This window comes from Oryzias latipes, chromosome 1, assembly GCF_053564925.1.
Source record: "Oryzias latipes strain Hd-rR chromosome 1, Olatipes_Hd-rR_3.1".
NCBI lineage: Eukaryota > Metazoa > Chordata > Actinopteri > Beloniformes > Adrianichthyidae > Oryzias > Oryzias latipes.
Window position 1 is genome coordinate 9576938 of NC_136237.1, and position 54962 is coordinate 9631899.

At 41.3% G+C, this 54962-nt stretch overlaps 3 long non-coding RNA genes and 1 other non-coding gene across 4 annotated transcripts; 2 read left to right on the plus strand and 2 right to left on the minus strand.

The window, feature by feature from the left end:
* Positions 1 to 247: 247 nt before the first annotated feature.
* LOC144993918 (uncharacterized) lies at positions 248 to 3472 on the minus strand. The gene is made up of 3 exons (XR_013657217.1): positions 3224 to 3472; positions 2266 to 2332; positions 248 to 2172 (listed from the first exon to the last, which is right to left on the minus strand). It is a non-coding gene; the product is annotated as an uncharacterized LOC144993918 (long non-coding RNA).
* A 12662-nt stretch (positions 3473 to 16134) lies between these two features.
* trnah-gug (transfer RNA histidin (anticodon GUG)) lies at positions 16135 to 16206 on the plus strand. Its single transcript has one exon. It is a non-coding gene; the product is annotated as a tRNA-His (tRNA).
* Positions 16207 to 22717: 6511 nt separating this feature from the next.
* Positions 22718 to 23985, plus strand: LOC144993921 (uncharacterized). The gene is made up of 4 exons (XR_013657219.1): positions 22718 to 22851; positions 22953 to 23053; positions 23178 to 23274; positions 23380 to 23985. It is a non-coding gene; the product is annotated as an uncharacterized LOC144993921 (long non-coding RNA).
* An 8-nt stretch (positions 23986 to 23993) lies between these two features.
* On the minus strand, positions 23994 to 26522 carry LOC144993920 (uncharacterized). The gene is made up of 2 exons (XR_013657218.1): positions 25789 to 26522; positions 23994 to 24838 (listed from the first exon to the last, which is right to left on the minus strand). It is a non-coding gene; the product is annotated as an uncharacterized LOC144993920 (long non-coding RNA).
* Between the last annotated feature and the right edge of the window lie 28440 nt (positions 26523 to 54962).

A 54962-nucleotide genomic window follows, 5' to 3' on the forward strand; every position in this document is an offset into this window, starting at 1 on the left:
CTATTGATCGGCTGGAAAACACCTCAAGCTTTCCATTATCGCCACATGAACACATTTCAAACCGTAAGAGTCCGCACTGAAGGCGAGTTAAGTTTTTAAATATTTATCTCCCATAGTGGAGGGAAGGCAGAAAAGCACCATACTCAATGCAGAGGGTTTTGTACTGTATGTGCATGCACATGTCTGAAACTGAGTGTGCATGTGACAAGGTAGCAGAAGTATAATAAAGACACACAGTCATTGCAGAGCCAATCATTAAGGCAGTTTTTAATTAGAAAATATTTACAGATTTGATCTCACAGATTCTGTGCAGATAAAAAAGGAAAAATTCTCATAAAAGTTTAATCCTAACATTGTTTGTGTCCGTTTAAAATAGCATGTATCTGCAAGTTGGATGGGTGTACACCATTGATTGTATAGGAGAACTGGACTCACCTTTCAAATAGTAAGTACCCGCTGGTCCCAAGTGACCAAATTCCCATTGATTTCCAAAAGAATTAAACAGCTATTCCTCAATCATTATATTTGTCAAAATAACCATTCTTGCTCTGCTACATCTTTTTTTAACATGTTTTTGCTCATCTTAATTTTTTTTCCCTATTTTTTTTTTCTGTAGTGAAAGGTATTCAAGTTATAAATCAGTCAATTCGTTGCTTCAATAAAAGTATGAGGTGTCAGGTCAAATGTTTGATTAGATTGGCAGATTTTCCCAAGACGCTTTCAGTGGTAGGGGTGTGGATTTCCATCAAGCTCACTCCTGATTGGAAGGAGTGGTTGCCATAGAAACGTTGACTCAGACTATTGACCGTATAATATAACTGGATGGACGCCCACAGAAAATGCCTTGCTTCTGGTTCCGACAAAATAAAGTCCATTCAGTCACCCTTTGTGGCATCTGGTTTGTCAGTTTATTACTTGAATAACTTGCGATAAAGCAAAAATATCATTAAAAGAAATAGGATTAGCAAGAACATGTTCATAAAAAGGTATCACCGAAAGAATTATTTTGTCTAACATCATGACTGACTAATAGCTGTTTTTTTCTTAACCCTTGTGCTATCCTAGGCACTTTAACGTTGGGTCATCTAGACCCACTAAACAGTGCTCTGAACCTTTTTTCTTCAATGATTGTTGATCCTCACTGGTGTCCATGGATTACATGAAATCTTTCCACCTTTATCCACCTTTGTCATGGTAGGGAGAACACGTCAATGTAAGGGTGGGGTCATCTAAGATAGCACAAGGGTCAATAGAAGTCTATAGGATTTCTGCTTTTTGGGACTAGCGGGTGCTTTGTATTTGGAACGTGAGGGGGGAGGGGTTGTTAAGTCCAGTTCTCATTTACTGTGAATGACAGACAGACAGGGCTGTACGGTTAGCGCTCTTGCCTGGAAACAGAGTCACCAATGGGGGACCTTTGGTGATCCGAGACTCAGACAGTCTTGGATCACTCACTGCTTACTGACTTCGTCTGGTTTTAACAAAGCAATAGCGATTGAATTGACTTTGTTTCATTAGGGCCAGAAGCAAGTAATTTTCCGTGGATGACGTCACACTAAGTCCAGTTATCTTATACAGTCAATGGTGTACACACAGCTACAATCGAGCAAGTTTCCTGGACCATTCCCTTTATTTCACAGACACATATGCATTGTTTAGGACTGATCATATAATTGATTCTAATGTGTTTGTTTTATTGATGCCTGATTTTAAGGTATTGCTTGTTTCAGCACAGAGCTTCCTGTTGCTGGGCAAAAACCCAAGCAAAGTTTCAGGGAGGCTTTTTTTAATTCCTGAGCAGAAACTGGATTTCTAAACATCTAAACATGAGTCTGGATGTGTTTATTTTGTTTTTCACTTGCAGTTATTACCTATGAGAATCGTTTCCCTATGACCTTTCCTCTCTTTTGTCATTTGTGTGACAGTGTGTGTGCGCGTGTGAAGGCTTTTTTGTTTGTGCAACTTTAAATTTGAAATTAAGAGTGAACCTCCATTCCAAAGCTTTCTAATAAGTGACTGTGAGCCTTCTGAAAAAACTGCTAAGTCTCCGTTTGTATTTAGAGTTCTGTGTTTAATCACAGTTCCGGGTCCTGTAACCAGCGACGACCTTTCCGGCATGTAGCCCGTCTTTGCCCAACAGTAGCCGGAACAGGCTCCGACAGCCATATGACACTGAAAAGAGTGACAAGATGGATGGATGAATGGGAGTTAGGTGTAGGCCGTTTAGACATAACATCCAAACGATGTAACCAGAGCTGTGGTTACCTGGTGTTCTCTGTATTTCTCTGTACTTTCAAAAAGCTGTGTAGTGCTGGTCATTCCCACTGTTCCTCTGTGAATGGACATAAGATGGCAGACAGTTGCTTTGTGATGTTATTTTCCATTGGATTGACAGTTTTATCTAAAGATGTTTGCACCATTTATAAAACTGGAAACATTCACCTAAATCTGTATGAGAAGCTGAAACGCTTGTGTTAGCAGACAGACAGGTGCGACCATCTTTGAATTATAAAACCTGTTAGGAGAATTTCAACCAAGCATAAGACATCTGGCCTCAAAGGGGTGGAGACTTGTCTATTAGTAAGGAAAAGAGAGGAAGGAAAGGAAAATGGTTTGTTAAAAACCTTTTTGAGAAAGCACACCTCTGACGCAGTTGGACCTTTCCGACTTTAGCAGCTTGCTGTCATTCCATGCAACAGAGGTTGGTCAAGGACGCAGCCAAAACCATGCCCCCCCCTGCTGCAGTCTGATGACATCATGCGATGGCAACAAAAAGAGACCTGGCTCACCCCCACCCTAGCCTTTTGGTCACACACCTCTTGGAGAACAAAGGGTCAGCCTTCGATGTGTGTCTGTCTGGAAAATGAGTGTTAAAAAAATGAAAATGAGTGTCTTTGATCCTCACAGAGCTCCTTATTGAGACTCAGACCTGACAGGTATTGTGGAATTGTCCCTCTGAGTGGGACCTTTATCAGCCCATCTGTTGTCCTGGATGTCCTCAGAGGAAAATTCCAAACATGGCAGCCTAAAGAGAATGCCATTGTCCTCACAAATCCTATTGGGTTTGGAAACAGTCAGTATTTCTTTATCCAGTTGCACAACTCAGATCCAATGTGAAAAAGCTAATACTGGCATTTGGAAAATAATGCAAATTACTGTCACTACGATTTCCCCATTTTTGACTGTGGACACTGTCTTACAGGTTGAAGAAGAAATGACTGACCTTTAACAATCATCTCACCAGCACAGCAGCCGCCAGTGTGTGAGTCTTCAAAAAGCTTTGTGAACAAAGAACGTTTTTCTCACGTGAAGCAGAAGCTTCTTCAAACTCAAGCAGAGCTGGACTTTGTTCGGTTGCTTTCAGGAGAAATCCAGGATGGTGTTGGTGGGAGTTTCATTCCTGTTAGATGTGATGTGCATTATTCATAGCGATGAAGACACAGCCATGTTAATCTTGGAGCATGAGGGACCTGCAGCGTGCTGCCTAACTGGCTGTTAGATGTCGGCTGAGGCAGAGAGCGTGGGAGGGAGCTGAGAGCAGGGAGGGGCTGTGATATGAAACTGTTTTACACCGACTTCATTAAGATCAAGGGACACATGCACAGATGGAAGTGGCTCCACACTGGAACGCCACTTTTTTGGTTCTCTGACCTTTGAAGAATGACTTCCATCCGAAGTGCCCCTTGATCAAGGTGGCTATCGTTCACTCTCCCAGTTGGAGCTGCTCTATCAGCTCAGGGTGTGTCATCTGCCTTTCTTCAGACAAAGAGTTCACAGCATCCAGCTGGAAAAGACACTCTCCTGGTTCTTGAATGTGACATTTTGGTATATCCAACAAAAAACATGTTTGAGGAGCTAGACTGTGAAGCCCTGGTGGAGGAACAACAAAGGCATGAGTGAAAACCATATTACTTCAAATGAAAACTGTCCTAATCAGTCAGAGAAGATCCACCAACCATTAAATGGAACTTTACCAAAGGGAAAGATGGAGCTAAGATGCAAGCAGTCCTCTCCGATTCTCTTTACTCTGAGAACCACTTCATTTCCCACTGAGTAGGGGTGGGATTATGTAAGCTTGCTTCTTCCCACTCCTTTTCAAGCAATAAATCAAACTCTACTTATACCTCAGTTAATAATCACTGTATTTAATTAAGCATATATGATTTAAGTGACGTTTTTGTCTGTAATGAGTTTGATAAATATGTGTAAATTCTTTATTGCTTTGACTACAATGCTTGAAATAAATCAACAGCCTAAGTCACAACTGCCCTTACTGGTGGACACAGGCTGTCTCCAGGAAAACAAATAGGCAAAACTGTATAGGTACGCATGTGGCCCTCTTGAAACATTAAGATTGTAGACCACCTGGTGACCCTGTTTGGCCAAAATGTTCATGAATATTTTTCTATGGGAAAGCGATTTCCAGAAATAAAAATGAAAATTCACAAAATGAAACAACTGGAATAGATACTTTTGATCATACATTTGGTTTTTCGATCATCCGATCAGTGATGTCCCATAGTACTTGCCTTTCATTGTTTCTTCTTTGGTTTCATTTTTAACCTTTCCTTTTGATTTCTGGAGAATACATTCTTTTTCCAGAATGTTTTTTTTTCTTTTTAACAGATAATTGGTACTATGGGACATGGATGATTGGATGATGATGTATGTTCATCATTTCAATGGAAAGTCATTTAACATTAAGCAATACTAGATATGCTCCGTACCAATTATAAAACAGCTGCCCGGTGGACAACTGTGCTGTCGACCAGGCGGTACAGCGTCCGGGCGGCGCTAGCCAGCTGCCTGGTGGACAGCACTGAGCACTAAGCCAATGTGGGCAAACACAGGTGGGGCCACAGTGGAAACTGCAGACAAACCCATCTGGGGCCCACAATTTCTGCCCACTTGGGACTATTCCTTTGTTCAGAGAGTAATGATGAGTCGGTCGCAGATATATATATCTTTTTTTTCTATAAGCTGCACGCTTCCTCCACTCTCAGTAGCCACATGAGGAAAAGAGACAGACAGACAAGTGTAACAAGAAGAAACAACAACACAGAAAGATAAAGTGGAAAAAAATATGTAACACCAGGAAAAGAAGTAAAACCTGGAACCATTTCCCCTTAATTTAATCTAGAACTGACTCATAAACTAACCTGCACCTGAGAACTGAGAGAATCTTAAAACCACAGCAGATCATTACTGACTGAAGCTGAGAAACTTGCCAACCGAGATTTATTCAAATCTTTTTGCATATTTTAATTTATATTTTATGTTGCAGTGTTTTGTGTTGTTTTTTTTTAAATTTGATAAAAAATAAAACAGATTTTTTAACTATGTAAATTTAATTGTAGTTTTTTGTATTTTAATTTGTTTTATCTTTACATTTTATCAGCAGGCAACTAATAAAAGCATTTTATATAAAACATATTAAGAAAAACATGTTTTTTAATATTAACAATTCATTTTGTGCATGATATTACATTTTTATTGATATTAAATAATTTAAAACAACAAAACAATCTGAAGAGCTGATTTGGAGCACAGAATTGGCTCTTAGTGAGCCGAGCCAGAAGAACCTGTTCTCAATGAGAAAAGCCAGAATTCCCATCACTATATGAGCTTCACTAGATGAGCTGTGGTCACATTAATTTATAAACAGGGGAAAAAAATTTAGTCAGTTTGGTAGAAAATTTCATTTACTGAAATTTGCGTTCAGACATTGACATTTACAATCCTAACATTTTTTAACATAAAAACATTTATCCACACATTCAGGACAGATATGCCTAAATATTCATGTAGCATAGCTCAAGAATTTCACTGTTGTTTCTTTTTATGAAATGTGGTATTTTAACGATATTTTATTTTTTAAACTAATCTTGCAAACAAACAGTATTTGCTTTATACTATACATGAAATGTTACTAAGTGACAACCACATTATAATTATTTATGAAAGAACACATGACTTAACACACTCTTTCATGACATGCTGCGTCTTTTTTGTTTCATTCTGATGCACTTTTCTAGTCTGGTCAATATATGTCAGTTTGTCAAATGCTTCACAACTCTGAACTATTTCAATACAATTTGATTCATTTTGGTTCAGTGGTTCAGAAAGCTTTGGTTTCTCCATTATCCAAAACATTTAATGTTCCAAGAAAGACAAACTTGGAGCAGAACACAAAAAGACATCTCTTTAAAAACAGACTTAACTAGTGGTTGCAGGCAGCTGTGACCGACTCAGGAAGAAGTAACTGCTAACCTGCGAGAACAAAGCATGAGAAAACCATGCCAAAACCAAACCATGTCAAAAAAATTGTTTTAAATCAGCTCGACCAATAAGTAACTTCATAGAAAAACCTCCATTTTCTTTTGCTGTGAAGAAAAAGATTGATGATTTTGGTTTACAAAAAGGCAATTGACACATGTGGTATGTACGAAATTTAACAGCAAATTCACATTAACTAAAATATTGTATGATATTTAAATATGCACAACTGTAAAATAATTAAAATATGGTGCATATAATCCAGAAAACTAGTTAAAGTCTTTTTTTTTTCCCTGTTTCTTTTTTAATTTTATATGAACAATAGAAAGCAGGTCAAGCCGGGCTGAAAGGGGACCTTACTCTGCTTCAGCATCTGGTGGCATCTGGGCCCAAATTTATATGTGATGTTGCAACATCTTGTTTCAAAGCCAAATGCAGAAAAAATAAAATGAATAAAAAACTAAATAAATTAATAAATAATTAACAAAAATCCTGGAAGGTATCCAGGAAGGTAAGATGTTAAAATGTGTAAACTTAAGTATTGCCATTTTGTTTATATATATGTTCAGTTTTTTATTTTAAAATGATCAGGAAAGCAGATGTAACACAGTATGTGCTCAACATAATGTGTATATATTGTTTACATAATGAAATCACATTATATGATTCATTTTAAAATAAAATATTAAATATATGCTCCTGTTTAATATGTAGATAGATAATACAATATATAGTTCTTTAATTTAAAAAAAAAAACAGACTATCAGAACAAATGGATTTCAGTTGACAGATTAATTCCTAGCAGCTGATTTTCACAGGTTTACCTGAGTTGTGATGCTGAGCAAAAGTCCTTAGAGACACGTGGAGGAGCTTGATGCTACAGCTTTTCTGTTAGCTTGGAGAGGGATGTTGAGCCCTTTTAAAAGGAAACGTCTAAGGGATTGAATACAAAACTAGAGAACGTGTCAAGCCAAGAGACAGACATCAACGCTGGAATTCACTAATGTGAAAAATTAAGGAAATTTTGCTCTTTTTCCAGAGAGAAACCTTGTTTTGGACAAATTACCTGAACCACAATTGTAACTCCGAAAGCTGCTTCAAATCCATCTGTCCTGGCATCCCTGGTTAGTTTCTTCGGTCTGTGCTGAATAATGCAGACTAGCCAAACTTTATTTCTCACAAAGTGCAAAAGTGGAGCTCTGTGGTGACCCCTCCTGCCTCCCGCCATTATTCTGCTCAGATGAGCAAAGGACTTTCAGGCAAAAAACAGTAACTGAGAGGGCAAAAGACTTGCAGCCTCTGCAAGATAATGCTGGACAGAAAGATATATACAGGTTTTTCTGAGGCTGATCTTTACTCTTTTCACTCTTCTTCGTTTGCATTTTCAGTTCCTCACTTGTCATCTCACCCCTCCTTCCCCATATGTCCCCTTGCATTTTTGCGACTCCCCTCCTCTTAACCCTCACCTCCTGTGACTTTGCAGTACCAACCTCTCCTCTGCCCCATCCCTCCCTCTCTCCAACCCGCCAATCTGCCTCCCATCCTCCTCCCTCCCTCCGTTCCTTTCAGGGCAGTTTCTCCTCTTCTGAGAGCCACACCTCATGAATTATTTACTCCTGCATCTCAGCGGGGATCCTGGCAGCCTTTCTGGACCACTTCAGCTGACAGGGAAACATTTTCCCTCAAAGATACAGACCATTTTTCATCTACACTTTGAGAAACTGAAAGGTTCACTTCTCAAGTGTTTGATGCATTTTCCAGCTTCAGACAATCATTTTCCTCTTCCTGTTCCCACACAGCAGGTGCAAAGCTGCCGTGGACACGTGTGCATGAACATAAAGTGAGAAAAAAGGAAGGTGCCACGCCCCACTCAGCATCCCAGCGCTCACAGACTGGGCTCCTCTCAGCCAGAAGCAGAAGCTGCTGCGGCAAACCTGCAGGCTAAAACCAAACCGTCCCTCCATCTTGATCAGAACCAGCACCTCACCAGCTCATCATGCCGGTTCTGACTGCCACATCCAGCCACTCCTGTCCTTCACCGCAGCGAATCAGCTGATGAGGGTCTGCTGCTTTAACAGCGTACATCAAAGGCTGCGGTGCTTCCATTCTCATGTCAGAGGGGTCTCCGTCAGCTTTCTTTAAAAAAAAACTATATACGTACATATACATGGAAAATGCAAGCACCCCCTTATTATTTATATCGTAATATACTCATGTATTATCTTGATTATCAAGTAAAAAAAGCAGCAGGACTTTTAGGAATCAGTGTAGCTTTTCCTTCTTGTCTTCTGCTGCAACAAACTGTCTCTGAGGGGGAAACCACACCCTGTATCCACACATGCGCGCCCACACACACACACACACACACACACACACACACACACACACACACCAACACACACACACAGAGAAGTGAACCAATCAACAGTCAGGTGTGAGGCCAGACATTTCTCTGCCTTACTGTTTTTCTCACGTGAGGTGAACTGACTTCCACAGAGGAGCAGAGAGAGAAAAAAGAACAAAGGCTGCAGATGGGCGGAGAAACGGGGACGAGAAGGGCAGAACTCCGTCTTGACATTCGGGGTTTTGGTAAAGCTGAACAGCTCCTGTCGGGATGCGGTTCAAGCTGTTTTTGCAGATGCATCAAAACTAAAAAAATGTAAGCAACAGATATAGACGTGTAACTGGTTTGGTTACTTTTCTATTTCATTACTTCTTTTCTCCCTCTAAGACTGAAACCATTCAAATGTCAAACTCTGCTGGCAAAAAAGAACCAGCAATTAAAAATCATTTCAAACAACAAGAATATAAATGTGTATTTTTTTGTGAATTCTTCCTGGTGTTTGGTCCTGTTGTCTTGTTTTTGGATGTATTTTTAATGTAAACGTGTTCTTGTATTTTTAGAAATGTAACTTCTTTTAAAGAGACTGAGTCTTTCACGCAAATATAGGATTCTACCTTTTAATATTTCAGCATTGATTTTCTATACTAGAATCAATGGTTTAAAAACTACCTCAGCTATGTCTTTGTAATAATTCATCTTTGTTTAATTTTACTCTAATATTCATCATTTTTTGTTCTTAAAACAGTTCAAACGCCAAGTTCCATGACCGGGGTTTGGGGCGCTGAGGCACCCGCCCTAGACTGCCACCCAAACCACATTGCACGGGTGGTGGGCCCATGGGAGAGTGATCCTAGATCGCTCCTTCGGGCTGAGCCCAACCAGGACCCGTGGGAAGAGCCCCAGTCACCAGGCGCTGGCCTGCGAGCCCCAACCCCGGGCCTGGCTCCAGAGTGGGGCCCCGGTGACGCCAATCCGGGCGACGTAATCGGGTCCTTGTTCTATCCTTTCATCAGGGGGTTCTAACTCCCACATCTGGGAGAACTTTAAACAGGTACAAAGGGAGGTTGGAGACACCGAGTCCGAGTGGACCATGTTTTCCACTTCCATTGTCTCTGCTGCTGCTCGGAGCTGTGGTCGCAAGGTCTCTGGTGCCTGTCACAGCGGTAACCCCCGAACCCGGTGGTGGACACCAGAAATAAGTGATGCCGTCAAGCGGACGAAAGTCTTACCAGGACTGGCTGGTTTGCAGGACTCCAGAGGCAGCTGACAGGTATCGGCAGTCTAAGTGAGCTGCGCCCCGGACTGTTGCGGATGCAAAAACTCTGTTCTGGGAGGAGTTTGGTGAGGCAATAGAGAAGGACTATCAGTTGGCCTCGAAGAAATTCTGGCAAACCATCCGTCGCCTCAGGAGGGAAAAGCAGTTCTCTACAGGCACCGTTTTCAGTGCAGGTGGGGGGCTATGACTTCGACTGGGGACATTGTGGAAGGAATACTTCGGGGATCTCCTCAATCCCACTGACACGCTTCTTTTGAAGACGTAGAGAAGGAGGACTTTAGGGTGAGGCTGTCTATTACCAAAACTGAAGTCAGTGAGGTAGTCAACAAGCTCCTCTGTGGCAAGGCTCCCGGAGTGGATGAAGTCCGCCCTGAGTACCTCAAGTCCCTGGATGCTGTGGGAGTGTCTTGGCTGACGCATCTCTGCAGCATCGCGTGGCAGTCGGGAACTGCACCACTGGACTGGCAGACAGGGGTGGTGGTTCCCCTCTTTAAGAAGGGGGACCAGAGGGTGTGTTCCAACTACAGGGGAATTACACTCCTCAGCCTCCCTGGGAAAGTCTATGCCAGGGCACTGGAAAGGAGAGTTTGACTGATAGTCGAACCTCAGATTCAAGAACAACAGTGCGGTTTCCGTCCTGGTCATGGAACAGTGGACCAGCTCTACACCCTCTTTAGGGTGCTGGAGGGATTGTGGGAGTTCGCTCATCCAGTCCATATGTGTTTTGTGGATTTGGAGAAGGTGTTCGACCGCGTCCACCGTGGTATCCTGTGGAGGGTGCTCTGGGAGTATGGGGTCCGGGGAGCCTTACTGAGGGCTGTCCAGTCTCTGTATGATCGGAGTAAGAGTTTGGTTCGCAGAGCCGGCAGTAAGTCAGACCTGTTCCCGGTGCACGTTGGACTCCGGCAGGGCTGCCCTTTTTTCACTGGTTCTGTTCATAGTTTTTATGGACAGAATTTCTAGGTGCAGCCAGGGGGCGGAGGGGGTCTGGTTTGGGGGCCACAGGATTTCTTCTCTGCTCTTTGCAGATGATGTTGTCATGTTGGCTTCATCATCAGAGTAGAACCGCTTCTCCTCCACATCTAAAGGAGCCAGTTGAGGTGGCTTGGGCATCTAGTCCGGATGCCTCCCTGGAGAGGTGTTCCGGGCATGTCACACTGGGCGGAGGCCCCGGGGAAGACCCAGGACACGTTGGAAAGACTATGTCTCTCGGCTGGCCTGGGAACGCCTCGGGGTCCCCCCAGAGGAACTGGAGAAAGTGGCTGGGGCAAGGGAAGTCTGGGCATCTCTTCTTAGACTGCTGCCCCCATGACCCGATGGGTGGAGGAAGACAATTTGTGACAATTTTTGCACTGGTATTAATTTCATTTTGAACTTTTATACGTTCCTACTGCCTAGTAATACCATGTGGTCAATTACCTTTATATATTTTCTATCATTTAATCAACAGCAGGTAAATTTATTATTTTTCAAATGTTTTAGCTTTTTCATTTCCCTCAGCATCTTCAAAAAAACATCAGTGGTTTGGATACTTCTCGTTTTTTTCCTTGTAAAGCTAAGGGAATTTTTTGTTATTGTGTTCTGTGTGTTGACCTTGTGACTTTCCACGTGCAGTTCATCTGTTCACATTGCCTCTAGTTTGAATTTTTTTTTTTTTAAATGTTCAAGGTCATGCTGTCCAAACCTGCTTATGATAGCTTTAACATCTGTTAAAAATGATGTGAACTGTGTGTGGAATCAGACCTGAGCCCCGTCAGCAGGGAGACTCTCTCTGTCCCCACAGTGGAGTCTAATCTGAGCCTCACTGAGGGCCAGCATCCCCAGTGCAGCAGTGAACTTCACTCATGATGATCAAAACCTGAAGATGTGCTGCAGCCCTGCAGCTGCATGTCAGCAGGGCTTCAATTGGAAGGTGAAAGGAGAAAAAAAAAACTACGCCACGCCCGTAATGGAAGATAGTCGCATTTACTGCATTGTGTAGTCAGGGAGCTGCAGTGTTACGCAACACCCAGCTGCCTCAGCACTGCAAACACTCCACAACTCTGTCAAACTTTAGATCCAAACACCTCTTCAAACGAATGTTCCTCTAAATATTTTTTGGTGAAAATACTCAAAATAATCTGTCACTATGTGAGTCCTAAAGGTAAGAAGCATCACCCCATCATAAAGTCTCTGTTGGATTTGTGTTTTTGAGTGAGTCCACCTGCAGCTCACCCACTCTAAAAGTGAACTGCATACAGATGCAATTTGTGAAAGTTTGAAAGCGCCCGGTGAAAAGCTGATGGTCATTCTGAAATTGTAATTAAAAATGTGTAACTTACCAAATGAAATGCAGTTTCAGGAGCTTCTTAATTGAAATTTAACAGAACCCCTTCCTTCCTTGGTTCCTGGGAACAGAGGATGGCCTGAGGTTTGCTGAGTCAGCAGAACTGGGGTGTTCTTGGGGCAGGAGCTGCTTTTCTGTGAGGTTCAGCAGAATGCAAAGTGAACCCAAAACCACCTGAGCAGAGATTCTAGATCACAACTAAATCTTTGAACAATAGAACGGAAAGCAGGCAAATGCATCTCTAAAGGTGTCTCTAAAGTTGCCTGCCTTAAGGTGATCTGACTGCATTATGTTCATTGCTTCCAACTCTGTATAAAATTATGTTTGTTTGTTTCAACAACTGAAACAAACAAACAAAAGCTTCTGTGTTGCTCGGTTCTCCAGAAACTGCTTTGGTGGAAAAATATGGAGAACCTAAAAGTCATTAAAATAAAGAATTTAATTCTTCCCATGACTAAGAGCTGGAAATAGTAGTTTAAATGATAATGATCATGTTTTAAATGATACAAACAAATATGCATAGAGATCAGTGTATAAAATGTAAATATGTAAGAGGGTTTGTCACAGTTGGGATGTGAGGTAAGAAGGCGCCACCATCTGGTTTGAAAAGGCAAACATCCCCTTGAGTTAATCAATAAATCTCTATGAGATTTTCATTGTTTTCAGCCTAAAAACATGTCTTTTCCTGCAGTTCTTCCCTTTATCATGTAAAACACTTTAAAACTTGTTTCTTTGACAACTATAAACAGATGCAAGCTTAATGCCAATATTTCTGTGTAGATAGCCACTGTTCCCAGAAGATGCTATTTCCATTAAAAAAACTTTTAATTTTGTTTCATTTTACATATGAACCAAAATTACAAGGCCAAAAAGAAAGTCAATTTTAGGAGCTAAACACAGAAAAAATATAACTGAAATTTAAAATAAAGAATAAAAATCAAATCTGATCAACTCAGGTATCCATAAACTCACATTTTACTCCAGTCGAGTTTTAAGTTCATTTTTGAAACAGATTTAAAAACATGTAATTTTAGCAGTCTTCAGATCTCAATCTTCATGGTAAAAAGGACACGAGGGAGCCAAATCAGCAAAATCTCAAGAGAAAATGATCCTTTGTCCTACTACAACAAAGATTATGTCTGAACTGTATTATATAAGCTTTAGTATCTTTAGAGCTATTAAGCATTTTTGACCAAATAATATCCATGATTCACACAAAAAAATTAAAAAATAAACAAAGTGATGTTCTGATAAGATAAATAATATCAGATTTAATAATATTAGATTTAATATCACCCAACAACCACTAACAGTTCAGTTTGTTGTATTCTGTTGGCCTTCTGAGAACACACTAGGGGTTTTTATCCTTGATGATGCTACAAATCTTCGGAAAGTGATTTCCCAACTTAAAAGTAAAACCTGTTCTCTGGATCCCATCCCCACCTCTCTTTTTAAGTCAGTGTGTTCCTCATGTGAGGAGTAACTCCTGAATATCGTTAACCGCTCTCTTCAGTCTGGGATCTTCCCCAGATCCTTAAAGACTGCTACGGTGGGACCCACTCTGAAGAACAGTGGTTTAGATGTTTTGAATCTAGATAATTACCGACCAGTGTCAAACCTGCCATTTTTAAGTGGGATTTTAGAAAAACTACTTTTTATTGAACTAAATGATTTTATTAATAAAAATAATATTTTGGAAAAATTTCAATCTGGTTTTAGATCACATCATTCCACAGAGACGGCACTGGACAAGGTTATAAATGTCAGGTCCAACTCTGTCGAAAAGAAAACATCTGTTTTAGTGTTTAGAGAACACTGCCGGCCCCAGAAAACCAGAACCCAGGGGACGCAGCCACCGTTGCCAAGGGCCCAGTTCCCCCTACCAGGGATGGGGTAGGGGACAGATGGTCCAAAGTCCCACCTTCTTTGTGAAATGCGTGTGGGTTTGTGAGGGTGTGCATGTATGTGTGTATATGTTGGAATGTATATTTGGAGGAGTAAAGGGTGTGTGTACTAAGGGGGTGCAGTTAAAATTGGTGGGAGGGGCACTGAGGGGACATCCTCCTGATTACTCACAGTGATGTCCCCTCACCCTCCCAACCAAGGGGCCCTAAATGTCTAACGTGCGGTTAAAATTGGCAGGTAGGGTGCTAAGAAAACATCTGCTGCTTGCTAGCAGTGATGTCCAAGCACCCCCCATACCAAGGGCCCTACATGTCTAAGGTGCAAATAAAACCAAGAGAGGGGGGGCCCATTCCATACGGCAACCATGGGAGGGGGACCACTCCCAAGTAGCTCCTCCCCCCAAGGTGCATTGCAGGTTAAACCCCCCACCCCCTCACCCTAATATGAGATTATATGAGGAAGGGGGTAAGTCGGGGACAGCTGGTAGACTGTCCCCCGGTGGTCAAACAGCCCCCCCCCCCAGCCCCCCCCCAGCATAGGGCCAGGTCCCCCCAGCCCAGGTTTCCCGTCCCCCAAGGCGCCGACACCCCAGGCCCCACACCACCCACCCCATACAGAGAGAGAGGAGCCAGAAAGCGCCCCCCTGTTTAACTGGTAGCTGTTCTTCACCTTCTGAATTAGTCACTAATTGACTGAAACTCCACCAACATCCACTTTATTCACTATTCCCCAAAATTAGGCCAAACATAAAAAAGTGCGACACGCTAACGTGACGGTCAGCTACAGCCTCACATTAGCGTGCTCGTGTGGGTTTTTCTCTGAGTTCTTCAGTTTCCCCCACCCAACCAAGAACTACTGACTGTATAGTTCAAGATTTCCAAATTAAATTCATCCTAAAAACTGATTAAGGGAAAAAAAACAACAACTTTAGTTTGAGATTATTAGCAGACAAGGCTAGCATTGAGGCAGGGGTTCCTGGGTCAGCGCCTTCTGGGTGCAGGGCACACAATACACTACCACAGGACCCCCCAGATCTAAGATTAAGAGCCAGACCTGGGAGATCCAACTGCAGTGACCAGTTCACTGACAAGGTTCGGTCACTGATGTGAAGGATCCCTCTGAGGAAAACAATGGAGTTACTAATGTAAATTAAAATAGATCAATAACCAAATTAATACATAAATAAACATTAATAGACAGATATTTAACAGTAATATATATATTTACTTATATACATACAGACTAAACTAAACTAAACTAAAAACTAAACATAAAATGAGTAAAAAGAGAACATAAATGATTAAAATATCAAATAAATTCCTAAATTTCAACTGAAAGCAGATTAAAAAGATCTTGAGCCTTCCATTAAAAACATGAACAGTCTCTGCGGCCCTGAGGCATGCTGGGAGGCTGTTCCAGAGGGTATCGGTATCAGAGGGCCTGAGGGTCTGCGAGGGTTCCTACTTTAAAATCATATCAGATAAACATGAAGGCACAAGACCATACAAAAATTTATAAACCAATCAAAGAACTTTAAATTAACATAAATTCACATCAGGGAATATTTTATAGCGACTGATCAAACCCCTTTACAAAAAAAGGGGCCAAATTTTCCCCTCCGTGAACCGCCACATCATCGTGGTGGGGGGGTTTGACAGCTTGAGTGATCCGAGGACCTAAGCTGTCTGGGACAGATGGCCCTGTTAGGGTCTCCCATGCCAGACAGGTCCTAGGTGACGAGCCAGACTAAGAGCGGTTCTGACCATTTTGTGATTACACCAAATAAAAGATGGCATCAATTTAAAAGGTAATGACTAAGCTAAACAGACTAGGCTAAACTTTTAAAATATGTCCAGCATGAGAGGCTTTCTGCTCTGATCTGTTTTATTTGACCTCTGGAAGAGGCCACCATGTTGAATAAAAAAAAAAAAAAAAGCACCTTTAGTACCGGATCTACTGAATACTCGTCGTTGGGATTTTTAACCTGTAAAATGTGAGTATACATAGGGTTCTATGGTGTAATGGTTAGCACGCTGGACTGTGAATCCAATAGTCTGAGTTCAAATCTCAGTAGAACCTTGAAACTCTCTTTACTCAGCAATGGTACATGGATCTAAACAATCCAGTGCCTCAAAGTAACACATCAAAAATAACCAGCACCCTCAAACAAAGCTTCTGGCCTTTAGCAACTAATTTTTTTCCTCAAAAATATTTGCATGCACTTTACTGTTAGAGTACAAAATATGCCAACATTTTACAAAATTTTAACCATTCAACTTTTAAAATGTTCAGCTCCTTCAGATTATTCCTGCTATTACTTTTGGTTTTTCAAATCCTTCAACTTTTTAAAATATTCCAGGTTTTCTGGGATTTTTCCCCCCATAGAAATACATAGGGAAATTATGGTGCATGAGGTCCCTGGTTCAAGACCCTGTTCGGACACTTCCAATTTGTCAACCATTCAACTATTAAAATGTTCAACTATTTCATCTTATTTCAGCTATGACTTTTGGCCCTTCAAATCCTTCGACTTTTCAAGATATTCCAGGTTTTTCCAAGATTTTTGCTCCATTAAAGTGCATGGAGAATCCTTGAAACCTTTGTTTCTTTCAACCATTATAACTTCAACATGCCTTTAGCTAGAAACACCGTTAAAACATTAAACTGTTCACAAGACTTTGGACTTCAATATAAGTTTTGAAATTATTATGGGATGACATCACCAACTACGGTTTGGCGGCCATTTTGTGCCTAAATGTGAGGCGATTTTAAACTTCAGTTTTTACCCATTTTAACCAGTTTACTATTACAATGTTCAGATCTTTCAGCTTAATCCTTTCAGCTATTACTTTTGGTCCTTCAAATCCTAGAACCTTTCAAGATATTCCAGGATTTTCCAAGATTTGTGCTACATTGAAATACATGGAGAATCCTTGCAGACCTTTGTCTCTTTCAACCATTATAACTTCAACATACTTGTAGCTAGAGACACCGTTCAAACATTAAAATGATCAAAAGGCTTTGGACTATAAAATACGTTTAGAAATCATTATGGGATGTCAACACAATCTACTGTTTGGTGGCCATTTTATGACAAAATCTGAAGTAAATATTGCAATAAACTTCATCCATGGCTGGAACTGAACATATTGAAATTCACTGGATCTGGACATATAAGGAATGTGGGCGTGGTTAGCAAATAAACTGCTAAGGACATCCAAAGGTTTCCTTTTCCGATTAGTCTGAAACTGACGTCGATTTGTTCATCATCCCCAGGCGACCCAGACATAAAATGGTTGCTATGGAGATGAAATCAATAGAAAAGCTGCCATTTTGAAAAAAGTGGATTTTCTATCAACTTAGAACATGTAGCTTTACCAATATGATACTCTCAAACATTGTGTTTCTTCAGAAACATCTTCAAATTTTAAACAGTTCAGCGATTTTTTTCAACAATTTCAGCTTTAATGCTTAACTCCTATAAACTTTAACTTATTTTAGCCATTCTACTATTACAATGTTTACAATGTTATTTACAATGTTTTTTTTTGCTTATTCATTTTCATTCTCTGACTTTTTTTTCAAATCTTTGAACTTTTAAAGATATTCCAGGATTTTCCACAATTTTTGCTCCATTAAAAAAAAATAGGGAATCGTATTGCTTAACTTCATTTACAGTTTTTTACTGAAGAAATCTATGTTTTTACATCTTATTCTTTATTAGGTTGCAGCTTAATCTTTGAGAACCCAGATATCGGTTTTAATTTGTTTTAAAACTTTTGTTAGGGAAATAAAACATTTTGTATCTTTATCCGGTCGAAACCTGGTCTGCTTTTATCTCTCCCGATTTCTTGAACACACATGGGAAGATCTGAAAAGCGAACAGATTTTTTCCTACAAACTTGGTGACCCCGGACGTGAGTGGGGGAACGCGGACCGAACCGGACCGGATTATTGTGGTGAATTTTACGTATTTCCCTGAGAATTTCGGCGTAAAAGTCGGGGACCGCCTCCAAATGGTCGACGTCTCCTGAGGCCTCACTTATAGTACTGTAAGTAGGAACCTTTTATGAATTCTGCATATTAAATAAATTAAATTAAGGAGATTTCGAGTGAGTGGGCGGCGAATCATACCCCAGTTATTGGAGTCGGAAGTGTAATAAGGTTCACCCGTTTTAGCCCTTGAACAAAGCGTTCAGAAAACGGAGGGGTGTCTGTTGGCCTGTGACATTGTGATGTACGAAAACAGTATAAATAAAAATTAATAGGTTCACCTGTCGGTCTTGAACAAAGCGTTCATCAAACGGAGGGTTTTGCGTCTGTTTTGGCCTGGGACACCTAATGGCGGACGAAAAAACAGTGTTACATTAGGAGCTAATTTTGCGCGGTAGGATAATTTGAAAACAAGAAGGAGGTGGCGCCCTCTACAAATTATTTTTTACGGAGAGTGACCAAAGAAGGATTCAAAATAAACATGAAAGTTGAATTTGACAGAAATGAGGAGGAGGAGGAGGACAAATACACTCCACACCAACCACATGTCCTTGCCACCAATCAGGATTTGACGCAGGTAGGAAGACTCCAATATAATTTAAGATCCAGAAAAGACAAGAAGAGTGGGGGCACAAGACATATGTTTCCTATGCAACAGCAACAGGAGCGGGTTCATGCTCCACTGTTCCCCCGGTGGAGATTCAGGTAACTGCAGGAGCACAGGTCTTCAGACCACAGTACCGCTGGGTCAAGGATGCAGATGAAGGGATGGAGGAAACTCTGACTGGGCTGTGGAACTCCAGTGTAACTGAACATTTACATTCTCCATGATGTACTCCCTTGAGACCGGTTTTAAAAGTAGATGGTAAAACTTATCGCATGGCACATGATTTAAGGGCTGTCAATGACGCAACCATTACTCCAGTCCTACCTGTGCCTGATCCACACCGCATTCTGTCAACTTTAACCCCACAATGTGTGTGGTTCACTGTCATTGATTTGGCAAACGCATTCTTTTGCATTCCATTACATGAAAGTAGCAGACACCTATTCGCATTTCAGTACAAAGGTGTCCGCTTGCAGTACACATGCTTGCCACAAGATTTAAAAATTCCCCTGGCATTCCCCCAGTCCAAGAGAGGGCAACGGACAATAGGGGATCTCACTGTATTTTTGTTATTGTTTTTTGCGCTTTGGGTTAAGGGGTGTTGACCTTAGTGGTCCCACTAGGGCTCCTTGTTAGAATAAATTTGTACATATGTTATCCCATATGTTCTCAGAACTTTTGTGTTGTTGTGTTATCTATAGATAAAGTGTGTTTATTGTTTTTCTGCAAGGAACGTGATCCTGGGAATGCAGTAAATGATTTTGTATTGACCCGGCGACAGCTGTTCACCTTAAATGTGCAAAAATCGGCCTAATCTACAGCGGTGAACAGACAATCACAAGGGATGTTTTGTTTAGCTTCCTGACGATGTCAAGAAATGTTCAGATTGGTTTCCTAACTTTTGTAAACCATATGTGTGTGTGTGTATGTTTGTACCCCTTACCCTTTAGAAATGAAAATCACATGTTGTATGTTAGGTAATGCCCAGATTCTAATAAAGGTGGGAGCAGAGCTTTGCAAAACTCACAGGAAACTAGTGTGTTGTCTGAGTACAAGCTTTACTTTGCTCTCCACGTGAAAGGAATTCCTCGAGTCCGCGTCCTTTCTTTCAGCATACATATAGTTAAGAAGTGTTGGTTTAGTTTTAGATCCAACACTCCTACTCTTAAAACTGAAAAACCAATATCAGGTAATGAGAGAATGAAGAGAAATGTGTTTTATGAGGTCTGGACTTATACCAGGGAAGCTGAAGAACTCATGTGTGGCTCTCTTGCGCCCCCGTTAGGATTCCTATATTTTTGTTACAATCCCAATCAGACAATAGATGTGTTAATAATAACACCAAGGGGGAATTTTAAACATAACCACTGGGGAACGGCAAGTGAGTGGCGGGGTTATCACTGGTACATGCGGGGATTGTTGGGGGATGGAGGATGGGGATCAATATTTAGATCCACAGCAGAATCATTTTGATAGAAAGGGACCTATGGGTGGACATCCCAGGCTCAAAAGTGGTCCAGAATAATTTCCAACTTTACTGTTTCAGATTAGTTTTTTACCTTCCGTGTTAACACCATTGGTCAACCTTTCCCTACCCCTACACAGGGATATATCACTATTTGCTCACGATTGCTCATCTGTGCACAGGCGAATGGAATAGATCCGTGTTGGCAGGTTATGTTCTGTCCAGACCTTAACGCTACCACCACCACCCTCATACGGATAAGATTAGGTTTCGGTCCGGCCAGACAGGTAAAAAGCATAGAAGGAACTCCTTCCACAGATAGTTGGTTCCAGATTGTGACAGGCACCAGTGGGGAAGCCAACAACTGGTTGCTGATGGTTGAAAAAGCAGCAAATTCAATAAGAGAAGACTTTGTTGTGTGTATGGGCCACTGTCCTTTGTAGCGTGTGGTTCCCGCAGCAGTTCCAGCAGAATTTGTGGCTGATTTAATGACTAACAGAACTCCTTTTAGCCCAGACTGTCGGAAACTGGATCAATATTACCCTCTGGCCCCCAGTGATAAAAGTAAGCCTGTTTTTGACCAAAGTGTTGCCCCTCAGATTTCTCATGTTTCGAGTTAAGTTATGGAAATGGTAGTAGATTTATAGGTAAAGTTACTGACGATTGGTGTAAATGAGACACAAGCCCTGACTGACTTCCAGCCACACTCACGAGCAGACATATGGATATGGTGTGGTGGAAATCAAATATTTGACAGATTACCCGTGAATGCGGCCGGACGATGTGCGTTGGTCACTTTGATCTTACCCGTTTTTATTCGACCGATAGATTTGACAGGTGTCGCGGCCCCGCTGACCCAACAGCCTACTTGGAGATGGTCCAAGCGTGAAATGGGTTGGATGGGCCAGAATGATCCGACATACATCGACTGTCTTGGTGTCCCTAAAGGCGTCCCAAATGAGTATAAATTGATTGATCAAGTAAAAGCAGGCTTTGAGATTTTCATATGGATAACTCCTAACAAAAACATGTTTTTTACAGTTGATCACATGTTTTGCAGACCACATGTTTTTTACACTTTTGCAGCTGTATTAAATATTTATTTATTTAATAATAATCTCATTTTTGATAATAATTTTCACAATAATTTTAATAATATTTTTTAATAATTTAATATGAATGTCATTTGTGATGTCCTTTTTTGATGTTATATTATTAGATTATTTCTGAATGTCGTTTTTGCTGCCACAGATAAATGAAATTTCCCCATTGTTGGATTAATAAAATCATCTATCTATCTAAAGGCTACCTCCCTAATGGCATTCCAAAACAGAATTGCATTAGATATGTTACTGGCGGAGAAATCTGGTGTTTGTGGTATTTTTGGTGATCAGTGTTGTACTTTTATCCCCAATAATACGCAGGCTGATGGGTGGCTATTGAAGGTATGCGCACATTAAATAAGAAAATGAAGGAACATTCGGGAGTTGATATATCCATGTGGGATGACTGGATGAAAGTGTTTGGTCCATGGAAAACTTTGACTTCCTCCATCCTTGTTGCAGTAGCAGTTTTTGCAGCTATTCTCACTCTATGTGGTTGTTGTTGTATTCCCTGCATTAGATCACTTATGACACGCCTCATAGAGAAGGTGGTGGGAGAAAGGGATCGGGAGCACAGACAATATGCCATGTTACCTGTCAGTGATCCCTTTTCACCTCCCCGGCTGTGAGATCAACTTGTGTGATTTTGTTCTGCCTTAACATGTCTCCATTTCCCCCCTTAATTTCAGGTGTTCCATTTCTTTACATGAAGTGTTATCTTTTTTACTTTTTAATTTGAATTTGCTTATTTTCTTTATTTGCTACTTTATTTCTTGTTCTATGTAACTTATATTAACAAAATTGTGCCAAGGTAAGGTCTGGTGATGCATGAGTATCCTTAGGGATGGCTGCCGAGGGGCACAGATCGTCGCAAGAATTTTCCTGTCCGACCGCTCACTGAAAGTTTCTCAAAGAAGGTCAAAGAATGCTCCGACAGGTTTTTCGCTTGCACACTCATGGGTCACCTACCTCCTTTGAAATGCTCATTTAATCACATTGATTTTGTGTTACAGATTGTGAGGGGTTGCGACCACAGCTGTCAGGTCATGTGGACCTGTTGAAATGTTATGTTATTGAGTGATGTGGTAATGACTTTTTGTGATCTCACTTCGTGAGCTCAAGAGAGGGAATTGAAGAAATATATGTTTTCTGTCTTATTCTTATTACGTTGAAGTTTTAATCTTCAGTGTGTAGTGACTCTAAAGGCTCAGCCTTTTCTGCATTCCTTTAGATAAATTTATGAGAGCATAGGCAAACCTCCCCCCTTTCCTTGTGTGAAGAGACCGGACTTTTTGTGTGCAGCTCAGTAAATTATGCCATGGACCAGATTTAAACCATCTGTGTTGAGGATCCATCTATGGGAACCGAACTCTATTCACGTTCTATTCTCATGCGGAGGACAAAGCTGACCTTTGCTCCAATAATTTTTCTCCTCTTCCAGTTGATTTACTATGGACAAGATGGGGAATCATTTTACAGATGCAACGGTGTGCACCTTTGAATATGGTCCGGAGGAAGTGGGCAGCCCAGCTGTCGACGAATCCATGCATCCAGGGGTAGGAGATTCGGCCGCCATGATAACATTTTCATGCAGAACTCTTTGTTATTCTCAATCTGTCTGCATTCTAAAACGCATTTAACTTTTGTGCATTTGTAGGCTTTATAGATTCTTCCTCCTTCAGACGGCTACAAGGACTTTGTTAATCGTAAAGGATGGCCATCCTACATACTCCAGGCTGTTGTTGACGACCAATTCTGGTAAAAATAAATATTCTCTACATACCATATATGTATCTAATTTTTTTATTTTTTAAGAACATCTCTTGCATAATAAAGCTATGTTACATGTGTTTCACCTATTTCCTTCGTCCCTGCCATGCAGTTTTTGGAACATCAGCTGTAAAATGCCAGGCAGCGCACATGATGCAAATGCCCTTTGGCATTCTGATCTTTTCCAAAGGGCTCATCTCTTACCCAAGGTAAGAAAACATTTGTTTTTTTGTTTTTGTTTGATGGAACAGCCTAAAATGTATGCTTGCAAAAACATGTCCACCATAACTAGTAATTTCCCTTTTCTGTAACAGGGAATCAAGACCATTTTGGATAAAGACACCAATTTCCTGATTGTAGGAGACCCTGCTTACCCACTTCTTGACTGGCTGATCAAGGGATACTCAAACTCCCCACTGCTGACTCCTGAGCAGGAATCTTTCAACAGCTACCTAATCTCAGTCAGGGTGGGAGTGGAGATGACTTTTGGTTTGTTAAAGTCAAGGTGGAGGGTTCTGCTGAAGAGAAGTGACTTATATTTCACATTTATATTTCGCATTTCACTTTCATGCCAACCATGATTGCCACCTGCTGTGCACTGCACAACTTCTGTCAGAAGGAACGGGAGCATGCCAGCAGCAGCTGGTTGGAAGGGGCCCGTGATCGGACAGTTCATTTTCCACAGCCCAACCAGCCAGTTAACCCACAGTGCAGTAGTGGTGGCAGCAGCACAAGAGAGGCTTTGACTACCTATATGGCCGCTGCAGTCCCACTCCGGACAAGGCACCAACACTAAATCTTTCTGGCTTTTTTATTCACTAAAAAAAATGTCAACCTTACTTTCTTTGGAGTTCTTTAGTGTATTCACAAATGCAATCGAGGGTGTAAATATTCAGGTTGGTACATATCAGTAAAAAGAAAAAGAGCGTTGTTTTGTGCTTCAAATGAATGTTTAATGAAATAAAATTTAAAGAAATGTACAATTTTTCAAAGGATTCCTGTTTTTACATATTTGCTGTTGGTCCTTCAATGCTACAGCAGTGCAAAAAATATGGTGTCACTGCTAGTGACCCCTAAAAGTACGCTTTATTTAAATTAAACAAGTGTTTTGTACAATAACTTTAAAAAAATGTAACAGTATAAAAAAATATAAACATAATATAAAGTGTCAAAAGGACATTTAGCTCTTTCGTCCAAAACAATTTGTAAAATGTGCATTTCAACAATCAGGAGAAGGTAAAGTGATCAAAATGTCACATTTCCATGTAAGTGTAAACGTAAACATACAAAGCCTTAAATATCAGCAGCAATGAAAATGTGCAATTCTTAAATGAAACTATTAGCAGCAATGTTCTGGAAATTGTGCAATGTCTAAAAAAAATGATTATGACAGTAACAGTTGAACCCATATTTAACTCAGATCATGCAAGGTGTACTCTGAGTTGTCGCTGTAGTGCGACGTGTTTTGGCTATAGTTAGCCGACCCGCTGTAGTTTGTGAAGGAGTGCTGGGAAGAATACAGAGCTACTGGTGGAGGAGGAGGTGGACGGATGATGGTTCTTAGACCATCCAAAAGTTGGGTGACAAGGCGCTCATTTGCCCATGAACTCTCTTCCACAAACTGTTTGAGGAGACGCTGATCCCTCTGCAGTCTTCTTTGTTGTTTCTCAACCCACCGGTTTTGGGACTCTTGTATTCTTTTGAGGAATGCTTGCTGCTCAGTCATCCAAGTGCTCATGGCTTTGGCATATCCCGATGAACTGTGCCTTTTCCCTAAAAAAACAGTATAAAAATCAAAGCACTAAACCAAAAAATGAGGTTGCAAAATAAAGAAAAGTTTAATTCAACCTCTAAATCAAATGCAGAGAAACCATTAGATATTCAGCTATTGATCAAAAGTGGCTTTTATAATTACATTCCTTGCGTTGTTAAGGATTTATGACCCACCAAAAGATTTATTATATTTAGGACTATTTCAATTTTTTTTAAATACTTTTTTTTAAATACACCAAAAAATAAACCCCAAAGGCACCTCTGTTGATAAGGGCTGGGAATCACTGGGTACTTTACGATACGACTTGTGATACATTGCTCACGATAACGATACTATCACGATATGGCGATAATGTGATAATCGATATATGTCGTCTCTAACAACTCAAGATATATCAAACGTTAAGAAAGAAGATCTTGACAAACTGTTTTTTGGAAAATATTTCCCTATTTATTTATTTTTTTTTAAACACAATGATAATTAACAACTTGTGTCCTATTTGGTGTAATGAATAACAGACCTTTGTGTAACATTGCTGAAATCAGTAATACTCATGTTGAAGGTTGGATGGCTGGTGATGTTGATAAAACAAAGCCATAGCAATTGCATTATTTAAAAAAATAGCTGTAAATCAGATATTAATTCTGTGAACAAATCATGGTGTTTTTGTTAAAAATAAATGACACAAATTAGTACTAATGTGGTGTAAACAAAAATCAAATTCTCCCAGAAAAATAAAATCAAGTAGATCGAAACTTTCCTTTAAATATTTTAAGACGTTAGTTGCTTCAAAATAAATTACCAGGGATAAAATACATGAACAAAGTGCATCTAAAAGTAAGCATCTGAACAAAACGTTTGGGGAAAACCTGCATGTGATGTATGTTTATATGTTCATGTTTTTCTGGAGAACCACAGGCTTTTTAGTGTCAAGACGCCGCTCGTCTACCTTTTCAGGAGAAGGGGGGGATGCGACTCTTTTGTTTCCAGCGCCATCTCAACCATAGCTCTGGTCTGGGCGTACAGTGCAGGAATCATTTTTTCAGTATTTCCGAGGGGGAATGTCAAAGCGTGGCTCTAATGCATTCAATAAAAAACGAAATCTCTTGTTCTCCACCTCGCTGCAGGGACGGAGCCACTCTTACATTAAAAACAGAAATCCTGTTTGTCATCGTCTCTGCTCTCGCAGAAGATGGTGTTAGCTTTGCCTGGAAAAAGGTATCCGCGCCGGGCTGTGTCGGCTTCAGGCCAGCAACGGCCTCGGCTTTCTCAGACAGCTCTGGGTGATGCAGCTTCAATGCTGCCGGCGCGTCTTTTAACTTGCTGCTCTCACTGTTTTCCTTGTTTTCCCGTCCACCATTTTTGTTTGACTGTGTACTCTTCTTCGTCCGTCTGCGACAGCCAATCTTGGAATGAGCGCCCCCTATCGACCCTCCGAAGAATCGTCTCACTAAAGGATGATTAATATAACGTTTTACAGGGTCTCCAAACATAAATAAAAGGCCAATAGCCTACGTGCACGATAGAACTTCCGGTTAACTTCCGTGTTTCGAGTGTAAGGCTGACAACTTCCTGTTGGTCGTGTTATTGTTGTGGGGAGTTTTGTCGAGTTGCTAGTTTTGAGTAAATAGGAGCGGATTTCGGGTAAAAGACAGGCGTTTGGTGTTTCAACGCGTGACAAAGACATCACGACATTGTTGTGTACCCGTGTGCAAATTTGTCAAAGGACAACAGTACTATAAGATTTCAAAGCTTTCCAGTATATGTGTCGGTGAGAGCCGAATGGATCGTGAACACGGCGGGAGGACTTCACCCCTAGCAAGACGAGTCGTGTTTCGTATTTGCAGCAATCGGAAAGAAAATACGTCATGTAAACACACCGTTCGGAATATTCTGCCCCGGTCAGACTCGTTCGGATCAAAATTTCTTTCCGATCGAGATAGCTGGGTTATACCGATCGTTGTTCATGTAAACGGTCATTCCGATCGTGTGTCGCTACTGCTCTGGTTTACGTCATGCATAGATGGTGTTTCGCTGAGAGAAAGCTTTGGAGCGCATACAGGACCAACCAGCCGCTCTGCTCTCGCCCCGCTGGCTCTCCCCTCTCTTTCACCCCTCACGAGGGAGATGCGGGGGGGATGCGTGTCCACTGACGTCTGGACCCGGCATCAACCGAGCTCTGCGTTCGGGCTCCGGTGCCAGTGGACCGAGTGAACCTCTCTGAGCAGAGCAGCTGGATTTATTAATGTGTTTGAAGGGAGGGTGCTTTGTTACGTGTGCGTTTTGTTGTTTTGTTACGTGTGAGAATTCGGACTGCGAGCCGACCCGCCGCTCTGGGTTAGCGGCTGCCGGACTCACCAGAACAGAGCAGAGCTCGAGCCGCCAGCTTACACAGCCGTCTCAGTCATTAGAAACTGCTCAAAAAATCACACGGAATTGTGTTTCTAGTTGTGCCCTGACAAAATAAATGCTGATGTTATTCCCAGACATTTACGTGCAGCCAGGATGCAGATTGCAGCGTTTCCCACATGGTTCGTCCTGGATTTTGTGTCCATCAAAAGGCTAATGTTGTTAGCCCGTGTTGTTAGCCTAACACTGGGTTCTTCTTCCAGCTCCGTACTTTTTCCGCAAAAAAAGCACTGACCACTAGGATTAAATATAAAATGATGAGCGAACAGGCACTTCATAATATTCATAACATTAATAAAAGCACGTTTGGAAGATCGCCTCGTATATTACAGAGCTGCTGCATAAATATATGTGACAGCAAAGGTATGTTTACAGCGGGACACATTTACCTTCCGGTATTTTCGACACGATATTTTATCGACACGATATTTTGCCCATGTAACCACGCACTGGTCGACAATCCTGTAGATGTCGTTCACGTCGATTTTCGGGAGACCTTGTAGACAACGGGTGAAATATGCCATCTTTCGCAATCAAAATCTGCCGTGTCGCTGCTATAGAAGTCGCAAACCGGAAATGGTCGGCCTCACACTCAAGGCGGCGGAAGTAGAACTCCTTAGTTACGTGCACGGAGCCTATACTTGATGAAGACGAATCGAGAATCAATCCTGGGTTAAATATCGCGATATATCACCATATTGTTATTTTGGCACACCCCTACTGTTGATCAGATTGACCTTTTAAATTATCATTGTTGTTTGTGTACTGCTTTCTAATTGTTAATAAAAATGTAAAATGAAAGGGTGTGATCTACATGTTTTATTGCCAAACATGCACACATGTATGATATACCATAGAGGCAGGACACATTTGTTATAAAAATATAAACAAAAATTTACAAGAAAAAACATGGAAGGAAAAAAAAAATTGAAACAGATATCCGTTTTTTGTGTTGGATTGTCACAGCTATGGCAGTTGCAAATGATCATACCTCAAATTATAATAATACATACTCAATAGGTAATGATTTAATTTTTTTTGTATTAAGTATAATGAAATAAGCAAATATGTAATGCATGGAGATGTATTGTGCAACCTAGATAGTTGGATGTATATTTGAGGTAAAAACAAAACTCTCTCTGTTCTTCCAGGTTGTCATTTGCCTTTTTTATTGCCTCCATTTAGCAATTATAAAGACGTATTATCTTTAGAATTTCAAAGACAGATCAAAAAAATTGCATGTCTAAAAGAAAAATTTTGGAATCAAACATAAACCAAGTGGTAAACCTAGAATGTCAATAAAGCATTTAAAATGAATCAAAAGTTAGTATGAATAATCAAAATGGCGTTTCCCCCCAAAACAAACGTTACTTCCGTAGGCAAGACTTATGGGTAGTCACGTGGTCAAGTCCTGTAAATTGTGGAATTAAGATTAGTCAATCAACCGTTTTAGTGAGGTATTGTGCTCTGGTTTGTGAAATCTAATTCCATTTCTCTTTTGAAAAGCTGTTTTCGAAAAAAAATGAATAATAATTTGACACAATAACAACAGCAAAGTAACCGCAGCTTCCTCCCGGTTTGCCGGTAGCGTCCGTAACTACCGCCATAGCAACATAAAATCGTTCCGCTGATACAATTTTGTTGAGGGACCTGAAGGAATGTACGTAGAAAAAAATATATAGGTATCGAATACAATCGGAAGCTAGATAACGTTGAAAACAACTGTATATTTCTCGCTAGAAAATGTATCAAAAAAAAGTGTTTATAAATCCAATAGTGATAAATTCACATCAAAAATCCAGGTGATGTCTGCTATATTTTGGGTCCTTCCTGCTAGGAAACCTGTCAATCACATGACCCACAAAAATTTAGATTTAGAGCCCAAAAAAAGCAAACTAAAAACTGCCTTTTTATGAGAGCTTTCTGAAAGTAAATGGTATATTTCTCGCTAGAAATGTTGTCAAAATAAAGATTATTCCTTAAAATATCTTGTTTTGTGGGATGTTCTACTGAAAAATGAACGAACATCCCCCATGTTTTTTATTCACGGCAGGCAAAACCTCAGAAGTCACCTGATCCTGAGAAGGCTAATATTATTATTATTTTTTTAATCGATTCAGAACAAAGGTGACTCTCAGCAAAAGAACAAGGAACAATAAACTATACATCAATTGTTCAAAGTAAACGCCAGGGGATATACAAGCATGAAAATAAACTTAGATTACAAAGCTGAGTGTCACGGTGCCTCCGACGAACCCCTCCCCCTCATCAGCTCCACCTGATGCCTCCAGCTGCGCCTCATCATCCTCGTCAGCCAGCAGCCTCTTAAGGAGACCACGGACCTGTAACCGACGCTATTTCGTTGTACTCCTACGGTGCATCTCCTGGCCTCTCTTTGATTCTTGCCCTCGCCTGTCTCATGCTCTCGACTAAACTGCTTTGTCTCTGCATTCATTCCAGGACCTTGCCTTCTTGTGGAACTTACCTGATTACGGTTCGTCTCTCGCCGTCTCGCTCTGACGTTCTCCGGTTACTCAGCCTTAAGCAGCGTAACCGTCCGGTGAGCGACCACATCATAGACTTCCGGATTTTGGCAGTTGAGGCGGGATGGCCGGACATTGCGAATGCGAATTCCATGTTGATTCTGTAGCTTTTTTGGGTTACATTCTCGAGGCTGGCCAAATCAAACCAGACCCTTCAAAACTACAAGCCGTGTCTGAATGGGATATTCCCCAATCTCGCAAAAAACTACAACAGTTTCTGGGTTTCGCCAACTTTTATAGGAGATTCATAAGAAATTGCAGTAGTATCCCAGCCCCACTCACTCAACTTACCTCTGTCAAGGTTCCTTATGTTTGGAACAATGCAGCCGACTTTGCTTTCCATAAACTTAAAGAACTGTTTACCTCAGCTCCCATCCTCATACAACCTGACCCTCACAAACAATTTATTGTTGAAGTAGACGCCTCGGACTCTGGGGTAGGGGCTGTATTATCCCAGCGTGAATCACCATCTGGCAAACTCAAACCCTGTGCCTTCTTTTCAAGAAAACTCAGTCCTGCAGAACGTAATTACGACGTCGGCAACAGAGAACTACTGGCCATCAAGCTTGCACTGGAGGAATGGAGACATTGGTTGGAGGGGGCAGAACAACCGTTTATTGTGTGGACTGACCACAAAAACCTGGCCTACCACCGTTCAGCCAAGCGGCTCAACTCCAGACAGGCCCGTTGGTGTCTGTTTCTCGACAGGTTTAGTTTTACCATCACCTATCGTATTCATTCCAGGACCTTGTCTTCTTGTGGAACTTACCTGATTACGGTTCGTCTCTCGCCGTCTCGCTCTGACGTTCTCCAGCCCCGTCACGGATCACGCGGTTGCTGCCAGCAAGACCCTCCAACCTCTCCTTGGACTATCTGGAAAGATTCTGGAACTCAACTCTATCCTGACTATCTTATTAAAACCTCATTATTACTCACCGCACTGCCTGTCGAGTCTCCTTCCAGGTTCCAGCACCTGAGTCGACCACGCTTGTTAACCATGACACTGAGCAAGGTGATACGTTTTAATAGCTTTTTTATTTGTACTGGGGGAAATGGAATGTAAGTAACATCTAATTTGGGTTAGTAAATCAAGAAAATTAGGAGCTTTATTGCTGAATTTAGATTTGTGAATATAATACTTGGTTAATAAAATCAGAAGATTTATTAAATAAAATTGAAATAAAAATGTATTATCATAATTAACGTAACCAAATAAGATGTTTTCCCATGGTTAGGTAAAATGTGTATAAATTTGAGCCTTTATCAGGTTTGTTAACTTATCCCATATTTTTTCAGTGTACTTACAGGTCCATAAGAAATCCACCAATGTTTCCTCAAACTGAAAACAGAACATTATTTATCAATATCCCTTTTGAGAAGGCTAATAGAAAATGAAACTTGTGTTTCTCACAATTTAGGGGCCGTTTTTGTGACACTACGTTACTACACATTTTAGGATGAGACTGGGTTGAAAATAAAGATGGACTTTCTCACAAAATATTGATTGCACAGGGCTCCAGACTGCGACCAATTGGTCGCATTTTGTGACCAAAATTTGAGAGTGAATTTTACATCCAGTCGCACATGTGCTACCAGTAAATTTGCCTGACCCACCCTTCGTATTTTTTATACATTAAACGTGGAAGGGGAACGTCAATGATCAATGAAATAATCAATGATACGCGAGCGCACACGCACGCAGGCAGACACACACACTCGCGCACATACTCATTAAACGCTAGCACACACTTGCGTGATCTGTGAGGTGGCCAATGCATGTGTCGTGAGAAGAATAGGGAAAGCCACTGTAAGTGGCTAAAATGCGTGTAGGGGGAGGGGCCTAGAGACAATCTGTGGGAAGGAAACGGAGACAAATATCACAACCTGATATGTGCGTCTGAGCTATGAGTAAATTAACTATTGATTCATTCTTCCGACCTGCGGCTAGTGTACCAGTGCCAGAGTGTACAGCAGGGGTCTCAAACTCGGGCCCCGCGGGCTATTTGCGGCCCCAAGATGATATTTTGCGGCCCCCGCCTTAATATGGAAGTTTAATGTTAATGCAGCCTGCCAGTTTGTATGAAAGACAATTTTTCATTGTCGTGCGCGGAGCTGTTAAAAGCAACCAATCACAGTGGGGTAAATGACTCTGGGGGGCGTTACAATGGCCGGGCTTGAAAGCAGGAGACCTGACAGCCCCCTCCCTCCCCAAACCACATGAAGGAGTTCCTTACTTTCCTTTAGAACGTATCTATTCGCTAGTAATTTTCTACACACATGCAGTCCGTGCTGAACTTTTCTCTGGGTCACACAGACCTGGAGAAAGGTTTAGGTTTTGGTTACGGTTACGGCGGCGCATCAAACGGTTTATGCACGGTTGTTACGGCAGCACACCGCTCCCGCGGGAGTCGGGGCAGCTGAGGAGAATATATGTCCCACACCTTCATGTGTGACAGCTAACGGGGCTTGAACTTTAAATGTGTGCGAGTGACAAGATTAGCCTTAGACACACTGAAAACAAGTGTGGAAAATGCAACGACAGACGTGTTTAAGATGAACCAGCGGCTCGCCTGGATGGTTGGGGTGACCGGGGGGGGGGGGGGGTTGTGAGATGAAGGCGGATCTGCAGCGAGACTGAAAGAGAACAGGAAATTGGAGTTGTCCTTAACACTCTATTTATTTTTAATATGCCTCTCCCCCTTAGTATGATCTGTGTTATTACATATTTTATATTTATTTGAATGTTTTGTAATATATGCAGCCTTTTTTTAATCAATTGGTATTTTAAATTATTTTAATTGATCACTCCACGACAAAAACCATCAGGACACATGGTTTTTGTAGTCTGTAGGGCAGCTTTCAGTCAGTTCAGTACTAAATTTCCAGTTCTGTTCGGGTAGGTTTGCCCCTTGCTCCCACCCCTTTCTCAAGATATTTTTGTGATGATTGACAGGTGATGTTGGAGCTAAAATATATGTCACACACCAGGTGATCTGCGCAGCGTTACATTACGTCCACCTAGGTGATCTCAAACACGCTTATTGTGCATCTTGGCTGCACTTATTTGGTGTCACCAAGATAAATTTCCATCCGTTTTGTTTAGTATTTGTACTGTCATGACAGCGATGGTGCTGTTGTTTACCTTGTTGTTGTATTTTCAAAAGTGCAGAATAAAATGTGACACTGAAATAGAAACAGCACATTGTAATTTCTGCATCTATTATTAAAGTATTTATTAGTAATACAGTGGAAATTAGTAGATTTGGTTAGAATGTTGATTTACGGTATGCGCCGCCAAATTTTCTGGTTGTGCCCCTAAAATTTTCAGTTGGGGGCCACTGTGCTCCTAGTGAAAACAGTTAGTCTGGAGCCCTGTTGCAGCATTAATATGCTGACGAGTCTTCAGTACCAGCTCATATGACTATAGAAATGTATTCATTTTTGAGAGATTGTAGATTTTTACGGAGCTTGCACTTTGTTGATGGTCCCTTGGCAGCCGTCTCACTGCTGTGTCTCTAAAGCTAGAAGAGAACAATTTTTATCAAAAAAGGCAATATATATATATATATATATATATATATATATATATATATATATATATATATATATATATATATATATATATATATATATATATAATCTTCTCGCCCCTCTCACCCTCCGCGGGTGGTTTCTCCTCCAAGCTCGGGTTCTCTACCAGAGGCCTGGGAGCTTGAGGGTCCTACACAGTATCTTAGCTGTTCCTAGCACTGCGCTTTTCTGGACTGAGAGGTCTGAGGTCTTTCCAGATATCTGTTGTAGCCACTCCTACAGCTTGGGGGTTACTGCCCCGAGTGCTCCAATTACCACAGGCACCACTGTCACCTTCACTTTCCATGCTTTCTCCAGTTCTTCTCTGAGTCCCTGGTATTTCTCCAGTTTCTCATGTTCCTTCTCCTGATGTTCCCATCGCTTGGCACTGCCACATCCACCACAACGGCTTTCCTCTGTTCTTTATCCACCACTACAATGTCTGGTTGGTTCGCCATTACCATCCCATCAGTCTGGATCTGGAAGACCCACAGGATCTTTGCCCTCTCATTCTCTACCACCTTCGGAGGTGTTTCCCATTTTAACCTTGGGGTTTCCAGTTCATATTCTGCACACATGTTCCTGTATATTATTCCAGCCACTTGATTGTGGCGCTCCATGTATGCTTTCCCTGCCAGCATCTTACACCCTGCAGTTATGTGCTGGATTGTTTCAGGCGCTTCTTTGCACAGCCTACACCTTGGGTCTTGTCTGGTGTGGTAGATCTGAGCCTCTATTGCTCTGGTGCTCAGGGCTTGTTCCTGAGCTGCCAGGATGAGCGCTTCAGTGCTGTCCTGTAGGCCAGCCCTTTCTAGCCATTGGTAGGACTTCTTGATATCAGCTGCTTCAGTTATGGTCCGGTGGTACATCCCATGCAGGGGTTTGTCCTCCCATGAGGATCTGTCCTCCAGCACTGTATCCTCTGCTCTCCATTGTCTGAGACATTCACTGAGCACAATGTCAGTTGGGGCTTTGAGCTTGATGTACTCATGCATCTTGGATGTTTCATCCTGGATAGTGGCTTCTACGCTCACTAGTCCTCGGCCTCCTTCCTTGCGGCTAGCATACAGTCTCAGGGTGCTGGATTTGGGATGGAACCCTCCATGCATGGTGAGGAGCTTTCGTGTTTTAACATCCGTGGTCTGTATCTCTTCCTTTGGCCATCTTATTATTCCTGCAGGGTATCTGATAACTGGCAGTGCGTAGCTGTTTATTGCCCGGGTCTTATTTTTGCCATTGAGCTGGCTTCTCAGGACTTGCCTTACTCGTTGGAGGTATTTAGCTGTTGCAGCTTTCCTTGTTGCCTGCTCCAGGTTGCCATTTGCCTGTGGAATTCCAAGGTACTTGTAACTGTCCTCGATGTCTGCTATTGTTCCTTCTGGGAGTGAGACCCCTCCTGTCTGGACTACCTTGACTCTCTTTGTCACCATCCGACTGCATTTAAAACAAATAAAAGCAATAATAGTAGTAAAAAGTAGTAAAAATAGTTGCCTATTCAGTGACGCCGCCTCATGCCCCCTCCCCTCCCAACCTCATTGAACCGTCTTATTGCACTCCATCCAAAGGACTTCCTAAGCCTTTCAGTACAGCATGCCAGAGAGCAAAGGCGGTCGCTGAAGGCGCTACTTTGGTCAGTGAAAACTCTGTGTGGGGCAGGGATGGGCAAGTATTTTAACTCGCAGGCCACATAGGTTTGGCGTTTAATCGCTGACTGCGTGGTTGTAAGGTTCGCTCACTCAGTTCCTGAATACGCCCGCTCAGTTGTCTTCACGCTCGTTCAATTTATGGCAGCGATGAAACGCCATACATAGGGTTGTAAAACTGAATCTGTGAATTCAATAAGGGCCCAAGTCCAAGAGGTTTGTTTTTCCAGGAAATGATTTTAATTGCTTAGCTTAAAGGGAGGCTACACCAAATGATTAATACTTTACCTAGATTTAGCACCAGTTCATAGTTTACAAATGCTATAATATGAAACACTTCACTTTTATCATTTTAGAGAATTTTCCTTCTTTTGACTCAAAATGGAAAAAGATCTCAGAGATCAGCTACCTGTTTTCACCTCCATAAAATTTCTACTGAAAACAATCGAGATGGAAATACAGTATTAAAGTTTTATTCGGTTAATACAGGGGTGTTCAAACTTTTTGCAAGGAGGGTCAAATTTGGCGAGGTGAAACTATGTAAGGGCCGACCATCTGGCCTGCATTATTGAACTACTTTAATAAGATCAAATGCAAAAAAACAGTTAACAATTACATTTTTATTGCAGGGATATTTTCATTTCTTTACATAGAACACAAGCACATCTAAATATATTTTAACCAAAATGACTGAATTCCACATTTAAAGACTAGAAATAAAATTTTAAAAAAGTTTTGTCTGGAAAATAAAAATAGATGAACATCAACCATTCATCAAGCATTCACTATGCTTGATGTTCTGAATTTAAACAGTTTGAGCAAGAAATCTTAACACAAACTGTTCCCTTTTAAAGCACTGCAGTTCTAATCACACACCCATGGCTCCAGTCACCCACACACCCAGACGCTCACCTGAGCGGGTTAATATGGTATCCCTGGACTATTCCCTCAAGACCAGGGGTCTTCAATTAAAATTAAAGAGGTCCAGTTCAAAGAATTTCTTGAAGTTAAGGTCCGTACAAAACATTACATCATAATATTCAGTGTTATATATTTTTAAGTAGCCGAGGCACATCTGCAAGTAATTATTATCCAACTTTCACTCTGAATTCATTCAGCACAATTTAAAACTTTTGGCTATTTGTCACATAACATAAAACACATAGAACTGTGTGCCACATACACACAACAGGAACACCAGGCCAACTGCAGACATCACCAAGAAAACTAGATGAACGGAGGATCCACTAGCCCTCATTAGCTTCTTCCACAAATCAAACACAAATGAAATTTTGTTTATCACAAAATCGTGCATCTTCAACCATGGCCTTCAATCTATTTGCAGTGACTCAATTTTGCTGGCTGGTTGTCCTTTGACTACTGAAATACAGCGTCAGCAGCTGTATTACTTCTGCCGTGGACCACTTCTTCTGTACTCTTTGGGACCGCATTTCTTGATGAGCATCTTTTCCTGGAAAACAGAAGAAAAAAACCCTTGATTTCAAGTAAACTTACAAGACATTTTCCTTGGGTTAGGCATGTTCAGGAATAAAAACTTTGAAGCCACTTGATTCTCTGTTGAAGCACCCTTTTTTCCAGGGTGCATTGCAGGTTAGTTATTTAGCATTCTTTAATTCAATTCAGTTTTCTTTATACAGCCCAAAATCACAACAACAGTCATCTTAATGTGCTTCGCAGCGGTAAATGTAAAGTAAACATAAAGTCATAAGGATCATGAATACATAGAATTCAATAGTAAAATTCTTAACTGAACTGACTACAGAGACTAAACTAAAAAGGGCATCCCTGCCCTTAGACCCTCCTTTGCGGTAAGGAAAACTTCTTAAAAAAAAAACAGATTCCGGAAAAAAACGAAGAAACCTCCGGGGTGTCCACACGAAGGAGGGATCCTCCCCCAGGACCGACAGGCGATGTACCAGAACTCAGAGAAGAATGAGCTTAACACTACAACTACACGTTTAAATAGTCCAAAAGATGGGCTACATCAGTGCATCTCAGTTATTTTTTGCATGCCCCCTAGGAAAAAGAAAATGTAACAACCCCCCACACACGCTTGCTGCAGTGACAATAGTATCTATCAAAATTGTATAAGTATACCTGAAATGATATCTTTTAACATTAACAAAAGAAAAAAGCAATATAAATTTCAACAGATTAACTTCAGTCTTATGTCCTGAGTTGTAAACTTTTGGTCAATGTCTGTCACCGGTGTTGTCTCGTGTTGCACTTCCTGTTTTATTTTGAAATACCAACTCTCCTGATTTCAGGCCTTGTTATTTCTTGCCCTAGTGTGTTTCCCTACAGGTGTGACTGTGTAATCCTTCCTGATTGTTTCCACCTGTGATTCCCTCCCTAGTGTCTTAAATAGTTTGAGTCTCCCTTTGTCCTGTGCCAGTGTGTTTGGTCTTATCCTGTGCCACAGCAAAAGCCTTCATCTAAGATTAAAAATGCTAAACTGCATCTGAGTCCAGGCCTGAGTTCTGCCTGACACAAATGGCACAACAGTTTGCTTTGTGGGTTCCCACAGACATACAGTAACAGTAATTGTGTTAGCTCAGTGTCAGATGAGTATAGCTTTTAAAAGGGGAACATCAGCATCACCCTTTGGCTCTGAGTGGTCCTTTAGTGAGTCTGCAAAAGATTAAGGATCCAGTATCTCTGAAGCTTAAGCGGTCAGTTTCAGAGAGGAGCCCCCAAGCAGATGAACTGGATAGAACTCCATCGGGACTTGCTCAATTTTCTGCATCCCCTGACAGGATATGCTAAAATGTAGTCTTCACTTAACCCTTGTGCTATCCTAGGCACTTTAACATTGGGAGTTGGGTCATCTAGACCCACTAGACAGTGCGCTGAACAATCATTTTCAATGATTTGTGAACCTCACTGGTGTCCATGGATTACATGAAATTTTTCCACCTTTATCATGGAAGGGAGGACACGTCAATGTAAGGGTGGGGTCATCTAAGATAGCACAAGGGTTAAACAGTCAGGGATGGAAATGTTCACATCTGAATCATCATCTTGTGACACACAAAGTCTGATACATAATCCTCACCTGACATGTCTTCATCAGATGTTTTTTCTGTTTTGGACCGTGAACTGAGATCCTGATCTATCCCCTTTTTGATCATCAGTGCAGTCTGACAATTGCTGCTCCTGAAATAGTTCAAACCCTTAAGTTGATAAATAAATGATCATATTTATTAGGATTTTAAAATGCAACTGCGGCCTGATGCACAAAGCATTTCTTAAACAAAAAATTAATGCAAACCAGTTTTTGTTTAAAGAAGTCATCGTCTATATTATGTCTAAAGCAGTATTTGCGTCAAATGCCTTAACACACTGCGAAATATTTTAAAAATTTAGTTAGATTAGAAATAACTAGGTTTTGTTAAACTGGTCCTCTTGGGATCATTCATATCCTGTTATGGCAATGACACTAAAGCTTTGCATCTATAGCCAAGCCGCCTCATGAAAGAAACGGAACCCACGCACTGAACACCCATGTCCAAAGAGTTCAGTGTTGCACACACTGTGAAAAGTACTTTAATCAAACACTTTCATTTTATGGACAGAAAAAAAGGCTTGTATAAAACACTGGATAAACTGAGTTTAGCTATAAATTGTGTCATGCGATTTCTCAAACTGTCATCAGGTCCCTTTGCCTGACCTACTATACTGATTTTATTTATTTTCTTAGGCAAAAGAATAGAACAGATCGAAAAGACCAAATTATCTGCTGTAGTAAAAATGTACAATTTGCAAATTCGTGATCCTGACATCTGAAATACTGAAAAATACTTAGTTAAATAAATACCTTTTAAGATGGATATGGAAGGGTCTCAGTTCTTGAGTTTCGGAGTTTCAGAAGGCAAGACAGATGAGAGTCATTCACATATATTTTTTTTTTACCTCTGGTATCTTAAATAATAGGTTATAAACTAAATATTTTGTAATTAATACTACATAAATCTTTGTTTAGAATGCAAATTCAGTTAGAAAGGATAGAGGAAATAACAGAGCCAAGTGGAGACATTGGTACCTCAATAAAGAATCTAGAGCAGCTCCCTTGTTCAGAGCATATAGCGGACAAGATGGGGCAATTGGTCAAAGAGAAAGCAGACGAGGAAAACAGTGATCTAGAGCAGCTTTCCTGTGCAGAGGGGCTAAAAGCAAGTGAAGAGGACAGAAGCAGTCCTGAAGACTCAGAACAATCATATCATAAGCAGCCAGAGTCCATAGATGACCCATATGACAAAGATACTACAAAGATGTAATGATTGTAGGACAAATGACAAAAAAAGCCATCCTCCAAAAGTGAACAAGTCCAAATACAGATAAAAACAGACATCATCCCAAAAGTGCTCTCCAAAACTGCAATGAAGCACCAAAAGCATTCAAAATACAAACACAAAAACCACGTCCTCCATGGACTGACATACTCCGTCCTTGTTGTGCGCTTGCTTTCAAATAACATGTAAAATGAGATGACAGCCACAAAAAAATTGCTGTTTTTACGTGCCTCACCAAAATGCATTTAATGGCTGTCTAGTTTTCACAAAAAACGGGCCTAAACAATTTGATAAAAAATATAATTTAATTTAAAGCACTTTGGTGACATTACACACCAAGATAAAAAAAAAGATTTACATCAGCCAAATATCGCCAAAGAGGAAAGACTGCCAAAGCTGTAGGAAGTGATGTCAGCAATTACTTTTACTCCATGTTGAAAAAAACACCAACTGAAGGAATCATGGCTGGCAACATAAGAGTCTCACCAAAATATCCTTTGAAGTAAGGAAGTGTGTTACAAGAATTTGGGCAAAAAACTGGTGACAAATCCATTAAGGAGTATGCAACATTCTGCTTTGCTCACCCACTGCACAAACATCCACTGAGCCCTTGTATTATTCCATCGCATGTGTGTGCTTTTTGATGCAGAAGAGTACACAAGTTTGGTAAAAGAAAGCAACGTATATCTGGACAAGTGTGTTTTGCAAACCCAGGACAAGGCATTTAAAGGAGAAACTGTGATGGGATTTGAATAAAGCAGCATTAAGAAAATCCCAGAAACCACCTTTTACAACTGCTTTTCAAGTCAGACGGGATCAAACAAACTGACTTCCTCTCAGATGATGCAGTTGCCATAAAAGAGAAATATTTCTGCCCTGGAATCATTGACACCCTCTTCAGAATGCACATGGGTATCTTACCGTTATGGAGTGGTGTGTTATTGAGGGATTTAACATGACATCAGAGCAACAAAACTGGCAAACATGAGGAAAGAAACAAAACGTGAGACAAACTGTCATGTTGAACTTTGGTTTATTCAGATAAACACTTCATTCTTTCAAAGAAGCAACTCAGAAGCATGTTTAAACTAGCCTGACTTTAAGCCTGAACTCTGGCTGAAATCCGCCTGAACTTGCTTACTCTGGGTATGTCGGTTCCAAAAGACCGGATATGAGTTGGCGTAATTCCTCTGACTTGGTAACCCTGGGTTAATGCACGTGCATGTCAAGTACATAAAGACATTCTCAATAGATCGCCGATTTCTGGAGTCACCATGGAAACGCGTGGTGAAAAAAAAAGAAAGCGCTATACTTCAGTGAGACGAAGTCTGAGATTGTAATGACGGCGGAAAAAAGTTACAAGTCCATCAAAAAAGTAACATGGCTGCATCATCAAAAAAAAAGAGTTTCTGCTTGGAGAAAAACAACAAAGTAAATGAACGAGTTTCTGATCTTGTTTCCATTTTCCTTGTGACGCATATATATATATATATATATATATATATATATATATATATATATATATATATCGTATTCAATTTTGCCAACTTGAATGAATTACTTCTTTTGGTAACAAATAGTTAAGTTACATTTATTCAACCTAATTTCTTACGTCTATAAAACTCACTAATTGTTTATACAACTCAAATTTACGTATTCATCTAACTAAATGTCACATTACTCAATTAATCTTTTTATCATCTTAATTACTTATATTTCTTGAACTCTCATATGTCTAAGTTTGAGCCAGCAGATATGCTTATTTTTATAACAATAAAAAGGACGGAAAAAATGCACGGCGTGCAAAAATTCATTAAAGAATTTCCCATCATTGTCATTACAGTAAGAACTTGTAGGGGTGTTATAAAAAGTCATGCTCTCCTTCACTCTCACTCGTAAGCATAGTAGGACAAAATAACTCGGCAAAACACAGTAAAACCGCTAAACAAATACACATATTTTGTCAAATACCCACACTTAAACCCAAATCCATCCAGACAGGCAATGGGAATGATATCCCAGAATCCCTTTGCGGGGCCGCTCTAACAGCAGCACCAAAGTTAAACCTACTTAATTGAATTAATTTGAAAGAAAGGAAAATAATTGTCTGAAAACTACGCGTTATTTTTAAGGTGACCTAACAAAAAAAATGATTTATCTTAACTGAAGCAAATAATTAAGTTAGATCAAAGTAAAAAGTTTATCTTTCCAACATCCATACGTGGTCTTATCACCCTCTCATGGTGGAAAAAGTATTGTCTGAGCTTATTCATCCAATAAATCATCTTTAAATGGACACGCCATGCTGCTTCACCTCTCTGAAAACAAACTAAGCTTCAACTAAACCTGCTCCGGACCAGGTTATGTTCAGAGCATGAGTTGTCGTGGCAACTTGACCTACCCTGAAACATACCTCCATTTCTGGAACCGAAAGCTGAGGTTATCAACTTCCTTAGCCTCAAATTTATCGTGGGAGCTAGCATAACCTGCTTTCTGGAATACCCCCCAGTAGAGTTCATCTCAAAAATGTTTGCCTGATTACAAGGAAGGTATGTAGAGCATATTGGGCAACAATCTTCCAATGCAAATTCTGGGCAAAATTTTTCCTTGTTCCAGTCACCCAAATGATGACCGTGAAGAACAGGGGAACAAGAGGGACAGGTCTGCCTTAGGCACCTAAATCAAAATATTTTAATCCACCAAAACAGCTCCCAGGACCAAACATCGGACACTTGGATGAGGCCCATTAATGTAAAAATGTCCCGGAAAATATGGTTTTAGCGTATGACTGTGATGAAGGGGCTGAGACGTTTAGAACCATGTACAACTGTGTTTATTGAAAAACACATACAGGGCTTGAGAGGATGGTCAAGGAGCTATAAGAGAATCTGCAAACAAACTGGGCAAGGCAGAGCAAAGTCACAACAGAGCAAAGGTCAAACTTCACTAAGGGATAACATTAGATCCAGAAAGCATGTTTAAGCTACCCTGACTTTAACCCTGAACTCTGGCTGAAATATGCCTGAACTTGCTTACTCTGGGTATGTTGGTTCCAAAAGACTGGATATGAGTTAGCGTAACTAAGCTTGACTCATGGGTGTAACGCGCTTGCAAGTACATAAAGACATTCTCAATGGATCGCCGATTTTCGGAGTCACCATGGAAATGCGTGGAGAAAAAAAGAGAGCGCTATACTTCAGTGAGAGTCTGAGAGTTTAATGACGGCGTATGAAGACTATACGCCCATCAAAAAAGCAATACAGCTGCATTGCATCAACAAAAGAAAGAGAAAAAGAACGGACCAAGTAAGCGCACAAGTTTCTATCTCATTTCTATTTTCATTTTGACGCATATATACATATATATATATATATATATATACATATATATATATATATATATATATATATATATATATATATATATATATATATATATATATATATATATATATATATATATATATATATATATATATATATATATATATATATATGCGGCAGGGTAAAAACAGCCGAGCAGACCCACCAAGGCTAGAAACTGAACAGTACTGGAAAAGTATATGGGAGAAAGAGACAGCACATAACAGCAATGCCCAGTGGCTGGTCTCTCTGAGAACAGTGCGTAGCTGTTTATTGCCCGGGTCTTATTTTTGCCATTGAGCTGGCTTCTCAGGACTTGCCTTACTCGTTGGAGGTATTTAGCTGTTGCAGCTTTCCTTGTTGCCTGCTCCAGGTTGCCATTTGCCTGTGGAATTCCAAGGTACTTGTAACTGTCCTCGATGTCTGCTATTGTTCCTTCTGGGAGTGAGACCCCTCCTGTGTGGACTACCTTGCCTCTCTTAGTCACCATCCGGCTGCATTTCTCGAGCCCGAATGAAATCCCAATGTCAGTCCTGTAGATCCTGGTGGTGTGGATCAGGGAGTCAATGCCACGATCGCTCTTAGCATATAGCTTGATGTCATCCATGTAGAGGAGGTGACTGATGTTGGCCCCATTTCTGAGTCGGTATCCATAGCCAGTCTTGCTGATTATTTGGCTGAGGGGGTTCAGACCTATGCAGAAACAGCAGTGGGGACAGAGCATCACCTTGGTATATCCCACATTTGATGGACACTTGTGCAAGTGGCTTCCCATTGGCTTCAAGGGTGGTTTTCCACAGCTTCATTGAGTTTCCTATGAAGGCTTTTAGAGTCCTGTTGATGTTGTACAGCTCCAAGCATTCAGTGATCCATGTGTGTGGCATTGAGTCATCGGCCTTCTTGTTATCAATCCAGGCTGTGCACAGGTTGGTGTGTCGTGACATACAGTCTTGAGCGACTGTTCTGTTGACAAGGAGTTGGTGTTTGGCTCCTCTGGAGTCTCTACCAATGCCATTCTGTGTGTTACTCATCAATTGATCCATGTGCCTATTTATCTTGGTTGCAATGATGCCTGACATGAGCTTCCTGGATGTCTGCCACTGTGATGGTTACTGGACTCTGTTCAGGGAGGTTGCTATGTTCTTTTCTCAGAGAGACTGGCCACTGGGCATTGCTGTTATGTGCTGTCTCTTTCTCCCATATACTTTTCCATTACTTTTCCATTTCCATTTCCTATTATATATACATATATATATATATATATATATATATATATATATATATATATATATATATATATATATATATATATATATATATATATATATATATATACACAACATATACATATACAATAAGGGTTAAAAGCAAAAAATAAAAAAAGGAAGGAAAAAGTAAATAGAAAATTGCAGTCAAAGCAAAAGCCTACAGAGCCAAGGAAAAAATCAAAGGAAAAAGTGATCAAAGCCAAATAAAAAGATCAAAGGGGAAAATAGCAGTCAAAATAAAAACACAAGGATCAAAGGAAAAGGTTAAGGGAAAATAACAATCAAAGCAAAAATATAAAGATCAAAGGGAAAGGGATCAGAGCCAAAACAAAAACATCAAAGGAAAACTCAAAAGTAAAATTGAAGTCAAAGCAGAAACGTAAAGATCAAAGGAAAGATAAAAAGAAAAAGTGTTTGAAGCTAAATTAAAAAGATGAAAGACGTCAAAGGAAAAATAGTAGTAGAAAAATCATAAAGATCAAAGGATAGATCGAAAGAAAAAAACGTTCAAAAAAACATGAAGATCAAAGGAAAAGTTATAAGGTAAAAAGAGATCAAAGCAAGAACATGAAGATGAAAGCAAAAATAAAAAGGAAAAAAGGGATGAAAGCAAACATAAAAACATCAAAGGAAATGTCAAAAGGAAAATAACAGTCAAAGCAAAAACACAAAGATCAAAGGAAGCATGAAAGGTAAAAACTGATCAAAGCAAAAATATAAAGATCAAAGGAAAAATTAAAGGAAAAAAGGGGTGAAAGCAAAAATATAAAGATCAAAGGAAAAGCTAAAGAAAAAAGTGATCAAAGAAACTATAAAAAGAGCGAAGGAAGAGTTATAGGAAAAATGGAGATCAAAGTAAAAACATAAAAATCATAGGAAAAATCTACGGATAAAAGGGTTCATAGCAAAATCATGAAGATCAAAGGAAAAATAAAAGGAAAAAAAGCACTAAAGAAAAAAAAGATAAAAGGAAAAATCAAAGAGAAAATAGCATTCAGAGCAAAAATATAAAGATCAAAGGGAAAGGGATCAAAGCCAAAACAAAACATCAACGGAAAACTCAAAGGCAAAATGGAAGTCAAAGCAGAAATATAAAGATCAAAGGAAAGATCAAAGGATAAAGGGTTTGAAGTTAAACTACAAAGATGAAAGGAAAAGTCAAAGGTAAAATAGCAGTCAGCGAAAAAACATAAAGATTAAAGAAAAGATCAAAAGAAAAAAAAGGTTCAAAGGAAAGGTTATGAGGTAAATTGAAATAAAAAAAAAATATTAAGCTCAAAGGAAAAGTCAAAGGGAGAAATGGGTTTGAAGCAAAATTAAAAAAATCAAAAGAAAAGTCAAAAGGAAAATAACAGTCAAAGTAAAAACAAAAAGATCAAAGGAAAAATTAAAGTGAAGCTAGCAATGAAAGCAAAAACATAAAGATAAGGGAAAAAATGAAAATGGATTAAAGCAAAAACAAAAAAAATCAAAGGAAAACTCGAGGGGAAAATAGCAATCAAAGCAAAAATATGAAGATCAAAGGAAAAGCTAAAGAAAAATGGGTTTGAAGGAAAACTGAAGGGAAAATAGCGGTCAAACCAAAAAAATAAAGATCAAAGGGAAAGGGAGCAAAACCAAAACAAAAACATCAACGGAAAACTCAAAGGTAAAATGGAAGTCAAAGCAGAAATATAAAGATCAAAGGAAAGATCAAAGGAAAAAGGGTTTGAAGTTAAACTAAAAAGATGAAAGTAAAAGTCAAAGGAAAAATTGCATTCAGTGAAAAAAACATAAAGATAAAGGAAAAGATCAAAACAAAAAAGGGTTCAAAGCAAAAACATGAATTTCAAAGGAAAAGTTATAAGGTAAATGAAAATTAAAGCAAAAATATAAAGCGCAAAGGAAAAGTCAAAGGGAGAAATGGGTTTGAAGCAAAATTAAAAAGATCAAAAGAAAAGTCGAAGGGAAAATAACAGTCAAAGTAAAAACAAAAAACAAAAACAAAGGAAAAATCAAAGGAAAAATAGCAATCATAGCAAAAACATAAAGATAAAGGAAAAATAAAAGGGAAAAGGGATTGAAGCAAAGACAAAAAAAAATAAACGGAAAAGTCAAAGGGAAAATAGCAATCAAAGCAAAAATATGAAGATCAAAGGAAAATCAAAAGAAAAATGGGTTTAAACAGACACGGGCAGGAAAAGGTGGATGGAACTTTCAAAAGTAAACAGGAAGTGACACACGAGGACACAAATGACAGACAGGAACTTGATGAAACATGACAGTACCCCCTCCCTAAGGACCGACACCAGATGGTCAAGGAGCCCCGAACCTGAAGAAGTCAGTCAGGAGGGACCTGTCCTCGATGAAAGCTCCGGAATCCACTGGCGGTCCTCCGGATAGTAGCCCAGCCAGTCCACCAGGAACTGCCGACCACGACCCTGTTTCCTGACGGCCAGGATCTTCTGCAACGTGTACACCGGACCACCCCCCACCATCCTGGGCAGCGGTGGGGGCTCTGAGGGAGGCACCAGAGGACTGTCCACCACCGGCTTCACCTTGCTGACATGGAACGTAGGATGAACCCGGAGGGAACGGGGCAGACGAAGGCGAACCGCAGCTGGGTTGATGACTTTGGTGACGGGAAACGGTCCCACAAACCAGGGAGCCAGTTTCCTACACGGGACGTGTAGGTTGAGATCCCTGATCCAGAGCCAAACCTTCTGGCCGAGTTGGTAGACGGGAGCGGGATGCCTCCTGCAGTCCGCAGCCGTCTTGACCCGATCCTGTTGTCGAGCCAGGATCTGTCGAGCGGCCGCCCAGATGTGATGGCAGCGACGGACCAGGGCGTAAGCAGACGGGACGGCGACCTCAGTTTCCGCATCTGCGAACAGAGGAGGGTCGTAGCCGCGTACGCACTTGAAGGGTGAAAAGCCGAGGTAGGTAGAGTGTTGTGGGTGAACTCCACCCACACCAGGAGTCTGCTCCATGTCGAGGGGTTCTGGGAGATCAAGCACCGGAGGCCAGTTTCTAGCTGCTGATTGAGGCGTTCAGTCGGGCCGTTGAATTCTGGGTGATGTCCCGAGGACAGGCTGACCTTGGCGCCAATGAGCCGGCAGAACTCCTTCCAGAACCGGGACACGAACTACGGTCCCCGGTCTAACACAACATCCCTTGGGAACCTATGGTATCGCAAGATTTGGTGCATGACGATCTCAGCCGTGGCCTTGGCCGATGGCAGTCTTGGCAGGACGATGAACCTGACCATCTTAGAAAACCTGTCCACGACGGTGGTGTGGCCCCGTGAGACGGGAAGGCCAGTGACAAAGTCCATAGAGATGTCAGCCCATGGTCTGGAAGGGATGGGAAGGGGCTGAAGGAGTCCCATGCAACGTCTGGTGGATGATTTATTCCGGGCACAGACTGAACACGCGGCAACGTACTCCCAGACCTCCGACCCCATGCTTGGCCACCAGAACCTCGGGGAGATTGCGTGCATCATCTGCCGAACTCCCGCATGACAGGAAAGCAGCAAGGCGTGGGCCCAGTGAATCACCCTAGAGCGTAGTGACAGAGGAACGAACAGGTGGTTCCTCGGGCAACCACTGGGCGTCTGCACCCCGCTGTTAGCCTGCTTTACCTCAGATTCTATTTGCCAGGACACCGCTCCAACTACACATGACAGTGGAAGGATAGGCTCAGGTGCTTTGGCATCAGGCGCGGGGTCAAAACGACGGGACAAAGCATCCGGCTTGATGTTCTTGGACCCCGGCCTGTAAGAGGGAACAAAAGAAAAACGGTCAAAAAACAGTCGCCAACGGGCCTAGCGAGAATTAAGTCTTTTGGCGTTCCGGATGTACTCCAGATTTTTGTGGTCCGTCCAGACCACAAAGGGGTGTTCGGCCCCCTCCAACCAGTGCCTCCACTCTTCCAGGGCCACCTTGACCGCCAGCAGCTCTCGGTTGCCGATGTCGTAGTTGCGTTCGGCAGCAGAGAGACGCCTGGACAGGAACGCACAGGGATGCAACTTTCCATCCTGCTCCGACCGCTGGGACAGGACGGCCCCAATCCCCTCATTGGAGGAATGCACTTCCACGACGAACTGGCGGCATGGGTCAGGCAGAGTGAGCAGCGGAGCCGACGCAAAGGGACGTTTCAGTGACCGTCCCTGCGGACACTATGAATCCCAGAAAGGCGACGGTTGAGACATGGAACTCGATTTTTTCCGCCTTGATATGCAGGTGATTGTCCAGAAGGGGCTTAAGAACCGCAGAGACATGGGAGACATGAGTGTCCGGATCACGGGGGTGAATTAGAATGTCGTCCAAATACACGTAGACGAAGTGGTCCAGGAAGTCCCTGAGGACGTCGTTGATCATGGCCTGGAACACGGCGGGAGCATTGGTTAGCCCAAAGGGCATTACCAGATACTCATAATGGCCCCTGGGTGTGTTGAACCCCGTCTTCCACTCGTCCCCCTCCCTGATCCTGACCAGATGGTATGCGTTTCGGAGTTCGAGTTTTGTGAAGACTTTGGCCTGCTGGAGCTGGTCAAAAACAGAGGACATGAGCGGCAATGGGTAACGGTTTTTAATGGTAATGTCATTGAGGGTGCTGTAGTCGATGCAGGGCCTGAGGGTCCCGTCCTTTTTCCCAACGAAGAAGAACCCAGCCCCGGCTGCAGAGGAGGAAGGACGGATTAGGCCCGCCGCCAGAGAGTTGTTGATATAGTCATTCAGGGCCTGGCGTTCTGCCGCTGAAATGGAGTGCAGAAGCCCTTTGGGAATGGTGGACCCTGGAACCAGGTCTATGGCGCAGTCATACGGACGATGGGGTGGAAGACTCGATGCTCTGAACTCGCTGAAGACCTCACCCAGACGGTGGTAACAGGTGGGAACTGTTCTGAGTTCCGGGGTCCAGGGACTTAAAGCAGGACGAATGGGAAGTGGGTTAATGTTTACAGGGGTTAGTTTACCTGCGGACCCAGGGCTCCGGTGTTCATCACAGTCTGACCCCCATCCCAGGATTTTCCCTGATGACCAGTCGACCTGGGGTCCGTGCTTACACAGCCAGGGATAACCCAGGACCAGGTTCCTCGAGGAGGGTCTGTCCTCAGTTGCAATGTGACTCACCCTTGCAGAATTCTTCATAGGACAAGAAGGAACCAGATGGGTGAGCTCTCCACAGTAGAAGCACCGTCCCTCCCGCTGACGTCGCTGTCGTTCCTCCGCTGAGAGCCATGCTCGGTTCACCTGCATGGGTTCCTCCTCCCGTCCCCTAGGGGGCGAGTGAGGCGGGTCGGCCGGAACCTGGCGAAAGACCCGCCTCTCCGTGGCCTCTGTCCCGCTATACGTCGCTTGCCCCATGGGACCGCGGCTACGCCGGGAGGCCAGTTCACGAACCCGATTGTCCGTGCGAACGGCGAGAGCTATGAGGGAGTCCAGACCTGACGGTAAATCCAGGGGTATGAGCTGCTCCTGGATGCGCAGCGCCAACCCCTTCAGGAAGACGTCGTACAGTGCCACCGAGTTCCATCCGCTCTCCGCCGCCAAGGTGCGAAAACGGACGGCGTACTCACAGACCGAGTCCCCTCCTTGGCGTATGCAGGTAAGCTCCCGCGCCTTATAGATGGTAGATACGGGATCGAACGTGCACTGAAGAGCCTTTTGGAAGGCTAGAGGGGAGTCGCGAGCCCACTTGGCCATGGCCCAAGCTCGAGCCCTCCCCGATAGGTGGTAGTTCATGAAGGCGATCCTGGCTCTGTCTGATCCAAATGCATGGGGAGAATGTTCAAAATAGATCGAACAGTCTGTGAGGAGGTGCTTGCATAATCCTGACTCCCCTGAGTAACGCTCGGGAGGAGGGCGATCCTGATTTCCTGACACCGGGCAGGCGCTGGCGGGGCAGAGGCCGGGACGGCTGAAGAGGCTCCCGGGGGCGGGTTGGTCAAGGGCTGCCTTGGACGTAGTTCCTGGACTTGGGAGGTGACCTGAACCATGTGGGCGGCCGGTGACTTCTGGAAGTCCTCCTGCTGGGAAAGGCGAGCCTCCAGGCGTTGTAGAACGGCAGCTAGAGTGCTGCTCTCTGCTGAGTCCATTCTGGCCTGTTTGTACTGACAAAACCACAGAATGGAGAGGACTAAGATGCAGAGTTCTAGGAATTATTTTTAATCCTGAGATCACAAGATTGGCGTAAGCTTGGCAAGCGAAAACACATGACAAACAGGCACAGGACAGAGGGAACGCAGAGCATAAATACATATGAGGAGGGACAGCACAGGTGGGAAAGATCAGGGATGATTAGGTAGACATAGCTGTGGGGGAAGACAGACATGGGCAGGAAAAGGTGGATGGAACTTTCAAAAGAAAACAGGGAGCGACACATGAGGACACAAATGACAGACATGAACTTGACAAAACATGACAAATAGCAGTCAAAACTTAAAGCTCAAAGTAAAAATAGTAGGAAAAAAGGGTTCAAAGCAAAAAAAAGGAAATGTCAAAGGGAAAATAGCAGTCAAATGAAAGTTTAAAAGAAAAAAAGGGATCAGAGCAAAAACATAAAGTTCAAATGCAATGTAATAAGGAAAAGGGAAATCAAAGCAAAAACATAATGATCAAAGGAAAAATATAAGAGAAAAAGGGATCAAAGCAAAAACAGAAATATCAAAGGAAAAGTCAAAGGGAAATTAGCAGTAAAAAAAACCATAATGGTCAAACTGAAAGATCAATAGAAAATAGGGTTTGAAGCTAAACTAAAAAGATCATAGAAAAGTCAAAGGGAATATACCAGTCAAAGCAAAACATAAAGATCAAAGGAAAGATAAAAGCAAAAAAAGAGATCAAAGCATAAAGAAAACAATCAAAGGAAATTAGCTGTCACGGTGCCTCCAGCAGACCCCTCCCCCTCATCAGTCACACCTGAGGACACCAGCTGCACCTCCTCATCCTCATCAGCCGGTGGACTCTTAAGGAGACCTATGACCTGTAACCGTCGCTAGTTCGTTGTGCTCCACGGTGCATCCTCTGGCCTAGTTTGCTATTCTTGTCCTTGCCTATGATAGCTCGTCTAACTTTGCCTTGTCTCTGCATACCCAGGATCCCGACCTCGCCTGATACGCTCTGGGCTCTTACTCACCTTCTCGCTGGTTCCACCTCGTCGCTCCTCTGGATATCTGCCTGGGATCACGGTGTTCGCCGTCAAGACCCTCCAACCATCTCCGCAACATCCTCACCTGGAACTCTGTTCAAATTCATTAAACCTATTCCTACTCATCTTCCTCGCCTGCCGAGTATCCTTCCGGATTACAGCATCTGGGTCTGCCTCAGTTCGCTAGTCATGACATTAGCAGTCAAAGAAAAAACATAAACGTCAAAAGGAAAGATCAAAAGAAAATAGGGTTTGAAGCTAAACTAAAAAGGTAAAAGGAAAAGGGAAAAATAAGCAGTCAAAGCAAAAACATAAAGATCAAAGGGAAAATGGGTTTGAAGGAAAAATGAAAAGATAATGGAAAAGGTCAAAGGTAAAATAGCAATCAAAGCAAAAATATAAAGATTAAAAGGAAAATAGGGTTCAAAGCAAAAACAGGAAGATCAAAGGAAAAGTTACGGGAAAAAATAGAAATCAAAGCAAAAACATAAAGTTTATAGGAAAAATCAAGAGATAAAAGGGTTCAAAGCAAAATTGAGTGCAAAAAAGGGATCAAAGCAAAAACAATACGATCAAAGAAAAAGTCAAAGGGGAAATAGCAGTCAAGGCAAAAAACATGAAGATCAAAGGGAAGATCAAAAGAAAATAGGGTTCAAATTATAACATGAGGATCAGTGGTAAAGTTATAAGGAAGATGAAAATTGAAGTAAAAGCATAAAGATCATTGGAAAAATCAAGAAATATAGGGTTCAAAGCAAAATTGAAAGGAAAAATGGATCTAAGCAAAAATAAAAAATTCAAAGAAAAAGCCAAAAGGGAAATAGCAGTCAAGGCAAAAATATGATGATTAAAGGGAAGATCAAAAGAAAATAGGGTTCAAATTATAACATGAGGATCAGTGGAAAGGTTATAAGGAAGATGAAAATCAAAGCGAAATTATAAAATTCAAAGGAAAGATCAAAAGATAAAAGGGATCAGAGCAAAAATAAAAAAATCAAAGGAAAAGTCAAAGGGTAAATAGCAATCAAAGCAAAAACATAAGGATAGAAAAAATAAAAGGAAAAAGGATTTAAGAAAAATCAAAGGAAAAGTCAAAGGGTAAATAGCAATCAAAGCAAAAACATAAAGATAGAAAAAAACAAAGGAAAAATGGGATAAAAGCAAAAACCAATAGATCAAAGGAAAAGTTAAAAGAAATAAGTGATCAAAGAAAAAAACAGCAAGATCAAAGGATAAGTTAGAGGGAAAATGGAAATACATGCAATAACAAAAACGTCAAAAGAAAAGTTACAGGGCAAACAACAATCAAAGGAAAAACCTCCAGATCAGAGGAAGATTCAATGGGAAAATAGCAGCCAAAGCAGAATTATAAAGATCATAGGAAAGGTCAAAAGAAATAAGGGTTCAAAGCAAAAACAAGAAGATCAGTGGAAAAGTTATATGGAAAATGGAAATCAAAGCAAAAACATAAAGATCAAAGGATGTGAATGAATGTGTAATAATAAGCGAATAGGCTAGCATGTTGTTTGAGGCATTTTTTCCAACTGACAAAAACAAAATACAAAAACAAAGCTACAGATAACAAGCTGACCATTGGTTATTTTGCTTTAATATTACTGGTCTGGCCCACTTGAGGTCAGATGAGTTGAATGTGGCCCCCGAACCAAAATGAGCTTGACACCCTTGATGTAAAGCATAGACAGGATGGGTCCTAGAACTGAGTCCTGTGGGACTACATAGCTAATTAGAGTGCAATGACAGGACTGTCCATTTACATTAACAAATTGCTACCTATTAGATAAATTGGATTCAAACCACTGGACGGCAGATCCTCTGATCCAGATTAGATTAGATAAAACTTTATTCATCCCACAACAGGGAAATTCTTTTATCTTCAGCAGCAAAAAAGACATTCAGAAATACAAACAGCAAAAAAAAGTGGCATTCACAGATGATAAAGTTACCTTCAGAACAACATTATAAAGACAGAGGAAGAACTGTAAAAATAGCTTTTTTCAAATGAAAAGTAAATCAAATTTAACCCTTGTGCTATCCTATGACCCCACCCTTACATTGATGTGTCATCCCTACCATGATAAAGGTGGAGAGGATTTCATGTAATCCATGGACACCAGTGAAGATCACAAATCATTGAAGAAAAAAGGTCTTGTGGGGTCTAGATGAGCTCAATCCCAATGTTGAAGTTCCTAGGACACCACAAGGGTTAAACAAAAATAAATAAGTAAAAATACACAGCAAAAGCAACCGTCAAAGAACAAAAATAACGGAAAAACGATGACTACAACCGTTTGTAAAATAAGTAATAAGTGAAAGGAAAAAAAAACACCCCTGGGTCAGTGGAGTGTCACTTTAACACAGTGTTGTACAGTCTGATGGGTGTGAGGAGGAATGACCTGCGATGGCGTACCTTCTTGCACTGTTGGTGCAACAGTCTCATGCTGAAGGAGCTGGTCAGCGCCTCTACAGTTTGGTGCAGGAGGTGGGAGGGGGTATCCATGATGGATGTTAACTTAACCAACATCCTCCTGTCCACCACCTCCTTGATGGACTCTAGTGTGCAGCCCAGGACAGAGCCGCCTTTCTTAACCTTTTTGTTAAGCCTCCTCCTGTCTCTGTCTGTACTGCCCCCTGCCCAGCACACAACTCCATAAAGGATCACTGAGGCCACCACAGTGTCGTACAAGGTCCTGAGCAGCTGTCTGCACACGCCAGATGTCATGCTCTAATCTTTGGAGTAAAATACTGTGGTCGATAGTGTCAAAATCTGCACTGAGGTCTTACAGGACCAGAATTTAGAGTATTCCCTTTTCTGAGACCAATAACAAGTCATTAAAGACTGTCACTAGTGCAGTTTTAGTGCTGTGGTGTGGCCTGAACCCTGACTGAAAATTTTCTAAGTCGCTATTGTCCTGTAGATGACAGTAAAGCTACTTAACTACAACTCTTTCTAGGATTTTTGAAATAAAGGGGAGAATTGATATTGGTCTATTGGTCAGATTACCAGGATCTAAACCTAGGCTTTTTCAGAAGAGTAACTGTATATTTAAAAGACTGTGGCACACTACCTGTTTCTAGAGAAGTATTTACTATATATATTTATAGTTGGTATAGATTCATTAATTAGGGGGAAAGTTTATTTGAAAAGCTTAGCGGGGATTGGGTCTAAGAGACAAGTTGAGGTTTTGGAGGACGTAACAACTAATGTTATTTCCGCTTGATCCACAGCAGTGAAGCCATCTAATGTTACAGAGGTTTCTATGAATACCTTCACTTCTACCACTTCAGTCTGCTCTGGGCTGATAGAAGGAATAACTTGATTCAACTTATATCTAGTATTTGTCATGGTGGCTCTGTCAGACTCCTCCCCTCCCAGCTCTGCTCTGCTCCTGACTCACAGCTGTAACTACTCATCTCATCAAGACTCTGCTCTGCATAAGGAGACCCAGCTCCAGCATTCTTCGCCAGTTCGTTAACCCTGATGACAGTGTTTGAGTTTTTACTATCAAAAAATGTAAGGAAATCTTCAGAGCTAAGAGTAGCAGGAATATGTGGTTCTACTGAGCTCTGATTGCTGGTTAGTCTGGCTATAGTACTAAAAAGAAAAATATTTAATTAGTTCCATTCTCTGATATTATGGTCGCATAGTACAGGGTTCTGGCTCTACTCAGAGATTTATTACAATTTAAGAGGTTATATTTCCAGTTATTCCGAGACTGCTCTGAACCAAAGCGGCGCCATTTTCTTTCTAAATTACGGGTAACTTTTTTAAGAGAATGTGTTCCAGCGTTAAACCACGGTGCTACTTGGTTTTTCTAACAAACTTATGTATCAGAGGGGCAACAACATTGAGTGTTCTCCTGAGGGCT